We start from the raw sequence: 72,089 nt of genomic DNA, 5'->3' as shown, positions 1-72,089 counted from the left end.
AGACAACCACATACAGACAAAATCGTGCAAGACGGTGTAAAGGCTTGAGGTTTGAATTAAGGCACCAAATCAACACATGACTGTCTGAGTTGTGTCAAAGTTCACTGGATTGGCAAACGATTACATCGGAAAATAACAAAATTGTGTGTACTTCAATTATACAAAGAAATTCCTACTAAAAAAATGTATCACAATCCATATACTATAAACCTATTCCGACATTATTTAAGAATTGTATATATATATAAGTGCAAATGTTCAAATAAAATAAATGTATTTATTCACTTATTCTAATAGCAGGAGTTGGGCTAGAACCTAAGTCTCTATAGGGAAACCCACTGTGTCCTGTGCTCTTTACTCGTTAAGCCGCTATGTGTATTTAGGAATTAACAAAAGATTAAAAAGAAAAGCAAATCCAAGGGTAGGAGAAAAGTGTGTAAAAAACTTGTAGTTCATTGTATGTCAAAAAATTCTTGTTTATTTTATTTAATGTCTTTTTGATGAGCTAAAATGCTCTTATCCGAATTCCTCTAAATGTTATTTTAGTTTATTATATTTGTTACAGTCCATTTGTCGTGTTTCATATCTCAGAATATTATTTTGTGTCATTATACTGATATCAGTGTGTTTTATCAATTCCTGTATAATTTTATTAGAGGGAAATAAATATCATTATAAATTAATTCCACGCTTCCTTTTTTAATTAATTAGTTTCTCATACAATGTGATGGTGAAATATGGGGAGAGAGTGTGGCTTACCTCTGTCCATGAATACGGCCGCTGGAGTAAATATATGGCCATGTGCTTAACTTGGAAGGATTTCATCTGCTGAGGGGTCACCTAGGGCAGTGGTGACGTCACGGGGGGATCCGGTCAGGGAGATCTTTCTTTTTACTACAAGCCTTCGTTATCAGAGACTGTAGGTAATAGAGGACGGGGAACATCAGAGGAATCCCGTGCTTGCTACATGGATTCTCTCAGAAGGTAAAACAGTAGTGACTGGAATTACAATGAGTGGAGTTTTATACTCTGAGAAAAAAAGACAATCACTTCATGGAGATCTAAATGCTTGATGTTCCGGGAGCTTGATAAAATTGTGACATCTAAAAAATCTACATAGGATATTAAAAGATCATCATTGTACCATAATTATATATCTTAATAAATCCTAGGAAATATATATATATAAAAGAACTAAATATTAACCCCTTAAGCCCCGGAGCATTTTCCGTTTTTGCATTTTCGTTTTTGCTCCCCTTGTTCCCAGAGCCATAGCGTTTTTACTTTTTGGTCAATATGGCCATGTGAGGGCTTATTTTTTGCGGGACGAGTTGTACTTTTCAACACCATTACTAGTTTTACCATATCCTGTACGGGAAAACGAGAAAAAATTCCAAGTGCGGTAAAATTGCAAAAAAAGTGCAATACCACAGTTGTTTTTATTTATTTTTTTTACTATGTTCACTGAATGCTAAAACTGACCTGCCATTCTTACTCTACAGGTCATTATGAGTTCATAGACACCAAACATGTATAGGTTCTTTTATATTTAAATGGTGAAAAAAATTCCAAAATTTGGTAAAAAAAAAAAAAAAAATAGCGCCATTTTCTAAGACCCGTAGCGTCTCCATTTTTCGTGATCTGGGGCTGGGTGAGGCTTATTTTTTGCGCACCGGGCTGACGTTTTTATTGATACCATTTTGGGGTAGATCCGATGTTTTGATCGCCCGTTATTGCATTTTTTTTCAATTTTGCGGCGACCAAAAAACGTAATTCTGGCGTTTAGAATTTTTTTCTCGTTATGCCGTTTACCGATCGGATTAATCTTTTTTTTATATTGATAGATCGGGCGATTCTGAATGCGGCGATACCAAATATGTGTATGTAGGGTTTTTTTTTTTATATTTTATTTTGAATGGGGCGAAAGGGGGGTGATTTAAACTTTTATATTTTTTTATTTTTTTTTATATTTTTAAAAACTTTTTTTTTTTTACTTTTTGCTTGCTTCTACAGTTTCCATAGGAGACTTGAAGCAGCAGCTGTCCGATCGCCTCTGCTACATACAGGGGACGAGCAGGTCCCCTGCATGCAGCAGAAATGGTCCACTAGGTGGCGCTCATAGCGACAAGATCATGACAACCACAGGCGTCTGCTGCAGACCCTGGGTTGTCATGCCCACCCATCGGTGACCCGCGATCACGTGACGGGGTCGCCGGTGGGCGGGGCTTATGATGCGCTACCCAGAAGCGCGCGTTAAATGCTGCTGTTGGAGATTGACAGCGGCATTTAACATGTTAACAGCCGCGGGTGGATCGCGATTCCACCCGGGGCTGTTGCGGGCACATGTCAGCTGTAAGAGTCAGCTGACATGTGCTCGGTTCAGTGAGGGCTCAGCGCTGCAGCCCTCACTGAACGGACAGTACGCAAATGTGTGTACTAATACGTCACCGGTAGTTAAGGGGTTAAAATCTGAAAGGTTGAGGGTTTTATCTAAAATAATTAATTTATATCAATTGGTTAATAAAACCATGTCACAGATCATGGATAATATTGTTGTAAATAGATACTACAATAAAATATCTTATTAAAAGATCATCTAAATTATTACAATTAATATTATCCTAGTCCCTATATCCTAGTTATGTACAGCATAATTCCCTATATGCTAGTCCCTATATCCTAGTTATGTACAGCATAATTCCCTATATCCTAGTCCCTATATCCTAGTTATGTACTGCATAATTCCCTATATCCTAGTCCCTATATCCCAGTTATGTACAGCATAATTCCCTATATCCTAGTCCCTATATCCCAGTTATGTACAGCATAATTCCCTATATCCTAGTCCCTATATCCCAGTTATGTACAGCATAATTCCCTATATCCTAATTATGTACAGCATAATTCCCTATATCCTAGTCACTATATCCCAGTTATGTACAGCGTAATTCCCTATATCCTAGTCCCTATATCCGAGTTATGTACAGCATAATTCCCTATATCCTAGTCCCTATATCCCAGTTATGTACAGCATAATTCCCTATATCCTAGTCCCTATATCCGAGTTATGTACAGCATAATTCCCTATATCCTAGTCCCTATATCCCAGTTATGTACAGTATAATTCCCTATATCCTAGTCCCTATATCCCAGTTATGTACAGCATAATTCCCTATATCCTAGTCCCTATATCCCAGTTATGTACAGCATAATTCCCTATATCCTAGTCCCTATATCCCAGTTATGTACAGCATAATTCCCTATATCCTAGTCCCTATATTCCAGTTATGTACAGCATAATTCCCTATATCCTAGTCCCTATATCCTAGTTATGTACAGCATAATTCCCTATATCCTAGTCCCTATATCCCAGTTATGTACAGCATAATTCCCTATATCCTAGTCCCTATATTCCAGTTATGTACAGCATAATTCCCTATATCCTAGTCCCTATATCCCAGTTATGTACAGCATAATTCCCTATATCCTAGTCCCTATATCCCAGTTATGTACAGTATAATTCCCTATATCCTAGTCCCTATATCCCAGTTATGTACAGCATAATGCCCTATATCCTAGTCCCTATATCCTAGTTATGTACAGCATAATTCCCTATATCCTAGTCCCTATATCCCAGTTATGTACAGCATAATTCCCTATATCCTAGTCCCTATATCCCAGTTATGTACAGCATAATTCCCTATATCCTAGTCCCTATATTCCAGTTATGTACTGCATAATTCCCTATATCCTAGTCCCTATATCCCAGTTATGTACAGCATAATTCCCTATATCCTAGTCCCTATATCCCAGTTATGTACTGCATAATTCCCTATATCCTAGTCCCTATATCCCAGTTATGTACAGCATAATTCCCTATATCCTAGTCCCTATATCCCAGTTATGTACAGCATAATTCCCTATATCCTAGTCCCTATATTCCAGTTATGTACTGCATAATTCCCTATATCCTAGCCCCTATATTCCAGTTATGTACAGCATAATTCCCTATATCCTAGTCCCTATATCCCAGTTATGTACAGCATAATTCCCTATATCCTAGTCCCTATATCCCAGTTATGTACAGCATAATTCCCTATATCCTAGTCCCTATATTCCAGTTATGTACTGCATAATTCCCTATATCCTAGTCCCTATATCCTAGTTATGTACAGCATAATTCCCTATATCCTAGTTATGTACTGCATAATTCCCTATATCCTAGTCCCTATATCCGAGTTATGTACAGCATAATTCCCTATATCCTAGTTATGTACAGCATAATTCCCTATATCCTAGTCCCTATATCCCAGTTATGTACAGCATAATTCCCTATATCCTAGTCCCTATATCCCAGTTATGTACAGCATAATTCCCTATATCCTAGTCCCTATATCCCAGTTATGTACTGCATAATTCCCTATATCCTAGCCCCTATATTCCAGTTATGTACAGCATAATTCCCTATATCCTAGTCCCTATATCCCAGTTATGTACAGCATAATTCCCTATATCCTAGTCCCTATATCCCAGTTATGTACAGCATAATTCCCTATATCCTAGTCCCTATATTCCAGTTATGTACAGCATAATTCCCTATATCCTAGCCCCTATATTCCAGTTATGTACAGCATAATTCCCTATATCCTAGTCCCTATATCCCAGTTATGTACAGCATAATTCCCTATATCCTAGTCCCTATATCCCAGTTATGTACAGCATAATTCCCTATATCCTAGTCCCTATATTCCAGTTATGTACTGCATAATTCCCTATATCCTAGTCCCTATATCCTAGTTATGTACAGCATAATTCCCTATATCCTAGTTATGTACAGCATAATTCCCTATATCCTAGTCCCTATATCCCAGTTATGTACAGCATAATTCCCTATATCCTAGTCCCTATATCCCAGTTATGTACTGCATAATTCCCTATATCCTAGTCCCTATATCCCAGTTATGTGCAGCATAATTCCCTATATCCTAGTCCCTATATCCTAGCTATGTAGAGCATAATTCCCTATATCCTAGTCCCTATATCCCAGTTATGTGCAGCATAATTCCCTATATCCTAGTCCCTATATCCTAGCTATGTAGAGCATAATTCCCTATATCCTAGTCCCTATATCCTAGTTATGTATTGCATAATTCCCTATATCCTAGTCCCTATATCCTAGCTATGTAGAGCATAATTCCCTATATCCTAGTCCCTATATCCGAGTTATGTACTGCATAATTCCCTATATCCTAGTCTCTATATCCCAGTTATGTACTGCATAATTCCCTATATCCTAGTCCCTATATCCTAGTTATGTACTGCATAATTCCCTATATCCTAGTCCCTATATCCCAGTTATGTACAGCATAATTCCCTATATACTAGTCTAGGACAAATAAAAATCTCAATACTGAATGATCAGAACGCACGGAATAAGATTGGACTGAGGACTGGTCCCCAAGAATTATAATAAGTAATTGATATTCAACCATCAATATAGAAGCACAAGCACTTTAGTAGTTATGGGTTATGTAACCCTTCGCTGAAAGAATTCCACTATCCAGTACTGTGTGTTTTTAGTGTATGTGTCCTTCCATTATATCTAATAAGTGAAATAAAAGTTCTGTTTTATTTTTAGGTCTATATTCGGGATCTCTATTGGCCTTTGGCAATCTGTGTGTGTATGAAGTAAACCCTAAGCTGACCTCGGAACAGATTTTGCTAGTGTATGGATAAAATCAATGTCAACCCTACAATTCACAGCCACTTCACATAATGTCCGCTTTTATAATGGATATAACTGTTTGTGTCAACTTTTTAAAAAAAGGTTTTCGTACATATGGAATATTCCTTAATAAACACATTTATATCCAAAAAATTAATATTTACAAAATCATATAGGGGTGAGAAGGAAATACCCCAATTATTAGAATTTATGTAGCTAATAAAGGATTACATGTTATTGTTACAATTGTCCCATATAAAGAAAGGGTCATCAATGAAGCTTTTATATAAAGTTATATACTTTTTCCATTTATTATTTTGAATAAAAATCTCATCAAATGTCCCTATGAATAGATTTGCGTAGGTTGGTGCGACCTTTGAACCCATCGCAGTGCCTCGCGTCTGATGGTAATGTTCACCTTCAAGTGTAAAATAATTATTTTTTTAAATAAAGGATAGCCCTGTGTAGATGAAGGATTTGTCTACTGGACAATCTGACATTGGCCAAATATTTTTGAAACATGTCAATCCGATATCATTTAATATATTTGAATATAAAGATGGTACATCTAATGTGAGAAAACCATAATTCGGTTCCCATTGTATCTCTTGTAGAAGTGGAATTAGATGTGTAGAATCTTTTAGATCGTTAGATAATTTTGACACATGATCCTGCATTATTTTGTCAATATATTCTGACAGATTGCTCGTCAGAGATCCAATGCCTGATATTATAGGTCTTCCAGGGGGATTGGCAAAATTATTATGGATTTTTGGAAGGTGATAAAAGAAGGGAGTAGTGGGATTTTTGATTAAGAGAAACTTTTTTTCTTTTAGATTTAATATATTTTCCTCCATTGCTCTGTTGATCAAACTATTATATATTAGCATCACTTTAGGTAAAGGGCCTGAAGGAATTGTCTGATAGTATTCCACATCTGATATTATCCTGTATGCTTCTCTGCAATAATCTGTGCAGTTTTGTATTACTATATCCCACCTTTATCAGCAGCTCTAATGACTAAGTTGTCATTATTACCTAAGGATTGTAGGGCTTTTTTCTCAGATATTGAAAGATTATTTTTATTTTTTGTGGTGGGCTTCCTTTAATTGTAAGTTATTTTAATTTATCAAGAACTATATCATGGAAGGTGCTAATGTGATGTAACTTACTCTCTATCGGATAAAAATGGGATTTTGTTTTTACATTCACATGAAATTGTAAATCAGTTTGTGATGAAGATAAAACAGGCTGTTCTCTCACTTTATTGTAAAATGTTTTTTGAATCAATCAGTCATTTTCCTCGTAAATACCTGAAGAAAAAAAGATCAAAGTCTTTGGGTTTGTTTGTGGGACAAAAGGAAAGTCCTTTTGATAACATTCATTTCTCATCATTTGATAAAAGGTAGTCCGACAGATTAAAAATATTTGTGAGTATTATTGTTTGGGGCTTGGGGTAGGTTTATTTTCCCTCTTTTCTTCCTTCTCACGTTCCTCTAGTAGGTTTTTTCTTTCCCCTGGTTTGGGGGAGAAGTATTGGTTAATTGCCCTTTCTTGGGAGACACAGCCCGGGGTAAAAAAGGTACCAGACTTTTAGTACCAGTTGTGGTAATGTCCACTATAACAGTATTGCTTGTTTTTTTTTTAGTAGAGGAAACAATATCTGATGTAGTGTCATATATTGAGAGGTCCAGTAGTGGAGTAGAAATGGGATCTGAGAATTCGATTAGAGCAAGAGATTCAATTTCATTAGGTGGAATTAGACTTTTATTAAATTTATTGCCCCTAGTTGTCTCAGTTTTAGTTTTACTTACACAAGCACTTTCCCTTTCTTCATTTAGCCTAATGCTGTCTACATGTTTGTTTTGCATTAAGAACCAAAATGAAGGTAGAGGTTTTCCATTCAGAAGATGGAAGTATTGTATTTGAATTTTGTATAGGAGGAGTGTTTGTCAAATTTGTTCTCCTGCTCACAGTACTTTTTGTAGATTCAACTGTTGCAATTGATAAAGGTTCAATTCTATTTGGTAGGACTTTCTCAATTATTTTGTTATTTGTTATCTTCGGTTGGATATTATTATTTTCATTTTTTTCAATATTTTTTTTTATTTGTATCAATACATTCATTAGCCTTGTTCTTTAGTTGTATAGGTAGAGAAATTTTAGATTTTGTTCGATCACTCAGGGTACACTTTGTGTTTCTTTCTTTTTTATAATACGATAATCATCCCTGTCTCGTTGCAGTTTTTTCGATTTATTCATTATATTATTTGCAGTTGCAAAAACCATCAAGCGCTACAAAGAAACTGGCTCACATGAGGACCTCCCCAGGAAAGGAAGACCAAGAGTCACTTCTGCTTCTGAGGATAAGTTTATCCGAGTCACCAGCCTCAGAAATTGCAGGTTAACAGCAGCTCAGATTAGAGACCAGGTCAATGCCACACAGAGTTCTAGCAGCAGACACATCTCTACAACAACTGTTAAGAGGAGACTTTGTGCAGCAGGACTTCATGGTAAAATAGCTGCATGGCGGAGGAGGTGTGATGGTGTGGGGGTGCTTTGCTGGTGACACTGTTGGGGATTTATTCAAAATTGAAGGCATACTGAACCAGCATGGCTACCACAGCATCTTGCAGTGGCATGCTATTCCATCCGGTTTGCGTTTAGCTGGACCATCATTTATTTTTCAACAGGACAATGACCCCAAACACACCTCCAGGCTGTGTAAGGGCTATTTGACCAAGAGGGAGAGTGATGGGGTGCTACACCAGATGACCTGGCCTCCACAGTCACCAGACCTGAACCCAATCGAGATAGTTTGGGGTGAGCTGGACCGCAGAGTGAAGGCAAAAGGGCCAACAAGTGCTAAGCATCTATGAGAACTCCTTCAAGATTGTTGGAAGACCATTTACGGTGACTACCTCTTGAAGCTCATCAAGAGAATAGCAAGAGTGTGCAAAGCAGTCATCAAAGCAAAAGGTGGCTACTTTGAAGAACCTAGAATATAAGACATATTTTCAGTGGTTTCACACTTTTTTGTTAAGTATATAATTCCACATGTGCTAATTCATAGTTTTGATGCCTTCAGTGTGAATGTACAATTTTCATAGTCATGAAAATACAGAAAAATCTTTAAATGAGAAGGTGTGTCCAAACTTTTGGTCTGTACTGTACGTGTATTTTTGTGGCTGGTCAAGAAGGACATACGATTATTTGTATAAAGCTGAATGTTGATATCTCTTGGTTTTTAAACAATGATGTTTGTTACTATGCTAATTGCATATTGTACTAAAGCCATCAAGATGTTGATTTACAAGAGCCCCCCTGCTATATCAACTATATAAATTGATTAAATGCTCAAACAATGAGACATGAACCCTGTGGAATACTAACTTCCCTAATCCTTGACCTGTGGATGCGTACGTGAAAGGACAACTGTAACTATTTAAGGGACATATGCCTCTGTAGCAGTGAGAATTGAAAATCTGTCAGAGTCTTCAGGGCATCAGCTTGGTAGCATTGCTCAATCCAGAGAGACACAGATTTGAATTCTACATGATTCCGGCCTAAGGATGTACGGCCCTGACTGGAAGGATATGGATCTGCTCCATTGACCATCAGAGAAACCATGGATACATTTGGGTAGACCAGGCTGGGACGATGAAGTCACCTGGCCCCATGGATATGTTGTTTGGGGTTGCCAGGTGGCACCCACTGGTCGCCTAGAACTCATGGAAACTCTCGGAGAGGCCAGGGTGGGACCCTTGGGTCTCCTGGCCTTGTACCTTTATGGACTGTCAGCTTCCTAAGCTTGCTGCTACCTCCTCTCTGTGGGCGCCCACCAAAAGCGGGGGCCACTGGCTGAGGTATTTGGCCCTGGAAGTCCCAAAATCGCAGTTCTATCCCTGGCAAGTCAGTGGAAGGACAAGACTGTGCAATGTTGTACCCTCTTGGGTATTTGCTGGGACTGTTCTGTTTAATGTCCGTTTGGTGATCCAATGAAATATTGCCACACTGCTTTACCCTCACACTGTGTTGTCTGAATAGTATTATGCCAACGGAAGACCCCAGGTCTTCACAGTCCTTAGCTAAAGATAGAACTTTTTCAGTTGCAGTTTCACACAATTGTGTTCTCTTTTTATGTAAACATGTTAATATAATGTGCAGACAATTATTTAAATTAGAGTCAGTTAAACTCAGTAAAGTCCGATTTATTGGACAATATCCACACTGGTGAACATCACCAAAATAGATCATAAATCATAAGGAGGGGGAAAGGGGGAAGAGAGTGTGAATAGATATAAAATATAACTTTTAATATTGATTCAATTAAAATACTGGTATTTAATTGTAAAATCAAATTCTTACATACATCCAAGTGGATGCATATGGGGTCGATATTAATTTGTAAACTCTGACCCTATAAGTCCTGTATTGTATGTCACAGCCAAATAAATTATACAGATCCACCACCCATGTCCCTCAAAGTTGGAGGTGGGGAATTATATTGTGCTGTCCCTTTTAGATGTATATTTCCCTATTTACTCCACATGAATAATTATAAGAAATCATTGTGGGTCACCGCTACATTCTAATTCAGTTGAATATAATTAATTATACAGTTTAGACACTGTGGATAATCATGAATGTGACAGTTGTAACTATTATAAGAATATCTTCTGTCACATATTAGTATAATAATTTCTGATAATTATTCATGTGGAGTAAATAGGGAAATATACCACTTCCCTCCTCCTCGTCTCCCCTGCTCAATCTGTCTCCAGCGTGACGACCATGGTGTCATCTTGGAGCTGAAAGCCTGCTTCTCCCGCAGTCTTTATGTGGCTTTTCCTGGACATTTTTTTCTCCTGGAGCAAAGTACCTCCACACTCAGAAGGTTAACTGGTAGATGTATGACGATTTTCAAAATGGTCGTCAGGTCCTGTATGGATAAATGGCTAGATTCTCGGCAGGAGCTCCTACATCTGCTTATTCACATATGTCGTTAGAGTTGTTGCACAAAAGTACTGCTGCTTTCTGTGTGAGTGGGATAGTCGTGCAAGGGAATATTGTACAAAAAAAGTGACTGGCCTCTCCGACATTCACTTCAGCAAGGGAATAAACTGTCCTGCATCAAGAAGTTGAGGACCCACCTAGGCAATGGTGGTAACAAAATCTTATCAAGTTGGGCCTAATGAAGAACTTTGTAAAGGCTATGGATAAAAATGTAAAAGCATTCATGCATCTGATTGATAACTTTCAAAGGTTAAGTGAAGCAAATAAAAGAAGGATTCTTTATTGGAATACAGATTCGTAAGCTTCTTCAAGATGAGGAGTTTCTTCATTTGTTCCAGGCCAACAAAAAGTCTGTATGGTTGACATTTGCATTTGTGGTAACTAACTTTTGGCAAACTCGAGCAGATACAGTAACTATGAAGAGTTGGTGTTATTTCTCCTCAAAACATAAGGATCTTGGCTGTAACATGTCCTTAATGATTAATTTCTTACATTCTAGAATTTTCTTACACCAAACTGTGAGAGACGAGGATGATGAGAGATCTAACCAAGATATTGCAGCTATGTAGAAAAGATATCAAGGAAAATGAACTTCATCAATGCTTGCAGATTACTGTTCCATAATTTTAAGAGATGATCCGATACAGGAGTACAAGAAACAAGCAAAAAACAGTTGTCACTGAATGAGGATTAATTTTATGGTGCAATGCAATTTCTATAACTGTTCAAAATTCGCAATAGGGTTTAGACAGGTTTTAGTTATTTGAATTGTTTCTAAGTTTTCTCTAAATAAATATCAGAAAATTGGCATAACAAAATATTCTGCATCTGTATATTTACAAAAATAATGTTTCAAAGTACTGAAACTTTTATCATTAATTATATGTAGCAGTAAAAGGGAAACTCATTGTCCAATTTGAATTTAGGAGGTCAAACTCATTAAGAAATGGCTCAGTTCATAACGGAACCTGACAACTTTTAAAAATATGTAAAACAGTGTTACATGATCTGAAAGGTCCATGAGCTAGGTTCTTCAGCTACTCAGTCAGGACATGAAGCCTCTGTACAGATCCCGGTACCTTCCTCTCCTCCTCTGCACCAATCAGTTAGATAAGTGTGGGGCTTGAGGAGAGAGCAGTTCTCTCACTGATCAGGAAGGACACGGTGTCACTGTTCTCGGTCACAGGAAGCTACCTCCAGTCTATAGCAAGATTTATTCTTGCTAAAAGTGTGTCTTTTCAAGTAAAACATTTTCCACATTAAGGATATAAAAAAGGCCTCTCCCCTATGTGAATTCTTTGATGTCTATCAAGATGCGCTTTCCGGTTAAAAAAATTCACACATTCTGAACAGGAAAAAGGCTTCTCCCCTGTGTGAGTTCTCTGGTGACTAAGAAGATTTGATTTCTGGCTAAAACATTTCCGACATTCTGAACATGAAAAAGGCTTCTCCCCTGTGTGAGTTCTCTGATGTGTAACAAGATCTGATTTCTGCTTAAAACATTTCCCACATTCTGAACATGAAAAAGGCATCTTTCCTGTGTGAGTTCTCTGATGTCTATCAAGATTCACTTTCCGGTTAAAACATTTTCCACATTCAGAACATGAAAAAGGCTTCTCCCCTGCGTGAGTTCTCTGATGTGTAACAAGATCTGATTTCTGGTTAAAACATTTCCCACATTCTGAACATGAAAAAGGCATCTTTCCTGTGTGAGTTCTCTGATGTCTATAAAGATGCGCTTTCCGGTTAAAAGATTTTCCACATTCTGAACATGAAAAAGGTTTCTCCCCTGTGTGAATTCTCTGATGTTTAACAAGATCTGATTTCCATGTAAAACATTTTGCACACTCTGAACATGAAAAAGGCTTTTCTCCTGTGTGAGTTCTCTGGTGCTTAACAAGATTTGATTTCCCTGTGAAACATTTCCCACATTCTGAACATGAAAAAGGCTTCTCCGCTGTGTGAGTTCTCTGATGTTTAACAAGATCTGATTTCTGGTTAAAACATTTCCCACATTCTGAACAGGAAAAAGGTTTCTCCCCTGTGTGAGTTCTCTGATGTTTAACAAGATCTGATTTCTGGTTAAAACATTTCCCACATTCTGAACATGAAAAAGGCATCTTTCCTGTGTGAGTTCTCTGATGTCTATCAAGATTCGCTTTCCGGTTAAAACATTTCCCACATTCTGAACATGAAAAAGGCTTCTCCCCTGTGTGAGTTCTTTGGTGACTAAGAAGATTTGCTTTCTTGTTAAAACATTTCATACACTTGAAACAAGAAAATCTATTCTTTGCTGTGTCAATTTTTTGATGTTTAAGAAAAAACTTTTTGAGGGGAAAACTATTTCCATATTCTGACCGTGCAAATGGCTTCTTAGCTTTAGGAGCAGTTAGTTTTTTAATGCTTATTTTGTGACTTTTATTTTCCTTAGTAGTCGGTAATGAATCAGAAGATAGGACCTGTTTCAAAGGATCAGATGACACATCTTTGCTGTGAAGGGATGATGGTATATTTGGAGTAATAGCATTCCCTTCAATTGTATCCTGTGAGAACTCAACCTCATCTGATTTGAAAATTGAAGATGTCAGCCGTCCCTCTGATCTCCTAGTACAGTCATCTAAGTAAAAAAAAATATTATATTTGAATAAAATATTCTTGAAATTTATATTTTTGAACATCTCTACTTAAACTGTTGGAACAAATGGCAAGTTATGTAAAAATATTGAATTATTCACCAAGACAATGACAGTTCACAGTCTAATAGAAAACCTCATAGCATGAACCAGTAGAGCTTGATGTTCAACTGTTTGTTCATTCTGCCTCCCAAATATGAAAATGCGAAAATGATACCAATAAAAATTTCTACTCATATCACAAAAAACAAGCCTCCACTCAGGTCCATCATCTGCCAATGGAAAAACAGAGGTTTCCACATCATTAGTGGCTCAAAAACTCTTGAAAAGCAACATGACTTCCATAAACCAATCCAGCAAAATCCGCTCTTCCAAAGTCAAATATGCTCCCTACCAAATAGAAAGCACCACACCCTACTAAAGCTCATGCATAATGCCAGAAGCTGCCTGATACAGCCTTGTTCTCCGCTGGTTAAGTCTTCTGTGTTCAGCTCCCGTGTTGTGTATTTTCTTCTTAGTTTCTTCTTGTGATCCCAGCCAGTTTTCTGACTACTATTGTGTCTTCTGATTTTGTATTTTCTCTGCCCTCATGGTTCTGATCCGGCAACCTGACTATTCTTCTTGTCATCACACACCACAGAACAGCAGGCAACATCAAGTGCAAGTCTAGGGGTCTTTGTGTATGTACAGATCCATGTAGAGGGGTTAAAGGGTGATGGGCAAAACTTTGACTATAGACAATAACACATCTAATGAAAAGATAAAAAAAAGTAAAAGTAACTAGTGGAGAAGCCTCTCTGGGATAATTAGAGTATGCTTCTTGGTAGCTCCTGGCAATTTAAAATATAGTAAGGGCCAATATTTTCTGTCAAATGAGTTTCAAGAAGAAATATACATTTAATGAGAACTTTTTATAATAGTGCAGAGCTGAGGTGCCTTAAATTTAGAGAAAGTATTAGTGCTCCCCATTTCAGGATAAATTGTATCTAAATTCTTTAGAATTGATAATATAATTTATGACGTGGAGTGAATCCATGAAACCAGGGCTCGAGTCATGCCAACATATCTCCTACAGGCATGAATAAATTTTTTTACAGCCATCCATCAGCCACTCACATATTAGAGATATATCATGTGTAACATACCTGGCGGCGTCCTTGCATGGTGGTCCATCTCCCACTGTGCAAGAGGGCGCACTTGATCTCCTGTCCAGAATGTCTCTCTGGCTTCCCTCCATGCTGTCTGTTTGTGTCTGTTTCTGCTGCTTAAGGGCGGCGCCCGATCACTTCCTGCCTTTTGTACCTGCTGTGGGTCACACCCCTTGTGCGTCCTCAGCCTATTGCTGTCTGTCACTTGGTATATAGCTCAGCAGCTCCCTTCTATCCCTGCCTGAGCATAGTGTTTTCCTTCAGTGTGTGCTTGCACTCTGAAGGTGCCAGGTCCCGTCTTTGTTTCCTTTTCTGCCTTTCCTGGAGGCTGTATTTCCAGGCCTGTCTGAACTTAGTCCTGTATGTCTCCTGCTTTGCGGTATCAGCTCCCGTGTCTGAACTGTGTCCTGTATGTCTCCTGCTTTGCGGTATTAGTTCCCGTGTCTGAACTGTGTCCTGTATGTCTCCTGCTTTGCGGTATTAGTTCCCGTGTCTGAACTAAGTCCTGTATGTCTCCTGCTTTGCGGTATTAGTTCCCGTGTCTGAACTAAGTCCTGTATGTCTCCTTCTTTGCGGTATTAGTTCCCGTGTCTGAACTAAGTCCTGTATGTCTCCTGCTTTGCGGTATTAGTTCCCGTGTCTGAACTGAGTCCTTTCTGTGTTCTCTTGTCTGTCCTGTCTGAACACGCTCCTAGCCTGTTCCTCCTGCCTTCTAGGGGCCGATTTCCTAGACCCGCTCCTGTGTCTGGTCTGTCCTGTCTGAACACGCTCCTTGCCTGTTCGTTCCGCCTTCTAGTGGCCGATTTCCTAGACCCGCTCCTGCGTCTGGTCTGTCCTGTCTGAACACGCTCCTTGCCTGTTCGTTCCGCCTCTCTGGGGGCCGTATTCCCAGACCCGCTCCTGTATCCCTCTGCAGTGTCGGTCTCCTCCGTACACTCAGTTCCAGTCTGAACTCTCTCCTGTCCTTTTCCTGTTTTGCCTCTATGTCCGTTCCCTTCCTTTTTCTGCAGAGTCTGAACTCGTACCTAACTCCTGCTTGTTGTCTCTGCAAGTTCTGTGTGAGTATCTGGCTCTGTCTTTCCCTTCCTGTCTGTTCCGTGTGAACAGAGCCCTGTCCTCCCTGCTCAGCCTTGTCTGCACTCTAGCAGTGCTTGCCTGTAACCCTCTGCCTGTATTGTTCCTGAGTCCCGGTGTGTACTGGGTCCTATCCCGCCTGTGTTCCTACCTGCTAGTGCCTCCCTGTCTGCACTCTAGCTGTGCTTGCCTGTAACCCTCTGCCTGTATTGTTCCTGAGTCCCGGTGTGTACTGGGTCCTATCCCGCCTGTGTTCCTACCTGCTAGTGCCTCCCTGTCTGCACTCTAGTTGTGCTTGTCTTTACCCCCCTGCCTGCATACCCGCCTGCCTGCATACCAGTCGTGCCTGCCTATACCCACCAGTCTGTGTGCCAGCCTTCCAGCCTGTTCCTGTATTCCCCTGTGTGGGTCAACAGCCGTGTCCGGGGTCTGTCCTGGAGTAGCACCTGGTCCCTCTGCTCGGTTACTCCTTGGTGCACTGGCGTCGTATGCCGTCGTGCGACCCTGGTCGGATCGGGTGAATACTTAGTCACGCCCCTCCAGGCATTCACTCTCCGGCACGGTCCAGTGGAATCACTACCAATCACACGCACACGCCGCTTAGCCCGGGCGTGTGCATAACAGCATGCTCAGGCCATGGTTCCCGTTGAGCCCCACGGCCTTCGCCCTCTGAGAAGTTTTCCAGCGAATATATGCATTAAAATAAATAAATAAATTTTTTTTTCTCTTAGCTGAGTTCCAGGCGAAATTACGCACCGTCCAGATGGATCTATCAGCTCTCGTTCCTGCGGATCCGCCACGTTACTATGGGGATCCAAGACAGTGTCGTGCATTTGTGGAGCAATGCATGCTACACTTTAAGGCCTACCCTCTTTATTTTCCTTCCGATTGGGCTAAAGTGGCCTTTATGATGTCTTACCTGGCGGGTGATGCCTTGGAATGGATCAACCCCCTATATGAAACACAGGATCCGATCCTCCGGGACCTAATGGCCTTCCTGGTGGCCTTTCTAATGGTCTTCGATGATCCTAACCCGGAGGCTCCTGCTGAAGCTTCACTTCCCAATATCCCGGAGCAGCCCCAATGGGTAATGTGTGTGGGTAGCGCAATAGTCCTCCAGCCCAATGAGACTACTGCCCACCCAGAATCCTCACAGGGTGACTACGCTTTCCGGAATACTTCTCTCAACCTCAAGAGGCAGTCCAGACGTGCTAGACTTAGAGGCAAGCCGTCACGCCGGGGTCTGTTCTCCCTGAGACCTCCTGACCCCAACCTTGAAGTCCCTACTGAAGCTTCATCTCCCTGTATCCCGGAGAAACCCCAATGGGTAATGTGCGTGGGTAGTGCACCAGTTCTCCTGCCCGAAGAGACTTCTGCCCATCCAGACTCCACACAGGAGAACTTCCTGCACCCGGCATCAGTTGCTTCTCTCTCTTTAACCGGTGTGCATGTCCAAGGATGCTCCAAAGCTGTGGTTACCTCAGAGTCTGTGCACCTCTACTACCTGGCGGAGGATCCCCTGTTGCCTCCAGAATCCTCCGGGATACCTCTCGATGACAAATGGAGAGAGACTTCTCTACACCCGGTACTCAATACTTTGTCCGCTTCGTCCTGTGAGCCTGACAATGGGTACCCCAAAGTGGTAGTTACCCCCGAGTCTCTACACCCCTCCGACCAGGCGGAGGATCTCCAGTTGTCTCCTGAACCCTTCGGGGTGCTACCTGGTAGCGAAAGGACAGAGACTTTCCTATATCCTGTACCTGATACCTCGCTCGCTTCGTCCAGTGAGTCCAACCTAGTGTACTCCGAAGCAGAGGTTACTCCCGAGTCTCTACACCCCTCCGACCAGGCGGAGGACCTCCAGTTGTGTTCAGAACCCTTCGGGGTGCCACCTGGTGGTGAATGGACAGAGACTTTCCTATACTCGGTACCCGATACCTCGCCTGCTTCCTCCAGTGAGTCCGACCTAGTGTACTCTGAAGCAGTTGTTTTCTCTGAGCCTCTGCACTCTTCTGACCCGGCGGAGGACCTCCAGTTGTTTCCTGAATCCTCCGGGGTACCACCAGATAACAAAGAGACAGTGACTTTTCCTCATTATGTACCTGATAACCCGTCTATTTTTTCCTGTGAGCTTGACAAGATGTACCTCGAAGCAGAGATTACCCTCAAGTCTCTGTCCCCCTCCAACCCAGTGAACGACTGGTCCTCGAATTCCCTGCGGAAGATTCTGGCAGGCCTGAAGAAGAGGGGGCGTAAGGGGGGAGGTACTGTAACATACCTGGCGGCGTCCTTGCATGGTGGTCCATCTCCCACTGTGCAAGAGGGCGCACTTGATCTCCTGTCCAGAATGTCTCTCTGGCTTCCCTCCATGCTGTCTGTTTGTGTCTGTTTCTGCTGCTTAAGGGCGGCGCCCGATCACTTCCTGCCTTTTGTACCTGCTGTGGGTCACACCCCTTGTGCGTCCTCAGCCTATTGCTGTCTGTCACTTGGTATATAGCTCAGCAGCTCCCTTCTATCCCTGCCTGAGCATAGTGTTTTCCTTCAGTGTGTGCTTGCACTCTGAAGGTGCCAGGTCCCGTCTTTGTTTCCTTTTCTGCCTTTCCTGGAGGCTGTATTTCCAGGCCTGTCTGAACTTAGTCCTGTATGTCTCCTGCTTTGCGGTATCAGCTCCCGTGTCTGAACTGTGTCCTGTATGTCTCCTGCTTTGCGGTATTAGTTCCCGTGTCTGAACTGTGTCCTGTATGTCTCCTGCTTTGCGGTATTAGTTCCCGTGTCTGAACTAAGTCCTGTATGTCTCCTGCTTTGCGGTATTAGTTCCCGTGTCTGAACTAAGTCCTGTATGTCTCCTTCTTTGCGGTATTAGTTCCCGTGTCTGAACTAAGTCCTGTATGTCTCCTGCTTTGCGGTATTAGTTCCCGTGTCTGAACTGAGTCCTTTCTGTGTTCTCTTGTCTGTCCTGTCTGAACACGCTCCTAGCCTGTTCCTCCTGCCTTCTAGGGGCCGATTTCCTAGACCCGCTCCTGTGTCTGGTCTGTCCTGTCTGAACACGCTCCTTGCCTGTTCGTTCCGCCTTCTAGTGGCCGATTTCCTAGACCCGCTCCTGCGTCTGGTCTGTCCTGTCTGAACACGCTCCTTGCCTGTTCGTTCCGCCTCTCTGGGGGCCGTATTCCCAGACCCGCTCCTGTATCCCTCTGCAGTGTCGGTCTCCTCCGTACACTCAGTTCCAGTCTGAACTCTCTCCTGTCCTTTTCCTGTTTTGCCTCTATGTCCGTTCCCTTCCTTTTTCTGCAGAGTCTGAACTCGTACCTAACTCCTGCTTGTTGTCTCTGCAAGTTCTGTGTGAGTATCTGGCTCTGTCTTTCCCTTCCTGTCTGTTCCGTGTGAACAGAGCCCTGTCCTCCCTGCTCAGCCTTGTCTGCACTCTAGCAGTGCTTGCCTGTAACCCTCTGCCTGTATTGTTCCTGAGTCCCGGTGTGTACTGGGTCCTATCCCGCCTGTGTTCCTACCTGCTAGTGCCTCCCTGTCTGCACTCTAGCTGTGCTTGCCTGTAACCCTCTGCCTGTATTGTTCCTGAGTCCCGGTGTGTACTGGGTCCTATCCCGCCTGTGTTCCTACCTGCTAGTGCCTCCCTGTCTGCACTCTAGTTGTGCTTGTCTTTACCCCCCTGCCTGCATACCCGCCTGCCTGCATACCAGTCGTGCCTGCCTATACCCACCAGTCTGTGTGCCAGCCTTCCAGCCTGTTCCTGTATTCCCCTGTGTGGGTCAACAGCCGTGTCCGGGGTCTGTCCTGGAGTAGCACCTGGTCCCTCTGCTCGGTTCCTCCTTGGTGCACTGGCGTCGTATGCCGTCGTGCGACCCTGGTCGGATCGGGTGAATACTTAGTCACGCCCCTCCAGGCATTCACTCTCCGGCACGGTCCAGTGGAATCACTACCAATCACACGCACACGCCGCTTAGCCCGGGCGTGTGCATAACATCATGGCACAGGTGTAATGTTTTTTTGTATACTTTATCTATTTGAAGTTATTTGGTTTAAAAAGAAATTGAAAAGTCAGGGTAAAGGGAAACTCTGCTGTTATTATACAGAAATTCACACTTGGCCCTCACTGCACGTTTAATGTTGCCGATCATAAAAGGTATATTCATCCAATAAGATATCAGGATTCTAAGAAGCCAACAGCATCATTACCCTCTGCTTTCTCTCACAGGCCCATCATAATATTTTTCTAACTTGTGATTTTCTAACTTGTCAGCACTTTCTACATATGCTGTCATTTGGATTGGTAGTTTACAGATTTGGGCAGGTAAGAACCAGGATCTTCTAATTTAAGTTGGTAGGTGGATCTTCCAGGTTGTAAGTTCTATTGAAAAAGGGATTTCAATGCCCAAAGTCATTTGAACAGTTTTTGGTGAAGGACAATGTTTTGGTCTAGATGCAAAATGGTGATCACACGATCGTGATACAGCTGGACTACATGACCGGTAAACCAGCCACAGCCTGCGACTGAGAAGAATCTGTGACTTCTCTGCATTTAGTGGTTACTACTCACCTGGACGGTTATCTGTAGGAATCTCCTCTTTACACCGCTCGTTACCCCTCACATATGTCTCTGTAGTATTAATATGGGTCAGATCTTCACCCTGAAACAAATATTGTACAAGTCACAGACAGATGGAGAAGTCATATCTATGATCAGTAGTGATGAGCGAGTACCGTTATATTCGTAATCGCTATACTCGTAACGAGTACTTTATACTCGGTATTCGGAACGAATACGCGATTATTACAATGTAAGTCAATGAGAAATGCGAGTAATTTTCAGCTGGACCCTACTAAGGGGCCTGGGGCCCTTAGGAAAAGGCTGAAATCGATGGGGAAGTGATGAAACAGAATAGAAGAGCCTGGAGAATGTGCCTGCATGCATTTCTGACTCACATATGGTTTCTGGGAATAAGTTTGTTATTATTACGCCACTCTTACAGACACACAAGAACAACTTCCAAACCTAACCTAAATTGCATTTAACAGGCCAAAAAGGTTAAGAAACAGTTTTTCCTGCACAATCACTTGTATATAAGGCTAAATAAACCAGAGAAACCAAAAAAATATCCCTTTCAGTGTTTGTTCACACATACTGTTGTGGCTTTTTTTCGCCTTTTACAATTGGGAGGGCTCTGACTTATACATTTTGTAGGTCCCTCTGTCATACATCATTTTTAGTTCTCTATTCCCCAGCACTTTACAAGCACAGCTAGAACATACTAGTAGGTATGTTGATGTTTGACCTGAGAGGCCTCAGGTGGCTCTGTAACATGCGTTTTGGAGGGACAGCTGTTACTTAAACATTTGGGTGGTCCCTCCATCATTGACAGTCAGATAGTGGAATACATATTCAATAGCAGTTTACAATGTGCCCATTTTAGCGTTGGGTTGACCCTCTTCCTCCTACTCCACCACCATGTGATACTGCAGCCCTACAGTGCCTACAAGTAGTATTCAACCCCCTGCAGATTTAGCTGGTTGACAAGATGCAAATAAGTTAGAGCCTTCAAACTGCAAACGAGAGTAGGTTTTATGAACAGAAGCATAAATCTTACAAACCAAAAAGTTATGTTGCTCAGTTGAATTTTATTAAATTTTAAACATAAAAGTGTGGGTCAATTATTATACAACCCCTATGTTTAATATTTTGTGGAATAACCCTTGTTTGCAATTACAGCTAATAATCGTCTTTTATAAGACCTGATCAGGCCGGCACAGGTCTGTGGAGTTATCTTGGCCCACTCCTCCATGCAGATCTTCTCCAAGTTATCTAGGTTCTTTGGGTGTCTCATGTGGACTTTATTCTTGAGCTCCTTCCACAAGTTTTCAATTGGGTTAAGGTCAGGAGACTGACTAGGCCACTCCAACACCTTGACTTTTTCCCTCTTGAACCAGGCCTTGGTTTTCTTGGCTGTGTGCTTTGGGTCGTTGTCTTGTTGGAAGATGAAATTACGACCCATCTTAAGATCCTTGATGGAGGAGCGGAGGTTCTTGGCCAAAATCTCCAGGTAGGCCGTGCTATCCATCTTCCCATGGATGCGGACCAGATGGCCAGGCCCCTTGGCAGAGAAACAGCCCCACAGCATGATGCTGCCACCACCATGCTTGACTCTAGGGATGGTATTCTTGGGGTCGTATGCAGTGCCATCCAGTCTCCAAACGTCACGTGTGTGGTTGGCACCAAAGATCTCGATCTTGGTCTCATCAGACCATAGAACCTTGAACCAGTCTGTCTCAGAGTCCTCCAAGTGATCATGAGCAAACTGTAGACGAGCCTTGACATGACGCTTTGAAAGTAAAGGTACCTTACGGGCTCGTCTGTGTAACGGGTCTGGGAGGCGGAACCTCTGGGTTACTATACAAGGGAGCGGTCATTGTAAGGCAGGCAGTCACAGCAGGTGACCGGGACAGTCTCTGGGTGTATGGGCAGGAGGTCACGGCAAGTGATCAGGGCAGTCTCTGGAAGAACGGGCTGGAGGTCACGGCAAGTGACCGGGGCAGTCTCTGGAAGAACGGGCTGGAGGTCACGGCAAGTGACCGGGGCAGTCTCTGGAAGAACGGGCTGGAGGTCACGGCAAGTGACCGGGGCAGTCTCTAGGTAAAGGGTAGGTACGACCTGTGATGGCTGAACCTCCAGGTAGGCTAGCAAGGCAGATGGAGGATGTGTGCTCCCAGGTGAGCAAGCGAGAGTCTCTGGAATAGCAGGTGGTCACAGCATGTGACGGCGGAGCCTCCAGGTAGGCAAGCAGGCAGGTAGCGGAGAAGCGCTCCCAGGTGAGCGGGCAAGAGTCTGGAATAACTGGTGGTCACAGCACGTGACAGCGGAGCCTCCGGGCAGGCAAGCAGGCAGGTAGCGGAGAAGCGCTCCCAGGTGAGCGGGCAAGAGTCTGGAATAGCTGGTGGTCACAGCACGTGACAGCGGAGCCTCCGGGCAGGCAAGCAGGCAGGTAGCGGAGAAGCGCTCCCAGGTGAGCGGGCAAGCTGGTCCATAGACAGACTGACCGGAGTTGTAAGGCAGACCGTCGGACCTCAGGCAAGCAGGCAGGTAGCTGATGTGCGCTCCCAGGTGAGCGGGCAAGTTGGTCCTTAGACAGACTGACCGGAGTTGTAAGGCAGACCGTCGGACCTCAGGCAGGCAGGCAGGTAACAGGAAATCAGGCAGGATTAGGACAGCAAGCTGGCAGGAATCTGGCAGGTAACTGGCAGGTAACTGGCAACGGGACCTGAGGGCTGAAGCAGAGTAGAACGGTGCAACAACATTGCTCGGGCACCTCCATTTTGGAGGAGGTGCCTTATATATGGTAAAGTCCTCCGCCCATTGGCCGGGGACTCCTTAGGACGGCGCGCGCGGCCCCTTTAAGAGGGAGGGAGGGCGCGCGCGCGCGCCCTAAGCACAGTGGCCGGGAAGGAGCGCGCGCTGCCAGCAGAGCGGGAGAGGGACGCCGGGCACGGAGCAGAGCGGTGAGGGGAACAGCGTCCCTGCCTAGCAGAGGGCAGGGACGCCGGCACTACAGTACCCCCCCCTTTAGGCCCCCCCTTTTTTAGGCCAGATAGAAATTTAGCTAGGATGAGAGGGGCATGGATGTTCTCCCGGGGCTCCCACGTTCTCTCCTCAGGACCAAACCCCTTCCAATCTACCAGAAAAAAGGTCTTTCCTCTTACCCTTTTGGTGGCAAGAATGTTCTCTACCTCAAACTCGTCCTCAGCAGAAACCGGAGCAGGAGGCGTACCTGTAGACTTGGAAAAAGAGTTAAGCACCACGGGTTTGAGGAGAGATACATGGAAGGAGTTAGGGATCCGTAAGTTGGCCGGGAGTTTCAATTTATAGGCCACCGGGTTGATCTGACTGATGACCTCCAGAGGACCGATGAACCGAGGCCCTAACTTGTAAGAAGGTATCTTGAGTCGAACATATTTAGATGAGAGCCAGACTTTATCTCCTGGACGAAATTGTGGAGGATCCAGGCGTTTTTTGTCAGCGTGTCTTTTCATACGCTCGGATGACAGAAGGAGTGCGGACCGGGTACTCTCCCATATGGAGGAAAATTTGCTAACGAGAGATTCCGCAGCCGGGTTGTCCACAGAGGTGGAGACAGGAAAAGGAATCCGAGGATGCTGACCAAAGACTACAAAAAACGGGGATTTGGAGGAGGATTCGCTCTCGTGATTATTATAATAGAACTCGGCCCATGGTAGGAGATCCACCCAGTCAGAATGGTGGGCATTAACGAAGTGCCGGAGGTAACTGGTCAGGTTCTGATTGATCCGCTCCACTTGACCATTGGACTGTGGGTGGTAAGCGGAAGAGAAGTCCAGGGTGACGTCTAGTAGTTTACAAGTGGCTCTCCAGAAACGTGAGGTGAACTGTACCCCACGATCCGACACGATGTGGAGGGGCAGGCCATGAAGACGGAAGATGTGGCGGATAAAGTCTTTAGCCAGCTCGGGTGCAGACGGAAGGCCTGGCAGGGGAATAAAGTGAGCCATCTTGGAAAAGCGGTCAGCGACCACCCAAATGACCGTACAACCGGCAGAGACGGGGAGATCAGTTATAAAGTCCATTGCTATATGCTGCCAGGGGGCAGCAGGTACAGGAAGCGGAAGGAGGCGTCCGGCTGGCAGATGTCTCGGGACTTTGTTGCGGGCACAGGACACACAGGCAGAAACAAAGTCTATTATGTCCTTGTGCAGGGTAGGCCACCAATAGTGCCGGGCAATAAGCTGGAGGGTCTTTTTCTGACCGGCGTGGCCAGCTAGTTTAGACGAATGGCCCCAGTGTAGGATCTTCTCCCGATCAGGTACTGAAACAAACGTCTTACCGGGAGGGAGACGATTTAGACTCACGGGAGCCACCTGCATTACTCTGGCGGGATCGATGATATGTTTAGGTTCTTCCTCGAGATCGGACACCAGAAAGGATCGGGACAAGGCGTCTGCTTTGACGTTTTTGTCTGCCGGGCGAAAATGAAGAACAAAATCAAAGCGAGCAAAAAACAAGGACCACCGGGCTTGGCGCGGGTTAAGTCTCTGGGCATGCTGGAGGTAAGCCAAGTTCTTGTGGTCAGTGTAAATTATTACCGGATGAAGAGCCCCCTCGAGTAGGTAACGCCACTCCTCCAACGCCAGCTTGATGGCCAATAACTCTCGGTCTCCTATGGAATAGTTGCGCTCAGAAGAGGAGAAGAGTTTGGAGAAGAAGCCACAAGTTACTATTCTCCCGGAAGATGATTTTTGAGTAAGTACCGCTCCGGCTCCAGAGGAGGAGGCGTCAACTTCCAGGAAGAACTGCTTGTTGCCGTCCGGGCGATGCAGCACCGGGGCGGAAGAGAAGGCCTGTTTTAGGGAAAGAAAGGCCTCCTCTGCTTCGGGCGGCCACTCTTTGGGATTAGTACCCTTACGGGTGAGCGCGGAAATTGGGACAGTCCGGGAAGAGAAGTGCGGGATGAAGAGGCGGTAATAGTTGGCGAAGCCCAGGAACCGTTGAATAGCCTTCAACCACTCTGGTCGGGGCCATTTCTCGATGGCAGACAGTTTCTCAGGATCCATTTGTAGGCCGGTCTGAGAGATAATGTAGCCCAGAAACGGAAGCGAGGTCTGCTCAAAGAGGCACTTCTCATATTTAGCGTAGAGATGGTTCTGCCTGAGCCTGAGCAGGACCTGACGAACATCCCTCCGGTGAGTCTGGAGATCCGGAGAGAAGACCAAGATGTCGTCCAGGTACACCACTACGCAGGAGTAGAGAAGGTCCCGGAAGATGTCATTGACCAACTCTTGAAAGACGGCAGGAGCGTTACAGAGGCCAAAGGGCATTACCAGATATTCATAGTGGCCGTCCCGGGTGTTGAATGCCGTCTTCCATTCATCCCCCTGACGGATACGAACCAGGTTGTACGCCCCACGGAGGTCCAGTTTGGTGAAGATTCTAGCCCCCCTCAGACGATCAAATAACTCCGGAATGAGCGGAAGGGGGTACTTATTCTTCACCGTGATCTGGTTAAGGCCTCTATAGTCTATACAGGGACGGAGAGAGCCGTCCTTCTTTTTGACGAAAAAGAAGCCTGCTCCCGCCGGGGAGGTAGATTTCCGGATGAATCCCCTGGCCAGATTCTCCTCAATATATTCGGACATCGATCGGGTCTCAGCAGCGGATAATGGATAAATACGCCCACGGGGAGGAGAAGTACCAGGTAACAGGTCGATAGGGCAGTCGTATGGTCTATGAGGGGGTAGTGTCTCTGCCTCCTTTTTATTAAAGACATCAGCATAAGACCAATAAGGAATCGGAAGTCCAGGTAGATTAGCTGGGGTAGGAGAAGGACGGACGGGATGAACGGGAACCAGACAGGTCTTATGGCAGCCCTGTCCCCAGCGAAGGACTTCTCCGGTCTGCCAGTCAAGAACGGGTGCATGTTTCTGGAGCCAAGGTAGGCCTAGCAAGAGGGCGTGAGAGAGTCCAGGCAGAACATGGAAGGAGATACTTTCAGAATGCAGCATTCCCACCTGCAGAGTAATGGATTCGGTGATGAGTTGGATGGGGCGTGGTAAGAGCCCCCCATCCACAGCAGCAACAGACAAGGGTACAGCCAGAGGTTTGGTGGGATGCGGTATTTCTCTACCAGGGACTGTGAAATAAGATTCCCGGCTGCTCCAGAGTCCAGTTGGGCTAGTTCGAAATAACGGTTCTCCCCGTAGACGATTGAAACTGACAACAGCAGGGATGGAAAGGATTTATTCTTGTCTAGGTGGACCTCTCTGAGCGAACCTAGACACAGGCGTTTCCCGACCTCTCCGGGCAGGCACGGATCCGGTGCTCCTTACTGCCACAGTAGAAGCAGGTCCCCTCGGCACGGCGTAAGTCCTGACGGGTCTTGACCATCTTGGTCTGGTCGACCTGCATAGGCTCAGGAGGGTGTACCTGGTTAGAGACAGATGGAGTGATGGGTTTCTGAAAAGTAGGAGCTAGACGTGGTAACCTCCTCTCACGGGTGACCTCTCTGGCACGCTCCTGGAACCGTAGGTCAATCCGGGTGGCAAGAGTTATTAAGTCATCGAGAGTGGTAGGAATGTCCCGACCGGCAAGTTCATCTTTAATACGGCCGGACAGACCCTCCCAGAAGACGGAAACCAGAGCGTCGTTATCCCAGGCCAGCTCCGAGGCAAGGGTACGGAACCGTATGGCATATTGGCCCACGGTGAGACTTTCCTGACGGAGGCGTAGCAACGATGATGCGGATGAGGTCTTCCGTCCGGGTTCGTCGAAGACTTTCCGGAAAGCCGTGAGAAAAGCAGGCAAGTTGGACACCAGGGGGTCTCCTCTCTCCCATAGAGGATTTAGCCAGGCCAGGGCCTCCCCGGTGAGATGGGACATGATGAATGCAATTTTGGCTCGGTCGGAGTTAAACTGGTGGGACAATAGTTCAAAGTGCAGGGTGCACTGATTTATGAAGCCCCGAGCCTGGGCTGAGTCGCCTCCGAAGCGAGGAGGTGCAGAAAGCCGAGGTCCGGAGTAGGATATCATGGTGTTAGTGGACAGCGGAGCTGCCGGATTGCGAGACATGGCACTGGCGGAGGTTGTTGGTGGAGCAGTCAGAGTGTCCAGGCGAGTATTGACATTCCGCAGGTGACCCAGGATGGACTCCTGTTGGGACCTTTGACGGGACAGTTCATGACACAGGTCCGAGAGCGAGGGAGCTTGGGTGCCACCGGGTTCCATGGCCCGAGCAAACTAACGGGTCTGGGAGGCGGAACCTCTGGGCTACTATACAAGGGAGCGGTCCTTGTAAGGGAGCGGGTGGCGACCAGGCAGGCAGTCACAGCAGGTGACCGGGACAGTCTCTGGGTGTACGGGCAGGAGGTCACGGCAAGTGATCAGGGCAGTCTCTGGAAGAACGGGCTGGAGGTCACGGCAAGTGACCGGGGCAGTCTCTGGAAGAACGGGCTGGAGGTCACGGCAAGTGACCGGGGCAGTCTCTAGGTAGAGGGTAGGTACGACCTGTGATGGCTGAACCTCCAGGTAGGCTAGCAAGGCAGATGGAGGATGTGTGCTCCCAGGTGAGCAAGCGAGAGTCTCTGGAATAGCAGGTGGTCACAGCACGTGACGGCGGAGCCTCCAGGTAGGCAAGCAGGCAGGTAGCGGAGAAGCGCTCCCAGGTGAGCGGGCAAGAGTCTGGAATAACTGGTGGTCACAGCACGTGACAGCGGAGCCTCCGGGCAGGCAAGCAGGCAGGTAGCGGAGAAGCGCTCCCAGGTGAGCGGGCAAGAGTCTGGAATAGCTGGTGGTCACAGCACGTGACAGCGGAGCCTCCGGGCAGGCAAGCAGGCAGGTAGCGGAGAAGCGCTCCCAGGTGAGCGGGCAAGCTGGTCCATAGACAGACTGACCGGAGTTGTAAGGCAGACCGTCGGACCTCAGGCAAGCAGGCAGGTAGCTGATGTGCGCTCCCAGGTGAGCGGGCAAGTTGGTCCTTAGACAGACTGACCGGAGTTGTAAGGCAGACCGTCGGACCTCAGGCAGGCAGGCAGGTAACAGGAAATCAGGCAGGATTAGGACAGCAAGCTGGCAGGAATCTGGCAGGTAACTGGCAACGGGACCTGAGGGCTGAAGCAGAGTAGAACGGTGCAACAACATTGCTCGGGCACCTCCATTTTGGAGGAGGTGCCTTATATATGGTAAAGTCCTCCGGCCATTGGCCGGGGACTCCTTAGGACGGCGCGCGCGGCCCCTTTAAGAGGGAGGGAGGGCGCGCGCGCACGCCCTAAGCACAGTGGCCGGGAAGGAGCGCGCGCTGCCAGCAGAGCGGGAGAGGGACGCCGGGCACGGAGCAGAGCGGTGAGGGGAACAGCGTCCCTGCCTAGCAGAGGGCAGGGACGCCGGCACTACAGTCTGGAACGGAGACCATTGCGGTGGAGTACGTTACTTATGGTATTGACTGAAACCAATGTCCCCACTGCCATGAGATCTTCCCGGAGCTCCTTCCTTGTTGTCCTTGGGTTAGCCTTGACTCTTCGGACAAGCCTGGCCTCGGCACGGGAGGACACTTTCAAAGGCTGTCCAGGCCGTGGAAGGCTAACAGTAGTTCCATAAGCCTTCCACTTACGGATGATGCTCCCAACAGTGGAGACAGGTAGGCCCAACTCCTTGGAAAGGGTTTTGTACCCCTTGCCAGCCTTGTGACCCTCCACGATCTGGTCTCTGATGGCCTTGGAATGCTCCTTTGTCTTTCCCATGTTGACCATGTCTGAGTGCTGTTCACAAGTTTGGGGAGGGTCTTAAATAGTCAGAAAAGGCTGGCAAAAGAGATCTTTAATCCACACATGTGAAGCACATTATTCTTGGTGCCTGATCTACTTCTTAATACTTTAGGGGGACCAAACAGAATTCTTGTGGTTTGAGGGGTTGAATAATAAATGACACTCTGAATTAACTTTTAACGTTTTAAAAACAAAACAAAACAAAAAAAAAAAATTTGCTGCAGTGCATTTCCCACTTCCAGGCTGATCTACAGTACAAATGTCACAATGCTAAGTTAATTCCGCATGTGTCAACCAGCTAAATCTGCAGGGGGTTGAATACTACTTGTAGGCACTGTATATTCAAATGTTCAGAGGCTCTGCAGTAGGCAGGAAAGCTGAGTTTTGTGAGAACCCTCGTGTGTCCCTGTAACATACATTTTGAAGTGCCCTCCTCTAGAGATTTTTGGAGGTCCCTCTTGTGTACATTTGAGAGTGCCCTCACTTATTCATATTGTAGGGCCCTCACGCTATTATTTAACTCATTTAAGGGCAGAGACTATAGAGAAAAAGGCAACGAGATATGGAGTACTAGAAGGTAGAAGTGAGTGCGGCCTGCGATCCTCTGGTATGGCTGAACTCAGTGAACTGGAAAAATAAAGCTGCAGTAGACAACTGGATGACGAGCTCAAATATATCACTTGTGCAAGTCAATGGACAAAGGATATATGGTGCCCCCCCTCCAGGATGGATTGGAGAAGCTTCTCCAAATGGCTCAGAGATTTTGATTGTCAATATTCCCAAGATTATATAGGTAGAGAAGACTTCTTGATACTGAACTACTTGGTCAAGTGCAGAATGTGCATCGTATTTCCAAAAATTACTCCTGGGGGCTGTGTCATAGGTGCAGGGAGATTCCTTGACAAGGGCTTCCCTTGTCAAACATTATCTACGATGGAGTACTGTAGAAGTTGTGGCCCTCAATTCAAGTTTTCAGAGGGCCATCAGTCGGTCATCAACAGTCAGTGTAAATTTCTATTGAATATGTATCCTCTATCTCAGTCACAATGAGGTACAAGCTAGGCATATTTTTTGCCAAATAGGGTGACTGACAGTACATTTCTATTGAATATCTCAGTCTCAATGTGACACAACCTGTGACAAGGGCCTCCAATGACAAATATTAGTTTGGTAGGACCCCTGTACATTCCAGATTTGTCCACTGCACAATGTGCATAGGGTTTGTAAAAATTAGCCCTATGGGCTGAGTCATGGTTGACGCAGGAAGCCACCATCACAAAGGCCTCAAATCACAAATAGCAGTTAGGCTGGAGTAGGAATAGTGTCCTGGTTTGTTCACTGCACAATGTGCATAGGGTTTGAAAAAATTAGCCCTATGGGCTGAGTCATGTTTGACGAAGGAAGGAATCTGGTTTTTATGGGAAGGGGGTGACGTTAACAGCAGTAGCAAGAATATGCATTTTTGGTGAATTTAGGTTGGCTTGCTGTCATCTGGAGGGATTACAAACTGTGGAGATATCCAGTCCTTGTTGAATTTAATCAGTACGTCTCTCTGCATTTTCCGTGGAGAGGCGTGTGCGCCTATCAGTGATGATTGCCCCAGCGGAACTGAAAACACGCTCAGATACCACAGTAGCAGCCGGGCAGGCCAGCATCTCCAAGGAATATAAAGAGAGGTTGGGCCAAGTCTTCAGTTTAGACACCCAATAATTAAAAGGGAACTGAAGTGTCAGAAAGGACCAAGTATGGTCACTTAAGTAACCCTTGACCATGTTCTGCAACTTATCCCTCCTTGGCATTGTTACAGGCACAGATAGCCCTTGCTGTTGTGCTGGTAAATTGAAAATTGCCCAATTTGTGCACATTTTCCCCCCAAATCCGTTGGTGTTCGTGTCTCTCCCCATTATCCCTTGGTGTTGAAAAGAGCTGGTACCTCTGCCACCAGCATTGTCTGAGGGTGATGTTTTCAGCAACTAATCTACAACGGCCTTCTTAAACGATTCCATTGTAAAACTCTTTGGTGACTCCAAAAGGAGAGAAGGAAATTTCTCCTTGTAACGTGGATCGAGAAAGGTGGCCAAGCAGTATAGGTTGTTGGATAAAATGTGTATCACGCGAGGGTCTTGCCACAGACACTTACACATGTACTGTGCCATGTAGGCCAAGCTGCAAAACGGTAAATGTTCTGTGTCCCCAACTGTAGAAAAAATAACCATCCTATCCTCACGCTGACTCGCCTCCTCTTCCTCCTCCACCTCCTCGTCCTCCTCTCCAGCCCATCCAGCCTGCACAGACATGAAGCTTGGGTTGGGTGTCCCCTCTGTAGCATTACGAGTCCCCTCGGTAGCACAGAAAAACAAGCCCTCTCCCTCCTCATCTTCCTCCTCATCACTCATTGTTGCCTCAGAATATTGGGTGGGCTGGATAGTAACACCCATTGGGAAATCTTGCTTCATATCAACATGCTGGGCACTCAAAGCTTCCTCTTTGAGATTATGCAGTGTTTGTTTCACGAGACACAGCAGCGGGATGGTTATGCTGATAATAGCCTTATCACCGCTCACGAGACTGGAAATCAATGGGCTTAAACCCAAAAAGTCGCCAGGTCTGGATGGCTTAACATCCGAGTTCTTTAGGACCTTTAGGGACTCTTTAGTCCCCCTCTTGACTCAGGTGTTTAATGAGTGTCTCTCCTCGGGCACTCTGCCGAGATCATTAAGGAGGTCAGCTTTGATCATTTTGTCGAAGGGTAAGTATCCGTCACGCATTGAGAATTGGCGTCCCATAGCACTTCTCAATGTGGACAGGAAGATTTTGGCTAAGATACTTTTCAACAGGCTGGTGAAGTTTGCACCCCGGCTCCTTTCGAAGGCTCAGCACTGTTGCGTTCCTGGCCGTAGCACTTTTAGTGTTGTTCTTGTTGTCCGAGAGGCCGTGGAGCAAGGCAGGGCAGGCCTTTGGAAGGGGTTCTTGCTGACCCTGGATCAGGCAAAAGCCTTTGATCGGGTTAACCATGAGTACCTCTGGTCCACTCTTGAGGTATGGTCTGCCTGGAGGGTTTGTGGAGAGGCTTAAGACCTTGTATGCAGGGGCTGAGACTTTCCCTCTGGTAAATGAATGGATTGGACAACCTTTCAGGGTAGGATCTGGTGTCCATCAGGGCTGTCTTCTTAGCCCTTTGCTTTACGCCTTTGCACTTGATCCCTTTCTCAGAAGGATCGATTTTGGATCCTTGGCAGGGGTGTGGATCGGCAGGGCGGCGACAGAGGCTATCCTGAGGGTAGTGGCCTACGCGGACGATGTCACCGTCTTTGTTTCTTCGCAAGAGGAGGCAATGGAGGTGATGTCAGAAGTGGAGCGCTACTCGGAGGCATCCGGGTCCAAGGTCAACCAGGATAAGGGTGAAAGTCTCTGGCTGAGAGGTGGAGATCCTGAGTTTGATCTTCCGGACACCCTCCCCGAACCCCAAGAGCACGCCAAAGTCCTGGGCACCGAATTCAGCCAGGGTGATTGCCCCATGAAAAACTGGGAAGGCAGAATCAAAGGTGTCACCCAAAGAGTGGACCAATGGAAGGGTTGGTCTTTGACCCTGAGGGAAAGGGTTGGCCTCTGACCCTGAGGGAAAGGGTTGGCCTGTGCAAAGCTTTCCTGCTACCCTTGCTAATATACCTGGGCTGCGTCTGTGTTTTGCTAGAGCCTCTTTGGACACGGGTCTACAGTCTGTTCTTCCAGATGTTATGGGGGAATAGACTGAACCTAGTCAAGCGGGAGGTCACTTACTGCACGAGGAGACTAGGGTGGTTGGATATGGTGAACCCCATGGTGTTCCTAGTGAACACCTTTTTGAAAGTTAACGTGGCAAACCTCTGGAAGGAAAGGGCTCCTCCGTGGGTATTATCCTGCAAGGGATGGTTTCAGCCTTTCTTACAGGAATGGGAGACAGGGGGAAGATTGAAGGATCTTCGCACACCGCATGGGCATCTCCTGGCTTATGTTACCTCGGTTCTCAAAATGATCCACTGGTGGGGTCTGGAAATGTAGGAGGTGAGGTCCCTCCCGAGGAAACTCCTCAATAGGAGGGCCTTGCTTTCTCATTTTCAGAGTCCATTGGTCCTCAAGTACTGCCCAAGTCGGGATCTGGAGGTTGGGTTGAGTTTATTAAATTCTAGCAGGATCCCCAAGAAGTACTGGGACTTGACTTGGTGCTGCTTCCAAGGTAAACTGTGTGTAAGGGGCAATTTGAAGTACAGGAGCTCCAAGGACAGGAATTGCCCCCATGAGGCTTGTGCTAACATGCTGGAAAGCATGAACCTTTAATACAGAGGTGTACAACAGGGTGGGACCTTCCATTGGTTGGTCGCGGCTGGCTACTCTGTCCTATGCCGGGTGGGCCTATGGAGTATTCGGAGACCTTGGGAGAAGGGACCGAACCATTTTATTCATAGTAAGTGTAGTGGTCAGGTATTTCACGTGGAACGCATGAGTTTTAGTTTCGATGCAGAGTAAAATCCTCAGTGTAGATGAAGTTTGGAGGAACATCCTAGGTGACCTGGTGAAGGTACGTTCTCTGGAGTATGAAAGACTGGGTGCCCGGAGGGCGGCCCGTCTCTGGGGGGGCTTTTCCTTCAGGGTGCCTTAGTCCGGCAGCACTCCTATATCCTGGTGGTAGGCTGATGTCTTCCCAACCTAGATTTTTGTTTGGTATTTATGTCTCCTGAATAGAAGGTTTTCAAGCATCAAACTTGAGCCTTAGATGGTGAGTATGTTGGTTGCCCTTGCCCTGGCCTCTGCTCAACTTGGTATGGCAGATGCTACAGACTACAATGTTTTTCTCTGAAGGAATTTCAGAAAAAAAATACCACACAGCAGCTGAACACCCTTGCCCTGACTTGGCGCACAGCGAGGGTGCTCTTGTAAACAGTTGACCCAGTTCTCACTCTGGGCAAACCACGACCCCTTGGTGCCTGTGCTGGTGCTACATATCCATCTTCCTCTGTGTTGCTGTCATGGCTATGCATGCCAACGGTCCAGGTCGGATCAGTAGACTCATCATCGACCAACTAGTCTTCCATCTCATCCTTCTTCCCAGTTGACATTGTAGGCTGACTTGATAGCAACTGTGTCTCATCATCATCAGCCTCCACCTCTGGAGACAAAAAATGACGTTACGCCAAGTGGCTTTCTTCTGGTCGTAGGTCCTCAAATATATGAGCATCAACGCATGCCACCTCCTCTTGTCCCTCTTCAATGCTGCACGGTGATAGTCCAGAGTCAACCAAAGGATACGTACCAAACAAATAATCAGAGTGGCCAAGCTTGGGGTCATATGTGTCCTGTGACTGATAATGGTTGGAGGAAGGAGAACCAACTTCAGGATTGGATGGGCCAGCCTTCTGTGTATCCACAGTAGACTGTGTGGTCGTGGAAGATTTGTTGCTGCTTGACAAATGCATAGAGGCCTTGTCTGCTATCCAAGACAGAATCTGCTCTCGCTGTTGTGGCTTCTAAACACATTTACGTTCCAGACCGGGAAATTTTTCCAGGAACATGGTGGATGAATCAAGCTTCTTCTGACCTGACACAGACTGAGTGCCTTCTTGTGCACCACTGAAAACACCACGTCCACATCCCTTAAAAACAGGCTTTTTGGCATTTTGTTGACAGACTTTCAGATGTTGATGGCACAAGCCAAGCTAGCTGTCACAGCCAAAATGGTGGTTAAAATGGCCAGGTGCATGCTTTGTAGCAGGTAGTAGGAAATGTTTGGACTACTGCTTTGTGTAAGGCACTCAATGATTTTTTAAGAGGACTAATATGGACAGAAGGCAGGCTGACACCCCAAAAACAGCGGGGAAAATGGCCTTGTGCGTGCTTTGTAGCAGGCAGTAGGAAATGTTTGGACTATTGCTTTGTGTAGGGCACTCAATGATTCAATGATTTTTTAAGTGGATTAATATGGACAGAAGGCAGGCAGACATCCCAAAATAGTGGTTAAAATAGCCTGGTGCATGCTTTGTAACAGGAAGTAGGAAATGTTTGGACTACTGCTTTGTGTAGGGCACTCAATGACTTTTTAAGTGGACTAATATGGACAGAAGGCAGGCTGTCACCCCAAAAATAATGGTTAAAATGGCCTGGTGCGTGCTTTGTAGGAGGCAGTAGGAAATGTTTGGACTACTGCTTTGTGTAGGGCACAAAAAGCTTTTTTAAGTAGACTAATATGGACAGAAGGCAGGCTCTGACCCCTAAAACAGCAGGGAAAATAGACCGGTGCTAAAAAAAAAAAGGCAGCACAAAATGCTACTTCTGTGTGTGCTGGAAAAATAGACCCTATGATGCTGGGCGGCCAGCCAATCACAGTAATGCCACAACCAAGATGTCTGCGGTATTACTATGATTGGTTATGAAGCCCAGCATGTTTAGTGGCTACAAGGAAGGCGCCAAAACTGCAAGGCAGGACATCTGAATATAGCGAGGCGAGTACACAAATACTAGCAATATAACAAGTAACCCCAATACCGTACTATGTGTGTGAATAGTAACGAATACACTCGCTCATCATTAATGATCAGCTCTAATCCAGCCATCTCCACCATTCTCATTATACAAGTATAAACCATATAATTCTGGTGGATAAATCAAGACCGAGCACAAGACCTTCACAGCCGTATACACATCACAGGAGAGATCTCAGGACACCTTCTCTCCATCTACCTGATGATCCTGAGGAATATTGGGATCTTCTTGTTTACAGTCCTGTGGAAGAAGAGGACGGGGACATCTGTCTGGTGTTGTCCTCTTACTGGATAGATCTGGAAGAAACACATACAGGGACTGAATTTATTCTTTACATACAGATAATTATAGGCCTTGTGTATTCAGACCTGTCTATTACCTGGAGATGTGAGGGGCTGGGGAACCTCCATCACGACGTCCTTGTACAGATCTTTGTGTCCTTCTAAATACTCCCACTCCTCCATGGAGAAATAGACAGCGACATCCTGACATCTTATAGGAACCTGACACACACAATGATACTGTTATCCCCCCAATCCCTTCATAGCTTTACTATAAAATGTACCAGCATTCCCAGCAGTGTCACCTCTCCAGTCAACAGCTCAATCATCTTGTAGATGAGATCTAGGATCTTCTGGTCATTGATGTCCTCATGTATCAGGGGGTGAGGTGGAAGCTCCGTGATTGGGCTCAGGGTTCTTCCCCATCCCTCAGACACAGGGTCCGGACAGCGCTCACTAGAGGTCTTCTTCACTACTGTGTAATCCTGGTTATGGAGAGACACATTCATAAATCTCACTCCAGACATTTCCAGAGTCCTCACCTCTCCAGTTCTGTCCATCTGTTATTCCCATAGATAAGAATGATGTAATGTGATGTCATCAGAATCTCTCACCTCTCCAGTAACCCGGAAGAGGATCTCTAGGGTGAGGTGTAATATTTTCTCAGCCATCTTGTCTGTGTCTATATTCATTTTTGATGGGTAAATCAGGAAAATTCTCTTATATAGAAGATCTTCACTGAGAGGATCCGATATTGCAGAGACCTGAATGAGAAGTTGAGCCGATGTAACGTCATGAAAACCCTGTGTAATAATACAATTACTGGAGATAATAAGGGAAACATTTGAGGAGATTTAGGTTTTACAGTATCTAGTTTTCTTCTTTACATCTAGTAATAAAACCTATATATTTTAGGCCACAGACAACAAGCAGTTTCTTCCTCGGAGTCTGCAGCTGAATACCTTTCTCATAGACTCATCTTCCTTATTGCTAATTCTCATCTCATTTACGGACACTGGAATCGGCATTAGCAATACTGCAGGAGATATTCATTACACATGACATGAGAAATAACTACTTCATGATGAAGGCGAAATCTTCATCTTCCACTATGGCTCTATAAAAGTATTTGGCCAGAGTCAGTCACTGACTACATCACCACCGGCCGTCTATATGTTTCCCGTCTTCACCGGACTGTCATCTTCTATCACGTTAGATCTCAGGTCTGATTCACACTCAGAAGTTTGAGGCATTTATAAAAGCTTGTTTGTAAGAACACAAAGACAGGAGTTATTTGATACCAAAGTTTCCATGTACAGTGTTTTATGGGGTTTATTTCTGGCCTTAGGCTTTCCTATATTACAAGAAAAACTCCATAAAAAAGGCAGATATTAAAATCAGAAAATAGGAAGAATGACCCAGCTTATCAGACTATAAACTTGAATAAAATATAGCTTTTTTTGAGCCATTAAAAAATGCTGCTACCACCATAATAAGTCTTAGTACACACAAGGATCACAGCTGTCTCGACCTATGCGTTTCGACGTGCAGTCTTAATCATGGTCTGTCTGAACTGTGGACTAGTGAGCATATAAAGGTAGGTTGTAATTAAAGATAATAGTTATCATGTGCTCACTAGTCTCTGAGGTCAGTATGATTAGCATAGACAAAAATGAAATAAAAACGTTAGTGACACATATTACCCTCTAAAATTAATATCATTGACATGTAGAAAAAATAAAAATATTTGTGATTCAAATATAGAATAAATATAAAAACTAGCGCTATACCATGTCCAAGGTGTAAACAAAACTGTCATTAATATTGTAGCATTAGATCCTGCCTGAGATTCAATCCAAAGGGTACTCGGGTTTCTAACATAAAAATCCAATATGATTCCCTATTTAGCAGTTTGCGTCTATGGTCTCCCCCCGGATAGGTCTATACACTCTTTCTATGCCTTGAAATTTCAGTGCTGAAACTTCCCATTTATGGAACGTTCGGAAGTGTGTTGACGCTGCTGAAATATTTGTGGCCAAAGGATTAACCGCATCAGATATGTGTCCTCTAACCCGTAGTATTAAAGGGCCGGTAGTACAACCAATGTATTGGATCTTACATGTAATACATTCAACAAGGTATATAAGCCAGAGTGTGCTGCAATTAATAAAGTCATGTATTTTGTGTATACGATTATTATGCAGTGAGGTAAACGTATCCTTTTTCACTGTGTGTGAACACGCTTTACAGCGGCTCGCTCCGCATTTGAAAAAAACACTAAGGTTTAACCAGGTAGTAGATGCAGAATGCCTATGCTCTTCACTCAGGAAAAGACTGGGGGACAGGATGGTACCACAGCCACAAACCCAATATCCTTGGTAAGAATTGTATTAAGCCCCGGATCCTGGTGTAACATTGTATGTATTTCTTTATAATGGACACCACTTTGTTATACTGCGGACTATAAGTTGTAGAGAATGTTACACTGGATTTACAAAACTCGATAAATAACGTGGGTAGCCTAGAAACCTTTTTACAATAAATACCCATTAAAAAAATAACCTTTAATATTGGCGTTTAAAACTATTAAGAGTCTCACAACAAATACTTAGTAACAAGAAAAAGACCTAAAATATAGGCATGTGATCCGAACCTGTATATATAAATCACCCCAATCTATTATTCACTCTGTGAGGGTGTCTTGAAAATCCATTAATACAACGCAGAAATACCTAATAACAGAAGAATGGACGTATCCAGACAGGATCACCATAGCACAATACATAAAGGGAATAGTACACTTTTGTCCACAAAGCATAGAAATAGACACTCTATAATAACAATGGCGCACCATAGATCCCCTAATTAAGTTGATACATCCACCTCACTCAGAGGAATGAATAATCCTAATTGGTATTTTAAAGGATATATCTCCAGGACACAGCATATAGGGCCTCACAGGCCTCCCCAATTTGGGGGCCTGACAATAAAGTGCATTGCAGATTCCCTTATAGCAGCATTTTATCAGGGATAATTAACCCCCTGCAGTAATATTCCCCACAGGAATACCTATGTAGCCTTCACAATAAGCCAAGCCTTATTAAAAAATAAGACATATATAGACCTCCCCGGTATTCAAATCACTTCAAAGATTTTTAATTAATTATTACTTTTGTCAAATTCAAGTTATTTCTGTCACCTTTTGGGGTTTTTCTTTCATTAAACGAGGGTTACCAACAATTTTGACCACGTGTGTATAACATCGCATAATAGTCAGTGATAATTTTCTTCCTAGAGAAAAATCTTCAAATACAGTAGCCACAAATTTACAGTCCCTAATGTAGCTGGGAATTTCTTGCACTAGTGGTTGAAGATAGAAATCTATGCACACACCCAGTCTCTCTCCCATAGAACCTAAGCCCGCTACTATTGGTCTGAGTGGTGGTGGAAATATGTTTTTGTGGATCTTAGGAAATTAATGATATATAGGTATGAAAGGTTGTTCCACATAGAGCTGTTCCGCCAGTTTTTTTATCCAAGTCTCCTGTACTCAAACCTTCTTGTAGCAATATATATAATTCCATATTGAGGTCTCTGATTAGTTCCAAATACACATCCGTGTTTCTTGTTTCTTAAATTAATCAAACTGAGCTTGAGCTAAATAGAATGTAATACCACTATTGTGCCCCACTTGTCTTCTTGTCGCACTGTGAAATTCATATTAATTTTGAGTTCCCTCAGCGCAATTTTTTCTTTCCTAGTTAGATTGTTATTTTTATTTCCCCTATAAATGATTTCATTTTTTTAGAGAAACCAAATCCTTTTCAATAAGATCCTGAAAGTGGTCTAAAACCATAGAACGTGATTGAAGTGGATTAAAGGATGGATTTCCCCTATGAAACAGACTATTCAGAGAGGTATCAGACTTCATAGATTCCCTCTCCAATGATTTCAATTGTAATAACACCTTTTGTTCTGAAAAAGATTTGTTAGGAGTAATATCAGAATTAACTGTTACAACATCAGTAATATTTTCAACATCATTATCAGAGCTATCACAATGACATTTCACAGTAAGGGTCCACGCCAGTCTATTAACATCCAAAATTGCTCTAAATACATCAAACTCATTGGTAGGGGCAAAACTTAGGCCTTTTACTAAAAGTGATAATTGTTCCTCTGATAACACAAAACTGGACAAACTCCAAATCGGTAGCTCTAATAGCGGTGGTTTCTGTTCCAGGTGGTATATCTGTTTCCACTTGTGTTTGTGGCGCCCCCTTCCTCCGTTTTTTGGCATACTAGTAGATGTACAGAGTGGGCCATTTATATGGATACACCTAAATTAAATGGGAACAGTTGGTGATAACTTCCTGTTTGTGGCACATTAGTATATGGGAGGGGGAAAACTTTTCCAGATGGGTGGTGACCGTGGCGGCCATTTTGAAGTTGGCCATTTTGGATCCAACTTTATTTTTTCCAATGGGAAAAGGGTCATGTGACATCAAACTTATTGAGAATATCATAAGGAAAACAATGGTGTGCTTGGTTTTAATGTAACTTTATTCTTTCATGAGTTTTTTACAAGTTTGTGACCACTTATAAAATGTGTTCAAAGTGCTGCCCATTGTGTTGGATTGTCAATGCAACCCTCTTCTCCCACTCTTGACACACTGATAGCAACACCGCAGAAGAAATGCTAGCACAGGCTTCCAGTATCTGTTGTTTCAGATGCTGCACATCTCGTATCTTGATGGTCTGCTGTGGTATATGGGGTACAAAGATAGTGGGACCATTCTTCATCAATGTCAACCTCATTGCCACTGGATATCTGAAATTGCTACATGATGATGTGTTGCCCTCTTTATGAACTGAAGATGGCACGTTCCCTGAGTTTTTCCAACAAGATGGTGCACCACCACATTATGGGTGTCAGGTCTGAGCATTCGTACATGAACAGTTTCCTGGAAAGTGGATTGGTCGTCGTGGGCCAGTTGAATGGTCACCAAGGTCTCCCGATCTGACCCCCTTAGACTTTTATCTTTGGGGTCATCTGAAGTCAATTGTCTATGCTGTGAAGATACGAGATGTGCAGCATCTGAAACAACGGATACTGGAAGCCTGTGCTAGCATTTCTTCTGCATGTTGCTATCAGTGTGTCAAGAGTGGAAGAAGAGGGTTGCATTGACAATCCAACACAATGGGCAGCACTTTGAAAACATTTTATAAGAGGTCATAAACTTGTAAAAAGCTCAGGAAAGAATAGTTACGTTAAAACCAAGCACACCATTGTTTTTCTTATGAAATTCTCAATAAGTTTGATGTGTCACATGACCCTCTTCCCATTAAAAAAAATAAAGTTGGATCCAAAATGGCCGACTTCAAAATGGCTGACATGGTCTCCAACCACCTGGAAAAGTTTTCCCCCTCCCATATACTAATGTGCCACAAACAGGAAGTTGATATCACCAACCATTCCCATTTAATTTAGGTGTATCCATATAAATGGTCCACCCTGTATTTTGCTGGATACTTCTGCTGGTCATAAATTGCTGATTTTCACTTGCTGAGCTTACTGAGGAATCTGAATGTTCATCTGATGTAGAAAAGGTAGATGAAAAATCTGTAGAAACCTCCATACCCTTGAAACTGACTTTGGCAGGTTTTGTTGTATGTTTGTAGGGAAGCTTTTTTAGAATAGAAAATGGAGCTTTATTCCAATCATACACTTTGTTTTGTGAGTAATCCTCACTATCATGCTTGAATTTAGTTTTTTTAATGTTGATAATAAAATCTTCCATCTTCGCTAAATTAGCTTTCAGTTTGTCATTACTGCTAGTGAAATCCTTGTTGTGCACAAACGTTTCCAATGAGGATTGGATAATTTTTATTTCTGTTTTACTTTTTGTAAGTTCCAGCTCCTCATATTTCAGGATTAATCCCATCAACTTCAATGAACAATCGTTAAGGATGCAGTTCCACTCTGTTGGAAATGTCTCATCATACAGGGCTGCGGCCACTTATTTTATCCTTAATCCCCTTGGCATCATCTCCCTTTTCACATACATTTCCAGAGTTGTAAAATCCCAGCAGATTATTAATTCTTGAGATTTTTCAATCTCAGGCTGGATCTAATACTACAATATTAATGACAGTTTTGTTCACACCTTGGACATGGTATATCGCTAGTTTTTATATTTATTCTAGATTTGTATCACAAATATTTTTATTTTTTCTACATGTCAATGATATTAATTTTAGAGGATAATAATATGTGTCACTAACATTTTTATTTCCCTTTTGTCTATGGTAATCATACTGACCACAGAGACTAGTGAGCACATAACTATTATCTTTAATTACAACCTACCTTTATATGCTCACTAGTCCACAGTTCAGACAGACCATGATTAAGACTGCACGTCGAAACGCATAGGTCGAGACAGCTGTGATCCTTGTGTGCACTAAGACTTATTATGGTGGTAGCAGCATTTTTTAATGGCTCAATAAAAGCTATGTTTTATTCAAGTTTATAGCCTGATATGCTGGGTCATTCCTCCTATTTTCTGATTCATGAACCAGGCTGCTCTGGCTGGATCTGAGCGAGGCTGAGACTGAGCGGACTTTACTGACCTTTTTTTCTCAGATATTAAAATGTTTCAAAAGAAAATTGGCACCAACAATCCTTGTAATAAGAAAAAAAACCTGCAAAAAGCACAAGACACATTTTGTTGCTTTTTAACAAGTTAAACATTTGTTTTAAAGGAAATTAACTCTTTTGAGCACCAGAACAGATGTACCCCGCAGGGATGGCACAGGTACGGCTGCTACACCAACCCTGGCAGTCTAACCACTTGTTGCTGTCAAAAGCAAACATGGCATCTAAGAAGGTGTGACAGAGTTCGGTCAATGCCCCTCTTCCCCAAGTACTCGATAGTATGGGGCTGCCTAGTTACTACGATACTTAAATGCCTAATAATGGTGTTTGGGCCTGCAATGTACGAAAGTCTATTAGGCCGGGCCAGAGGCAGCGTCCAATAAGTTACCTTTTAACGCTCCATAAATATTAGACTAAAACACACGTAACTTTTTTTTTTTTGGGGCAAACAGCTGTAAGATGGATTATTGTTTGCGGGTCGAGTGGCAGATTTTTTTGGTACCATTTTGCACATATTTTTTTATCGCTTTTTATGCTGATTTTTCAGACCTAAAATGAACACAAACCAGCAATACAGTAATTTTTTCTATATTTTTTGTGCCATTCGCTGTGCAGTAAAAGTGATCAGACCGATTTGTTTGTCGGGTCGGTGCGATTACAGCAATACCAGATTTATATTTTTTGTGCTTTGCTATTTTTACAGACTAAAAATATTTTACAAAAATGAATTTGTTTTGGCATCGCCATTTTCTGAGAGTTGAAACTTTTTTATTTTTTTAGCCGAATGAGCTATATTAGGGCTATTAGTTATATTAGGGCTTGTTTTTTGCAGTTTGGTGTTTTCATTTTTACCATTTTTCTTTTTACATAACTTTTTGATCGCTAGTCAGTATGATCAATAAGCGATGTTTTTGTGGTCCTTTTTTTTTATTTTTACGGTGTCCGCGAAACGGTGTTGCATCACAATCGCTGCGTTTTAAATGGCGAAACGGCTTTTCGTGATGTGTTTTTGTGTTTTTTACATACTTAATTTCACCTTTTTTCACTGTGGGACATGTATAATTTTTATTTTTATCACTGGTCTCATACACTGCAGTACTCGTGTACTGCAGTGTATGAGAATAGTCAGCTTATAGCTAGATCTCACAGGCCACTGTACCCTGGGGTCATCACATGAAGTCAGGGTACCATGGTAACCATCGGGACCAGCAATTCTCATCGCGGGGGTCCGATGGCTACAAAGGGGGTCTTGTGACTCCCTTGTAACAATTTAAATACTGCTGTCGCGATTGACAGCGGTATTTAAGGGGTTCATTGGTCCCAATCGGTCGCAAAAACGTCCGGGGCCGATACTACAGGGTGTCAGCTGTCATAATGTTGTCAATGACCTGACTGCACAATGTTAGTTAAGTCACACCCATAACAACTTTATTATACGCCATTATCCTATATATATATATATATATATATACATACATATATCGACGTAGATAGAAATCACAGGTCCCACAGGAATAGCTGTACTTGGGCCCCCAACCTCAAAAGGGCAAAAAATATCATAACTATATATGTACAGTACAGACCAAAAGTTTGGACACACCTTCTCATTTAAAGATTTTTCTGTATTTTCATGACTATGAAAATTGTACATTCACACTGAAGGCATCAAAACTATGAATTAACACATGTGGAATTATATACTTAACAAAAAAGTGTGAAACAACTGAAAATATGTCTTATATTCTAGGTTCTTCAAAGTAGCCACCTTTTGCTTTGATGACTGCTTTGCACACTCTTGGCATTCTCTTGATGAGCTTCAAGAGGTACTGCATAAGGGGCATAATGGGGGCATTATACTGTGTGGGGGCATCATACATCCTGCATAAGGGGCATAATGGGGGCATTATACTGTGTGGGGGCATCATACATACTGCATAAGGGGTATAATGGGGGCATTACACTGTGTGGGGGCATCATACATCCTGCATAAGGGGCATAATGGGGGCATTACACTGTGGGGGGCATCATACATCCTGCATAAGTGGCATAATGGGGGCATTACACTGTGTGGGGGCATTATACATCCTGCATAAGGGGCATAATGGGGGCATTACACTGTGTGGGGGCATCATACATACTGCATAAGGGGCATAATGGGGGCATTACACTGTGTGGGGGCATCATACATCCTGCATAAGGGGCATAATGGGGGCATTACACTGTGTGGGGGCATCATACATACTGCATAAGGGGCATAATGGGGGCATTACACTGTGGGGGCAGTAAAGGGGTCCTGTACTATGAGAACAATACGTTTCCTCCCTTCCTGTCTCCATAGTTGGATCGTATGTATCTATTACAGGAAACAGAACAAAAACCGTATGATTCTTATAAAGGGGCAACAGAAGACCCCAAAATAGTCTCGGTGCTGAAGGGGTTAATGCCCCCTGCGCCCAGTAATGGGGGTCTCCACATACCTCCACCTGCAGAGCCGCCACCACATGTATGGCTGTTCTGTGCGCACAGGACCTGTGATGAGGTCACAGGAGGGGAGGAGTCAGGGGTCACATGATCAGGGGCCTCAGTGGATGTAGGACTCTGCTGTGCTGGTTGTCATGGTGCTGGATGAGCTGAAGTTTATGTGTGGGGTCAGGAGGGGTTTACAGTGTGGATGTAGCAGAACCGCGTGTGTACGGAGCGGAGCCGCGAGTGTACGAGGTGTACGGAGTGGAGCCGCCTGTATACAAGGTGTACGGAGCGGAGCCACGAGTGTACGAGGTGTACGGAGCGGAGCCGCGAGTGTACGAGGTGTACGGAGCGGAGCCGCGAGTGTACGAGGTGTACGGAGCAGAGCCTTGTGTGTACGAGGTGTACGGAGCGGAGCCGCGTGTGTACGAGGTGTACGGAGCGGAGCCGCGTGTGTACGAGGTGTACGGAGCGGAGCCGCGTGTGTACGAGGTGTACGGAGCGGAGCCGCGTGTGTACGAGGTGTACGGAGCGGAGCCGCGTGTGTACGAGGTGTACGGAGCGGAGCCGCGTGTGTACGAGGTGTACGGAGCGGAGCCGCGTGTGTACGAGGTGTACGGAGCGGAGCCGCGTGTGTACGAGGTGTACGGAGCGGAGCCGCGTGTGTACGAGGTGTACGGAGCGGAGCCGCGTGTGTACGAGGTGTACGGAGCGGAGCCGCAGGTGTACGGAGCGGAGCCACGTGTGTACGAGGTGTACGGAGCGGAGCCGCGTGTGTACGAGGTGTACGGAGCGGAGCCGCGTGTGTATCAGGTGTATCAGACTGGAAAAGAACTGACACTGGACACTCGGTAAAACTGCGCTCGGACGTCTCTTGTTTCTCGCACAGATATTGATAACAGAAGATGGAGTCAGACGAACCCTCCTACAAAACCTGATAACAAAGTCATTACTACAGGACTGGATGAGAAAGGGATTTATTCTACAAGAAAAAGGGATTGGTGACATTTTATTGTAATTTCCCTTTAAAAAAAACAAAACCTGTAATAAAAAATAACTGATTAGTTATTGAGTATAACTGAGTGGTTAGTTTTCCCACCATGTTGTTTTGTAGGAAGTAAAGAGCCGAGGCAGAAAATGCTTTATTTCCAGAAGTCTACAAAAGAGGGAGGATTGGCAACTCCGAATGTCTTTTTCGATTTTGGGATTGGGAGTTAGAAAAAGGGACAGGAGAACATTTTGAGTTTTGTTTTGGGGGCAAGAGATGCAATATTTGTCCAAATAGTGTAAATATATGAATACAGTTAGGTCCAGAAATATTTGGACAGTGATTGAATCTTCGTGATTTCAGCTCTGCAGGCCATGAATTTTGATTTTAAATGAAACAACTGAGATACAATAGAAGTGGAGACTTTCAGGTTTAATTAAGAGTTGAACAAAAATATCCTGTGAAACGTTTAGGAATTGCAATCATTTTTCCACAAACCCTCCTCATTTCAGCGGCTCAAAAGTAATCGGACAAATTAACTTTACCATAAATACAATATTCATGTTTAATACTTTAAAAGACCCAAGATAAAAACATAGTAAGTAAATACTCTTGCAGTAAATGAACAACAACAGTGAGTGCATGAAAATAATATAAGGTGCTTAGTTAACATAATTTTGATCAAAAAATAGTAAAAGCCATCCCAACACGCCTCGGTGACCCTATTCGGGACGGTCCTAACGTCCTAAAACCTTACCATTTGTCAAGTACAGTCATGGCCAAAAGTATTGAGAATGACACCAAAATTATATTTTCACATGATCTGCTGGCCTCTGGTTTTTATTAGTGTTTGTCTGATGTTTATATCACATACAGAAATATAATTGCAATCATATTATGAGTACCAATAGGTTATATTGACAGTTAGAATGAGTTAATGCAGCAAGTCAATATTTGCAGTGTTACCCCTTCTTCTTCAAGACCTCTGTAATTCTCCCTGGCATGCTCTCAATCAACTTTTGGACCAAATCCTGACTGATAGCAGTCCACTCTTGCATAATCAATGCTTGCATTTTGCCAGAATTTGTTGGATTTTGTTTGTCCACCCGTCTCTTGATGATTGACCACAAGTTCTCAATGGGATTAAGATCTGGGGAGTTTCCAGGCCATGGACCCAAAATCTCTATGTTTTGTTCCATGAGCCATTTAGTTATCACCTTTGCTTTATGGCAAGGTGCTCCATCATGCTGGAAAAGGCATTGTTGGGCGCCAAACTGCTCTTGGACGGTTGGGAGAAGTTGCTCTTGGAGGACATTCTGGTACCATTCTTTATTCATGGCTGTGTTTTTAGGCAAGACTGTGAGTGAGCCGATTCCCTTGGCTGAGAAGCAACCCCACACATGAATGGTTTCAGGATGCTTTACAGTTGGCATGAGACAAGACTGGTGGTAGCGCTCACCTCTTCTTCTCCGAATAAGCTGTTTTCCAGATGTCCCAAACAATCGAAAAGGGGATTCATCAGAGAAAATGACTTTGCCCCAGTCCTCAGCAGTCCACTCCCTGTACCTTTTGCAGCATATCAGTCGGTCCCTGATGTTTTTTCTGGAGAGAAGTGGCTTCTTTGCTGCCCTCCTTGAATCCAGCCCTTGCTCAAAGAGTCTCCGCCTCACAGTGCGTGCAGAAGCACTCACACCAGCCTGCTGCCATTCCTGAGCAAGCTCGGCACTGTTGGTAGTCCGATCCCGCAGCTGAAACAGTTTTAAGATACGGTCCTGGCGCTTGCTGGTCTTTCTTGGGCGCCCTGGAGCCTTTTTGACAACAATGGAAGCTCTCTCCTTGAAGTTCTTGATGATGCGATAGATTGTTGACTGAGGTGCAATCTTTGTAGCTGCGATACTCTTCCCTGTTAGGCCATTTTTGTGCAGTGCAATGATGGCTGCACGTGTTTCTTTAGAGATAACCATGGTTAACTGAAGAGAAACAATGATACCAAGAACCAGCCTCCTTTTAAAGTGTCCAGTGATGTCATTCTTACTTAATCATGACTGATTGATCGCCAGCCCTGTCCTCATCAACACCCACACCTGTGTTAATGGATCAATCACTAAAACGATGTTAGCTGCTCCTTTTAAGGCAGGACTGCAATGATGTTGAAATGTGTTTAGGGGGTTAAAGTTCATTTTCTGGGCAAATATTGACTTTGCCAGTACAGTAATTGCTGTTGAGCTGATCACTCTTTGACATTCAGGAGTATATGCAAATTGCCATTACAAAAAATGAAGCAGTAAACTTTGGAAAAATTACTATTTGTCTCATTCTCAATACTTTTGGCCATGACTGTAGAGTCCATGTGGATAAGGGCTAAGAAGTACTGAGACCCGGCTAATGGACACCCAGCCATGGGAAACTACATGAATATATTGTCCAGCTCAAAGTAATGGCAGGAATAAAATCCTTTGCAGCAATGATGGCCTGAAGTCTGGAAGCCATGGACATCACCAAAGGCTGGGTTTCCTCCTTTGTGAGGCTTTGCCTCCTTCACTGCAGTGACTTCAGTTATTGCTTGTTTGTGAGTCTTTCTGCCTTAAGTTTAGTCTACGGCCTGTGAAATGCATCTCGATCGGGTTGAGATCTGGTGAATGACGTGGCCATTGCAGAACATTCCACTTATTTGCCTTAACCCCTTTACCCCCAAAGGTGGTTTGCACGTTAAAGACCAGGCCAGTTTTTAAAATTCTGACCACTGTCACTTTGAGGTAATAATTCTGGAACGCTTCAATGGATCCCACTGATTCTGGGACTGTTTTTTCGTGACATATTGTGCTTCATGATAGTGGTAAAAATTTCTTCAATATCAGTTGCGTTACTTTGTTAAAAAATCGGAAATTTGGCGAAAATTTTGAAAATATAGCAATTTTCAAACTTTGAATTATCATGCCCTTAAATCAGAGAGATATGTCGCACATAGTGATGAGCAAGCATGTTTGGTTAACCGTTTTGGCGAGTATTCTCAGGCGAGTACTGAGTATCTTCAGCGTACTCGGTGATATGTTTGAATCACTCCCGTGAACATGATTTGCGACTGTTTGACAGCTTTAATACATGTGAGGAATGCGAAAGAAACAAGCATTCCTCACATGTATTAAAGCTGTCAAACAGTTTGATGTAGGGATGTTTTCTCTCCCACAGTTAATCCAGCTTCACACAGACAGAGGCTGGAGGAGGAGTTGCAAGTGTCAGCAGGGGAGACATCCAGCTCTGCTATATCTAGTTCTTCAATAGCACTGGCACAGTTCACCACATAAAATGAACCAGCATCAGGCAACTTACTTAGAGATATGCTGGTGGCAGCAGTTCTATGTAGAAGGACTTTGCCACTTTATTATTGACTATACAAACTGTAACTGTTATGATCTGCAACAAGTACTAAGGAAAGATAGGGGAAGGCTGTCCCTACAGTAAGACTAAGCTGAATCCCTACAATGTAGCGGGCTGCCTGTTCCTAGTGAACAGACCCGCCTTAGTCCTAGGCTAGTCTGAACGAAGACCTATAGAATTAAGGGAGAGGTCCCTAAAAGAACTAAGGACTGGGACAAAAATGGGACACCTCCTAAACAGAAGTTGTTGCAGAACACGAAAAGACAAACTGACAAAAAGTACTAGAGGTCCCAGAGGACCAAGTGAACTTGACAGGGAAAGGCACAGAAGCACCTGGCTAGAGAAACAGTAAAACACTGAAGTCCAGCACAGCCACAAGGGCGGAGCTGGAATATAAAGGCAGATTTTCACGTGACTGCAAAACACAAGATAGAAAAAACAAACAGGAGGGTTCTAACAGTAACTAAGGGACTAGATAAGAGTATCTCACATGGAAAATAAAATGGGAGCCTTTGCAAAATCACACAACAAGCTGATAGCTGCACATAATGAACTCCCAGATGAATTGTAAGCAATACAAACTAAACTAGTGGATTTCAAGGAAACAATGTAAAATTGCGAGGGATACCAGAAGATGTGCCTCCTCAAGAACTGGAGATTCCTTCAATGTCTGATTTTAAAGAAGTGCTGGCTCCAGCTCTAATGGGGTTAATCAACAACTTCCTGTCTCCTGACTTCCTGTGTTTTAATACTACAAGTTCCATCATGCATTGCACTGGCCTGTAAGCCAGTACCTAGCACACCCACCCTCCTCTATCTTCAATCTGTAGCATCTTATTGTGACACAAGCACCTATGGCTGAGGAGACATCACATTAGTGTCACAAGCTCCAGCACCAAGGACGGTACAGCCATGGTAATAAAGCTTTTATCTTTTGCTCTTTATGATATATTTCATAGTATATATAGATTAGTATAGATATGTGATATAGAGCGATCTCACTGTACATATGTCTCATATAAGTAAATGCACACTACATGTGTGGCTATATATGTTCATATACATATACTTGTGTGCATATTATATTGCACACAATATAAGATACACTAGGTAACTGCTCTCCTCCAAATTAAAGATGTCTGAGTGCATGCAGAGAAGCTAATTAACCAAATCTGCTAATCTGGTTGATAAACCTCACTCAGAAACTGAACCACCCAAAATGGCACAATGGCATACTTTATTACGTAGACATGGGGCATTCTCCTTCTAAGTGGGATTAGTAAAATTTATTGCTCTTTTCTGATAACTCGGCACGCTATAATTTGTCCATCTATGTATCTCTTGGTTTGAGTAACGCCTTAGGAATTCCGATGGAGGGGGTGAGTTCGCCCCTCAGCGCCATCTTTGCCAACTCGACATGAATCTCTCTGTTATCAGCCGTGCACATGCATACTTCATTCCCAGGAAATCACTTAGTTGTTCGTGTCTATAAATTAGAACAGAAGCTGTTAGTTATATATTCATTAACTATTAACATAATCCATGTGCATATACACATTTGCATACATACACATAGATTATTCCATCATCGCTATATTGATTCACACTGAATAGGTAATCTATTAAAAGACACTAATTGATTTTCTATAATATATATTTTACCTTGACAAACTCCCCCTAAAATCAATTATTTGCTTTTAATATCTATATGCTAAAAATCAGAGGGGGAGAAGAGATTGACCCTATGTTAAAGCTAATCTGGAACCCTACGATGTGACGGGTGCCCCGTCCCTTTTAGACGGACCCACCGACGTTCCTAAATATAACTCGTACGAAGACCTACAGGAAAGGGGTGGAGACCCTAAAAGATCTAGTGACTGGGTAATCGAGGGCCACCCCTAACACAGAAATATGGATATTAACTTTACAAACTCATTTACTTCCGGGAATCTCTCTGGTACAGCACTTTTGTTCTAAGGGGAACTGTTTGTTCATAGATTTTGAGAGCCTTAGTAACTTTCCCTGTGGGACCGGTATTGTCTGGGATATATGTACAACAATGCTCACCTATCATTTTGCATACCCCTCCTTTCTCTGCTAGTAACATATCCAGAGCTATTCTGTTTTGGAAAGCCAAGGTAGATGTGGGTGCTAGTTGGTCAGCTATCCTTTGTAAGGCATCTTTGGTGTAATTGACAAATCTTTGTTGGTTATAATATATGTAATTTATCCAATCTACGTTCTTGTTAACGGTTATTATGGGTATTATGGACTGAAATCCCGCCTTCACTTGGTCTCAGGCCTTGAATTCGTCTGGCGCCCCCCTAAGCACTCCGAGAACATCAATATATATATGTGGGTCAAAACTGCCTTTGGGGTTAACTTCTCTCTTGGCCCTGTATGTGCCTGTAAACGCAGCCTTTATTTCCTCTTTGGATTCATGGGACTCAGATATAAGGTAAACAGACATTATTGCTTTAGTTAAGGCACATTCCCCAGTCTATTTGCCCTCCAATCTAATCCTAATCTTCATGTCACCACATTCAAGGAAGTGTTGTACCAGAAAACTGGAATATCATTCTCTTTAGTAATAATTGCTTGGAATGCACGTGTTACCGTAACAAAGACTCCCCTCAGCTACTGTCATCAGACAAAGGAACATCAGGGTTGTGGGTTCTTTATCCAGACAAAATCTCCAGGTTGGATGCTGTGAGTACCTGGTTCTAGATCTGAGTCTGGAATAGAAGAGTACACTGTAGCATGTGTTAGTTTTAACTCTTTAGCAAGTCCGACAACAAAATTCACAAGCTTATCATTCCCTGAACTAAGCTGCTCTGGGTAATATCGACCTATTCTAGGTGGCCCCCCCAAACAAGATCTCATATGGTGTGAGCCCTGTGGGTTGTCTCAGGGTATTTCGGATTGAGTATAGGGCAATAGGCAGCACTTCCGGCCGAGGAAGTGACAATTCTTTACTGGCTTTAAGAATTTTGTTTTTTAAAGTGCCATTCATCCTTTCAACTTTGCCGTTACTTTGAGGATGATAAGGAGTATGCAGGCCCACATCCGCCCCAATCATCTCCCAGATTGATTTGGTAACTTCTGCAGTGAAGGCGGGTCCTTGATCACTTTCAATCACTTCTTGTTTTCAATCCTTGTTTTCCTTCCGTTACCGCATTCTGACGGTCCACTTAAGTCCTGTGTGTCGGATTCTCTTCCAGTCTTTGCTCCTCTTCATCTTCCAACCCCAAATTTCTCATTCCCGTTTCTTCCTCATCTCCTCGTTGTCTCCGAAATCTGGTGAGCACAAACACCTCTGTACCCCCCGACAGCTCTGCTTCCTCTGGAAATATTGGTTCCATAGCTGCTGCTTTTGCTGTAATGTCAGCCCTTGGCTTCCTCTGAATTCAGCTTCCCATAAGCCTTAATTTTGATCATAGCCACTTGCCTAGGTAACTTCAGAGCTTCTAGCAGACTTCTCACTACTGCTGCATTCCGGATTGGAGCTCCACTGGCTGTCTTGTAGCCCCTCAGGGCCCATATGAAGCCAAAGTCGTGGGCAATCCCGAATCCGTACCTCGAGCCAATGTAAATATTGGGCACTTGGGGCGTGGCTTGGCTGGACATGTGAGCGGTCGCAGGACAGATCAGCTCTGGGAGCAACAGCCTGTAAAAGTCTCCACTGGGCCCTAAATAGTAATAAAACCAGAGATAATATCTCCCTCTGAGCTCCTGTAACCATCGTTGCACAACAGAGGAGTTTTTTATGGCTGGGAAAGCAGGCAGAAGGCTCCATGAGGTGACTGCAGGAGCAGACAGACAATCTCTAGATGGCGTCGAGAAACCGAAGCTTTCCACATCTCTAGATGCACCAGGCAAGTCTACTCCCATGAACGCTGCAGTTAAACTAGCTAGTTATGCTAGGACAAACAGAGCAGCCCCCTTGAGTAATACAGTGCAAGCACAGATGAGGGAGATGGCTAATTGCTTCTCTGCTCTCCCAGGAGAATGTAACAATGCAGATAACAATGACAGCCAGAGGTTAACCCCTTCAGCACTCTCTCAACCCAGCAGACAGAAGACCCTACAATTAAGGATATTTTCATGGCTGTTACACAGTATGGATCTGTCCTGTCCTCACTTAATAATCAAATGGGTGAGATTAAGGAAGAACTTTCCTATATGAGACAGGGGCTGCAGAAAGTAACAGATCGGACCACAGTAGCTGAGGGGAGAATTAGTGATTTGGAGGATAAACAGCCCCAAATTATCAGTGACAATCGCAGACATGACCAACAGATCCTGGCATTGCTGGCTAAAATTGACGATCTGGAGAACAGACTCAGGCGGAATAATATAAGGGTAATTGGCATCCCTGAAAAAAATGAGAGCAATAACCCTACTGAGTATTTTGAGAAATGGCTGCTCTCCCTGTTTGGGGTAGAACACCTGACCCCTCTATTTGCTGTGGAAAGGGCGCACAGAGTTCCTACTCGGCTGATACCCGGCGCCCCGCCGCGGCCAGTCCTAATGAAGCTGCTTCACTATAAGGACCGTGACAACATCCTTAAGGCAGCTCGTAATAAAGGGGACATCTCCGTCAATGGCCAAAAGGTGTCCTTTTTCCCTGACTACTCCATTGAAGTGTCAAAACGCAGGGCACAATTTGTGGATGTGAAACGCCGGCTAAGCCAGCTACAAATACCATACTCCATGCTTTACCCAGCAAAACTCAGAGTGGCCGCCCTGGGAGGGACCTCCTTTTTTGAAAATCCTAAGGAAGCACTCCGCTGGCTTGATCTAAATGAACAGCAACTTCGCCAGAACCCACAACGTTGAATGAAGACGTATAACTTAAGTCATGTGCCATCAGAAGATATCTGATTGACTGTTGGAGTCATAATTCTTACCAAGTAACCCATGGCCCAGTGGAAAATGGATATTTTGTCTATTATCCTAAAATGGCAGGCTCCCAAGAAACGTTTATTTTTCTCTTTTTGTAGGTTGCTCGCTTGCTTCATGTGTGGGTGCAAGTTGGACTGGTACCCCCATCCATCTGTTTTTTCTGGATGGATCGGTATTTTTCTGTTTGTATGTTTTTGTAAGTTGTATGTTTATAGATTGTGCTGCGCAGTTCTGCCACCCATATGGATTACAGTGATCTTGTATGGAAAAGAGGGTATTATCATAGCCTTGTATTTGGGAACCGGAGTTATGTTAACGCTTGTCATGTATATCCTGTCCATCCCCTATGCGTTATATCCTAATGGCTAACCAAGTAAAATTCCTTTCTTGGAACGTGAGAGGGTTGGGAGACCCCTTAAAGAGGACGGCTGTCATTGAATATATACGGGGAAATTCACCAGCAGTGGTATGTCTGCAGGAAACACATCTAGAAAAAAGTAATATAGCGACCTTGAAGCGTTCATGGATTAGCCATAGTTTTCATTCTACCTTTTCAAGTTACTCGAGGGGTGTCAGTATTTTAGTACATAGATCTATCCCTTTTGAATTGATATCCACTAAGGTGGATGAGGAGGGCAGATTCATTGGATTCATTGTAGAATATTCACCAAAGAATTATTACTAGTGGCAGTCTACATTCCCCCTCCCTATAATAATATCAGGAGGCATACTCCACACACATTAGGGAGAAGGCCAAGAATATGCGACTATTTTCCCAAACACATTTTTATGAAGAAGGGGAAAAGGCATGGCATTTACTGGCTATGATTGCAAGGGCTCAAATAGGGACATCCTTTATAGGCGCTTTAAAAAATAAGGAAGGTGCAATGGTTAATCAGCCAGATCAAATGTCAAATGCTTTCAGAGAATTTTATCAGGACTTATACAGAACCAAAACACGATTTAGCAGAGAACAAATCCTGACTTATTTGGAGGGGATTGATCTTCCAGCTATCTCTGAAGCAGATAAAAAATACTTAAATAGTCCCCTGCAATTAGAGGAGTTACAACTGGCCACAGCTTCAATGGCCAATAATAAATCACCAGGGTTGGACGGGTTCCCTATGGAAATATACAAAAAATTTGGGGATATATTACTACCTCAATTGCTGTGCACCTTCCAGGAGGCAGCAAGGGAAGGCATTCTGCCCCTCTCAATGAGAGAAGCAGTTATCGTAGTGATACCCAAACCGGGTAAGCATCCATTGCTTCCCGAATCCTATAGGTCTATATCCCTGCTACCTACGGACATTAAAATTATAGCAAAAGTTCTGGCCTCCAGGTTAAATAACATAATATCTAATGTTATACATAGTGATCAATCGGGCTTTATGCCAGCTAGGTCTACAGTCGTTAATATCCGTAGACTATTTCTTAATCTTCAGCTGCCAGTGGACAATGCAGGAGACAGGGTTATTTGCTCGCTAGACGCTGCTAAAGCATTTGACTCTGCTGAATGGGAATATCTATGGGTAGTTTTGGAGAAATTTGGTATGGTTGCTGGATTTATTTCATGGATCAAGCTACTATATGAGAGGCCATTGGCACGATTAAGGGTAAATGGGCGTCTTACTTCAGCCTTTGAACTGGGGAGGGGTACCCGGCAGGGCTGCCCATTGTCCCCTTTACTGTTCGCACTGGCCATTGAACCACTAGCTGCGGCTATCAGGATGCACCTTGGCATAATGGGATTTCGCAGAGGGAATATAGAGGAGAAAATTGCGCTTTATGCTGACAATGCACTACTATTTTTAGCGGAAGCCTCCAAAACATTAGCTGTAGCTATGGAGACAATCGAGAAGTTTGGGAAATTTTCGGGTTTGGCGATTAATTGGACTAAGTCAGTACTGCTTCCAATAGATAATGGGAACATTAATGCACCTCACTATACTGACTCGGGCTTACAAGTGGTCAATGAATTTAAATATTTGGGTATTAATGTAACATCTAAAGTCACTGACTATGAGAAACTAAACCTCAACCCAATACTGGCCAGATTCAAGTGTAAACTTGACACGTGGTCTAAATTGCCACTGTCAGTGGTGGGCCACACTAACTTGGTCAAGATGATCTGGATGCCACAATTGCTATATGTATTGCATAATTCTCCAATATGGATTCCCCAGAGATATTTCCTTAAAGCAAACAGCATGTTTAGGGACTTAATCTGGGGAAAACAAGCTCCAAGAATTAAACTGGAAACTTTGCAAAGAGATAAAACAATGGGTGGCCTTCCTGTCCCAAATCCGTGGGTTTATTATATGGCAGCTCAGCTCCAGCATATTCGTGGGTGGGACGACCCTGGAGGGGGAGGGGGGGCTCAATGTCTTCTACTCCAATCACATTTTAAATCACTCAGACTCTATGAAGCATTGGAGGCTCACAAATTTAAGACACCCTCTTGTAGAACCCCAACTACGTTGTTAATACACAAACTTTGGTGGGCAGTGAGGAAATTACAGGGGATACAAGGGATCTCACAATTTACATCACTGTGGGAAACGCCATGGCTCCCTAACCTATATAAATTGGAAGGGTTTAAAAATTGGAGTCTAAAAGGACTAGAAATATTCACTCATGTTTTAGCGAGAGATTCACTCAAGGAGTTTTCACAGATACAAAATGAATATGGACTGCCCAACACCGAAGTTTATAAGTACCTTCAGTTACGACATGCATATCAGGCAGAGAGTCTTGTCCTAAGTAACGGAGTTCCTCAAAATGCTATAATACAGAGAATGGCTAGCTCACATAATTCTCATTGCTTTATAGGGGTCTGCTGGACCTGGTATTAGCAAAACACCCCATAAGATCAAAAGAAAAATGGGAGGGATTGATAGGCCCTATTGAAGAGGGGCTGTGGTCTGAAATACTGGAAAGAGTTCCCCAGTTATCTTTGAGTGAGTCCCATAGATTCTCCCACTTATAGGTGCTGCACCAGTCATATCGAACACCCCAATTTCTCCACGATATAGGGCTTCGACCAGACTCCCTATGTGCTAGATGTAAAACATCCCCGGCTAACATGCTTCATATGATGTGGACCTGCCCTGCTCTGGAAAACTTCTGGAGGGATGTAATAGCGATCATTGCTAGAACATACTCAGTCGATTCAGATCCCTCACCATTAGTATGTATACTGGGATATATAGAAGATCTGAGCACTGACGAACATGGCAAAATAGCGGTGGCACACATGTTATACATACAGTGCCTACAAGTAGTATTCAACCCCCTGCAGATTTAGCTGGTTGACACATGCGGAATTAACTTGGCATTGTGACATTTGTACTGTAGATCAGCCTGGAAGTGGGAAATGCACTGCAGCAAATATTTTTTTTTTTTTTTTTTTAAAAACGTTAAAAGTTAATTCAGAGTGTCATTTATTATTCAACCCCTCAAACCACAAGAATTCTGTTTGGTCCCCCAAAAGTATTAAGAAGTAGTTCAGGCACCAAGAATAATGAGCTTCACATGTGTGGATTAAAGATCTCTTTTGCCAGCCTTTTCTGACTATTTAAGACCCTCCCCAAACTTGTGAACAGCACTCAGACATGGTCAACATGGGAAAGATAAAGGAGCATTCCAAGGCCATCAGAGACAAGATCGTGGAGGGTCACAAGGCTGGCAAGGGGTACAAAACCCTTTCCAAGGAGTTGGGCCTACCTGTCTCCACTGTTGGGAGCATCATCCGTAAGTGGAAGGCTTATGGAACTACTGTTAGCCTTCCACGGCCAGGACAGCCTTTGAAAGTGTCCTCCCGTGCCGAGGCCAGGCTTGTCCGAAGAGTCAAGGCTAACCCAAGGACAACAAGGAAGGAGCTCCGGGAAGATCTCATGGCAGTGGGGACATTGGTTTCAGTCAATACCATAAGTAACGTACTCCACCGCAATGGTCTCCGTTCCAGACGAGCCCGTAAGGTACCTTTACTTTCAAAGCGTCATGTCAAGGCTCATCTACAGTTTGCTCATGATCACTTGGAGACTTGGAGGACTCTGAGACAGACTGGTTCAAGGTTCTATGGTCTGATGAGACCAAGATCGAGATCTTTGGTGCCAACCACACACGTGACGTTTGGAGACTGGATGGCACTGCATACGACCCCAAGAATACCATCCCTACAGTCAAGCATGGTGGTGGCAGCATCATGCTGTGGGGCTGTTTCTCTGCCAAGGGGCCTGGCCATCTGGTCCGCATCCATGGGAAGATGGATAGCACGGCCTACCTGGAGCTTTTGGCCAAGAACCTCCGCTCCTCCATCAAGGATCTTAAGATGGGTCGTAATTTCATCTTCCAACAAGACAACGACCCAAAGCACACAGCCAACAAAACCAAGGCCTGGTTCAAGAGGGAAAAAGTCAAGGTGTTGGAGTGGCCTAGTCAGTCTCCTGACCTTAACCCAATTGAAAACTTGTGGAAGGAGCTCAAGAATAAAGTCCACATGAGACACCCAAAGAACCTAGATAACTTGGAGAAGATCTGCATGGAGGAGTGGGCCAAGATAACTCCACAGACCTGTGCCGGCCTGATCAGGTCTTATAAAAGACGATTATTAGCTGTAATTGCAAACAAGGGTTATTCCACAAAATATTAAACATAGGGGTTGTATAATAATTGACCCACACTTTTATGTTTAAAATTTAATAAAATTCAACTGAGCAACATAACTTTTTGGTTTGTAAGATTTATGCTTCTGTTCATAAAACCTACTCTCGTTTGCAGTTTGAAGGCTCTAACTTATTTGCATCTTATCAAACCAGATAAATCTGCAGGGGGTTGAATACTACTTGTAGGCACTGTAGCTAGGAAACTAATAGCCCAACATTGGTTATCAGAGCAGGCGCCCACGGTGACGGAATTTATAAATAAGATTAATTGGTTATTAAATCTGGAAAAAAGTATATATCTGAAAAGGAAGGCCATCTCTAAATTTGAAAAAATATGGGCTCCATGGATTGACGGCTTCGGCCTAGCATCCAGAGAACTGCATAGATTTCGACTTGGTCTGCTATGATTGGTGTATAGATTACTTGACAGGTGCAAAATCCTACATTGGACTGCTTTAGGCACGTATATAACTGATCCAAAGCAAGAGTTAGATACCCCTTAATACAATTGTGACTATTCATACTGTAAGATTGTTAATTTGCTGTGGACAGAACTGTGGAACATTTAACTCAAAATGTTTTGTTTGAAAGGGCGATGTGTTGTGGGGGGAGGGACAGAATAGGGACTGGGTCCCTTCTTTGGTTGGGTTGTTTTATTTGTTTTACTGTTGTGTTACAAAAAAAGTTTTAACAATAAAAAATATTTGATTTAAAAAAAAAAACCCTGATGGGCCAAATTATGAACCCTGGGTCTTCTGAATTACCATAGATAATTTAGAATTGTGTATACATGCAAACCACACCTCAAAATGCCAAATACCAAGTATGTAGGGTTTAGAAAAGATAACCTCAATTCATCCAGAGCATTGAGGATCATACAATTAAATATTACCCTTACTAGTATTGGTTGACATTTATTAATAACAATCATATAGAGATACCATGCATGCGCTCAGATAATAAGGTATACAATGAAATCCCACATGCCCTTAAGCAAAAAAAAAAGGGGTACCATGGACTATACAGTAAAATCCCACTTGACCTCTATTCAAAAAGGTACGGTGGACTATGTCAGGGAAAATCAACAAAGCCCCACTGAAAGAATCCTTCGGGTTATACCAAGCAAAATGAAACAATCTCACCCAATCCTAAAGTGCATCATGGCTTGATTCATCCTGGTGTAATGTCATCCTATTATTCATGACCAAAACATATTGGAGGTATCCTGCTCCCAACGCGTTTCCTCCTAAAAAAGATTCATCAGGGGAGACTAAAAGAGGGGATGAGGGCCTCCACCATTCCAAGCAGCCCGTGTCCTCCTCTCAAAAGACCCAGGGTTCCACAGGACTGATGACAGATCGCCAACTGGCACGGTAGATAGGCACAGATGGAAGGCGGGCACGGCTGGTAGGCGGACAGGCGGACACGGCTGGTAGTTCGGCTGGTGGACATGGCTGATAGACAGGCTGGTGAACAGCACAAGGACCTGAGGGCTGGAGAGAGTGTTTTAGCAAACAAACTTCAGCATTGCACAGGCACCTCCATTTTGGAGGAGGTGCCTTAAACAACAGATGTCCTCCGGCCATTGGCCGGGGACATTTTAAGACGGTGCGCGCAGCCCCTTGAAGAAGCAGGGAGCGCACGCCCTAAGCACAGTGTCCGGGAATCTGCGTGTGGTGCGCGCAACCTGGGCCATCACAGCATGGGAGCCAGGAGGAGGAGCAGTGGAAGCCGTTCTGGGGCTTCTGCGGTAAGGGGATCGGCGTCTCTGCCGAGCAGGAGACAGAGACGCCGACGCTACAACCCCTTAGTGACCATAAGACATCTTTTTACTGACCTGCGATATAAGAGACTAGCGTTCCCTGACAGGTGACAATCCTGTAACGGTCACCTGTACACTATAGCTGACAACTTGCTGCATCAGCCTAGATCAGTGTTAGCACCGACCATGGACGTTTAACTCCTTAGATTCTGCTGTCAATAGTGACTACAGAATCTAAATGGTTAACAGAGTGTTTGGGCTCCCTCTTTAACCTCATCAACACCCTGTGATCTTGATTGTGTGGTCCTGATGTTTGCCATGGCAGGTAACGGTCAAATAACGGCCTTAGAGTCAGCCAGCTATAGCAGCCTGTTCAGAAGTTATCAAAATATAGGTGGTAAAAATAAAATTTTTCATTCTTGTCATGCCACTTTCTATTACTTCCTGAAAAGAACCAGAAGGGTTAATGAACTACCTGAAAGCAATTTTAAATATGTTGAGGGGTGCAGTTTTTAAAATGGTATCACTTTTGGGTGGTTTCCAACATATAGGACCCCTAAAGTCACTTCAAAACTGGACAGGTTCCTATAAACAAAATTTTTTTTTGAATTTCCTTGAAAAATTACTGCTACATTTTTAAACCTTCTAAAACGCTAACAAAATAAAACAATGCTTTACAAATGGTGCTGATGTAAGGCAGACATGAGGGAAATGTTATTTATTAACCGGTTCCCGACCGCCCACTGTAGATAAACGTCGGCGCTTGCTGGGCTCTGTGCAGCGCCGACGTTTAAAAACGGTGGGTGGTCTCGCAGCGCTCAGGACCCCCAGGGTCCTGCAAGCGCTGCTATTCCGATGCAGAGCGTTAGCTCTGACAGGGGACATCATCGGGACCTGATTGGATTAGGTCCCAATGATGTTAACCTTTTGCTGTCTTCTATATGCTGCGATCTATAGTGATCGCGGCATATAGAAGACAGCAGGAGGAGAGGGGGTCGTCCACTTACCTCTCCGACGGCCCCCTTATACCTCCCAGGACCTGACGTTGCTATTGCAGCTGGAGGTCACATGACCGCCTCCAGATCTGCCATATATGGTGTCCTGCCTGGCTCAGCCTGCAGCTGAAGCCTGGCAGGAGACTCTGACTGTGAAACCGTCAGCGAAGATCTCATGTAATGTAATACATGTCTATTACATTACATGAGATCAGGGATTAGAAAAATAAAAATTAATGTCCCATACACGGACTAAGTAAATATGTAAAAAAAAAGTTTTTAAACTGTTAAAAAAAATCACAAAATAAATAAAAATAAATAAATAAAATATTAAACCAATAAATCCTTATATTTATGCAAAACCAAAAAAAGTACACATATTTGGTATCGCCGCGTCCGAAACAACCCGATCTATAAAACTGTCACACTAATTAACTCCTTCTGTGCACACCATAATAAAAATAAATAAAAAACGGAGCAAAAAAATGCTTTTTCATCATATTGCCAAACAAAAAGTGGAAAAAAAATGCTATCAAAAAGCAAAATGGAAATAAAAATGGTACCACTGAAAACGTTATCTTGTTCCGCAAAAAACAAGCTGCCATACAGCTCCATCAGCCGAAAAATAAAAAAGTTATACCTCTCAGAATAAAGCAATGCAAAAAAAAAAATTTTTCTATAAAATGGTTTTATTGTGTAAAAGCGCCAAAACATAAAAAAATATACAGTAAGTGTAGTATCGCTGTAAACGTACTGACCCGAAGAATAACGCTGCCTGATCACTTTTACCACACGCAGAACGGCATAAAAAAAAACTCAAAAAACAATTTCTGAATTGTTGGTTTTTGTTAATTTTACCTCCCAAAAAACAAAATAGAAAGTGATCAAAAAATGTCACGTACCCAAAAATGGTACCAATAAAAAGGTCAACTCGTCCCGCAAAAAACAAGCCATAACATGACTCTGTCGGCCAAAATCTGAAAAAATTATAGCTCTCAAAATATGGCGATGCAAAAACTAGATTTTGCAAAAAAAAGCGTCTCTTAGTGTGTGACAGCTGTCAGTCATAAAAACCCAATATAAATCTGGTATCTCTGTAATCGCACCGACCCGAAGAATAAAGTAATCTAATCAGTTATATCACTGTAGGAACGGCGTAAAAAATAAATAAAACCAATTCTTCACCTGCTACTGATTAGTTTATTATGTCTCCCAAAGATCGCAGTAAGGCGCAGAGCCTTACATTTATCCTGCGCTCTGCGCTGAGCACTTACCCCAGAGTTTCCGTGTAAATCTCTGAAATATGTGATTCAGCCGGAACCCATGACGGAAGATTCCCTGTAATAAGGCAGATATAGGCCACTGTGGATGCCGTCTGGCCTGTGATCCCACGGTGTCATTTGTTTTAGGCGTGCATAAAAGTGCAGTTGGCCACAGTTTTGTGCACTTCTGAAAAAAAGGACAACGCTAAACAGAGGCCAGACGGAGTCCAGATTAACTCTGCTGCCTCATTACAGTGAATGGATCCCGCAGGGGTTTCATCTGAATTACATCACTTGGAAATTTAGATGGAAACCCCGATGTAAGTGCTCAGCCTAGAGCGCCGGATAAATGTTACGTAAAATGTTCCCAATAAAAGCTTCAACTCAGTCCTCAAAAAAAGCTAGTCCCCACTCAGGTCCATCATCTGTTAAAAATATAAGGGACTTCCAAGTTACTGGTAGCAGAAAGGCTCTGGAAAAGCAAAATGGTCCTTGCCCCCCAAAAGAAATTCAGAAAATTTTGTGCTCCCAAATCCAAATGCCTATTCTACAATAATTTGTTCTCCAATTGTCAAATAGCGCTCCGTCCCCCCCAGATCTCGCCTTATGGCTGAGCGGTACGATACAGCCACATATGGGGTATTGACACTTTTAGAAGAAATTGTGTGACACATTTCGGCACCATTTTTACCCATTGCCCTGTGTGAAAATGTAAAATCTGAGGGTAAAACATTTTTTTGTGGTAAAAATATAATTATGCTTTTTTCACTGCCCAATGGTATAAATTGAAAAATTAAAAAATGCTCACTACTTCCCTAGATGAATTCCTTGAGAGGTGTAGTTTACAAAATGGGGTCACTTGTGGGGGTTTCTGCTGTTTTGGCATGTCAGCGACTCTTCAAATGTGACATGGTGTCTGCTGCCTATCCCAGCCAACATAGCGCTTCTTTCTCTTCCGAACCCTGCCGTACACCAAAGCAGTGGTTTTCCCCCACATATGGGGTATCGGCGTACTCAGGAGAAATTGTACAACAAATTTCATGGTGCAATTTACCCTGTTACCCTTATGATAATGCAAAATTAGGGAATGAAAAACATTTTTTATGGGAAAAATGTGAAAATTTTATTTTTACAGCTCAATATTATAAACTTCTGTGAAGCAGCTGGTGGTGCAAGGTGCTCACCACACATCTAGATAAGTTCCCTAAGGGGTCTAGTTTCCAAAATGGTGGCACTTGTGGGGGGTTTCCACTGTTTAGGCACACTAGGGGCTCCCCAAATGTGACATGGCGTCCGCTAATTATTCAAACAAATTTTACATTCAAAAAGTCAAATGGCGCTCCTTCCCTTTCAAACCCTGCCATGTGCCCAAACAGTAATTTGCCTCCACATATGGGGTATCAGCGTGTTCAGGAGAAATTGCACAACAAATTTCATGGTGCAATTTATCCTATTACCCTTATGATAATGCAAAATTAAGGGATGAAAAACGGTTTTGTGGGAAAAATGTGAAAATTTTATTTTTACAGCTCAATATTATAAACTTCTGTGAAGCACCTTGGGGTGCAAGGTGCTCACCACACATCTAGATAAGTTCCCTAAGGGGTCTAGTTTCCAAAATGGTGTCACTTGTGGGGGGTTTCCACTGTTAAAGCACATCAGGAGCTCTCCAAACGCAACATGGCGTCCGCTAATTATTCAGACAAATTTTACATTCAAAAAGTCTAATGGCGCTCCTTCCCTTCCGAGCCCTGCCGTGCGCCCAAACAGTGGTTTTCCCTCACATATGGGGTATCAGCACGCTCAAGAGAAATTGCACAAAAAAATTTGGGGTCCATTTTTTCATGTTACCCCTGTGAAAATAAAAAAATTGGGTCTAAAGTAACATTTTTGTGAAAAAAGTTAAATGTTAATTTTTTTCTTCCACATTCCAAAAATTCCTGTGAAGCACCTGAAGGGTTAATAAAGTTCTTGAATGTGGTTTTGAGCACCTTGAGGGGTGCAGTTTTTAGAATGGTGTCACTTTTGGGTATTTTCTGTCATAAAGACCCCTCAAAGTGACTTCAAATATGATGTGGTCCCTAAAAAAAAATGTTTTTGTAAATTTTGTTGGAAAAATGAGAAATCGCTGGTCAACTTTTAACCCTTATAGCTCCCTAACAAAAAAAAATTTGGGTTCCAAAATTGTGCTGATGTATAGTAGACATGTGGGAAATGTTATTTATTAACTATTTTGTGTGACATATCTCTCTGATTTAAGGGCATGAAAATTCAAAGTTTGAAAATTGCAAAATTTTCAAAATTTTCGCCAAATTTCAGATTTTTTTCACAAATAAACGCAAGTGATATCGAAGAAATTTTACCACTATCATGAAGTACAATATGTCACGAAAAAACAGTCTCAGAATCAGGGGAATACGTTGAAGCGTTCCAGGGTAATTACTTCATAAACTGGCAGTGGTCAGAATTGAAAAAATTGGCCCGGTCACGAAGGCAAAAAACAGGCTCTGGCGCAAAGTGGTTAAATTCACTTAGTTCTACCATTCATCCAAAATTACTTTTTTGGATCTCGAACTTGAGGCTACCAAGGGGAAAGAATTGGTCAAAATTAATCCCCACAGAAAATCTACAGCCTGAAATTCTATTCTATCAGCTAAATGTTGTCATCCGCCACATATTAAGAGAAATATCCCTTACGGTGAGCTAATACGAGCAATACGAAATTGTTCAGATAACATCACTTTTCAGAAGGAACCAGAAAAAATTATAACAGACTATCCAATAGGTGCTATCCCGAGTGGTCTTTAAGAAAAGCGAGTAGAATTGTCTCCAATATAAATCGGAAAGATATACTCCGAAATAAACAGAAAAATAACATTAACACATTGGATACTAGGATAACGTTTTCTACCACCTATAGTCCTCAGTATAATAAAATTACATCTAGAATTAAAAAGTATAACCCTATTACATATCAGAACAAGAAACTAAAAAACCTACTTTCTAATGCCATCGGCTTTGTAGCCAGGAAAGCGCCCGCTCTGGGAACCATCCTTTCTCCTAGCTTATACACCAGTGAGACTAATACTGTACAACCAAATTGGCTCAGCACAAAAGGTTTCTTCAGATGTGGAGCCAATCGGTGCAAAGCGTGTCTACATGCGGTTAAAACAGATAGTTTTATGTCCTTAAGTAATGATAGAGAATATAAAATTCATGATGTCCTCAATTGTAATTCATCAGGGGTTATATACCTTATAGAATGCACCTTGTGTAAGGTCCACTATGTGGGTTGTACCACAGGTGCGCTGAAAGTCCGTATCAGAAGACATCTTTCTGATGCGATTAATTTGGAAGCCATAAATACATCAGCAGTATCGAGGCATTTTGCGAGAGTTCATAAAGGTGACACCTCATTCTTTAAATATATGGAGATAGAGAAGGTATATAGATCCACACGAGGGGGGGATCATAAGTGCAAACTTCTGAACCGGGAGTCCCTGTGGATTTTCACATTGGATACCACATGGGTTAAATTCAAGACAGGATCTGATACTGCAGTATTAAGAAATATAATTCTGCATTTATTTCCATGCATGTACACTGGGTACGGAAAGTATTCAGACCCCTTTAAATTTTTCACTCTTTGTTTCATTGTAGCCATTTGGTAAATTCTAAAAAGTTCATTTTTTTCTCATTAAAGTCCACTCTGCACCCCATCTTGTCTGAAAAAAAAAAACTGAAATGTAGAAATTTTTGCAAATTTAATAAAAAAGAAAAACTGAAATATCACACGGGCATAAGTATTCAGACCCTTTGCTCAGTGTTGAGTAGAAGCACCCTTTTGGGCTAGTACAGCCATGAGTCTTCTTGGAAATGATGCAACAAGTTTTTCACACCTGCATTTTGGGATCCTCTGCCATTCTTCCTTGCAGATCCTCTCCAGTTCCGTCAGGATGAATGGTAAACGTTGGTGGACAGCCATTTTCAGGTCTCTCCAAAGATGCTCAATTGGGTTTAGGTCAGGGCTCTGGCTGGGCCAGTCAAGAATGGTCACATAGTTGTTCTGAAGTCACTCCTTTGTTATTTTAGCTGTGTGCTTAGGGTCATTGTCTTGTTGGAAGGTGAACCTTTGGCCAAGTCTGAGGTGCAGAGCACTCTGGAAGAGGTTTTCATCCAGGATATCTCTGTACTTGGCCGCATTCATGTTTCCTTCAATTTGCAACCAGTCGTCCTGTCCCTGCAGCTGAAAAACACACCCATAGCATGATACTGCTGTTATGATCTGCTACAAGAACTAAGGAAAGAGAGGAAATCTGTCTATACAATAGGACTAAGCTGATTCCCTACGATGCAGCGGGCAACCTGTTCCTTGTGAACAGACCCGCCTTCGTCCGCGGCTAGTCTGAATGCAGACCTATAGATTAAAGGGAGGGGTACCTAAAAGAACTAAGGACTGGGACAAAATTGGACACCTCCTGGCAGAAGTAGTAGCAGAAGAAGACAAACAGGCAAAAGTACTTAGTGGTCCAAGGACCAAACAAACTAGAGAGATACAGTAGGTACAAAGCACCTGGCTAGATTAAGAGTCAAAGTAACACTGAAGTCCAGCAAAGCCTGAAGGGCAGAGCTGGAATAAATAGGCAGAAGGTCACGTGACCACAAAATAGAAAAAACTAACAGGAGGGTTCTTAACAACTGCCACCACCATGTTTCACTGTTGGGATTGTATTAGGCAGGTGATGAGCAGTGCCTGGTTTTCTCCACACATACCACTTAGAATTATCACCGAAAAGTTCTATCTTTGTCTCATCAGACCAGAGAATCTTATTTCTCATAGTCTGGGAGTCCTTCATGTGTTTTTGAGCAAACTCTATGCGGGCTTTCATATGTCTTACACTGAGGAGAGGCTTCCGTCTGGCCACTCTGCCATAAAGGCCCAACTGGTGGTTGATAGTTGACTTTGTGGAACTTTCTCCCATCTCCCTACTGCATCTCTGGAGCTCAGCCACAGTGATCTTGGGGTTCTTCTTTACCTCTCTCACCAAGGCTCTTCTCCCACGATTGCTCAGTTTGGCTGGACGGCCAGGTCTAGGAAGACTTCTGGTGGTCCCAAACTTCTTCCATTTAAGGATTATGGAGGCCACTGTGCTCTTATGAACCTTGAGTAATGCAGAAATTCTTTTATAACCTTGGCCAGATCTGTGCCTTGCCACAATTCGGTCTCTGAGCTCCTTGGGCAGTTCCTTTGAGCTCATGATTCTCATTTGGTCTGACATGCACTGTGAGCTGTGGGGTCTTATATAGACAGGTGTGTGCCTTTCCAAATCAAGTCCTATCAGTTTAATTAAACACATTTGGACTCCATTGAAGGAGTAGAACCATCTCAAGGAGGATCACAAGGAAGTGGACAGCATGTGACTTAAATATGAGTGTCTGAGCAAAGGATCTGAATACTTATGACCATGTGATATTTCAGTTTTTCTTTTTTAATAAATTTGCAAAAAAATTCTACATTGCTGTTTTTTTCAGTCAAGATGGGGTGCAGAGTGTACTTTAATGAGAAAAAAATGAACTTTTTAGAATTTATCAAATGGCTGCAATGAAACAAAGAGTGAAAAATTTAAAGGAGTCTGAATACTTTCCGTACTCACTGTATGTATCTATATACACTGCTCCAAAAATAAAGGGAACCCTTAAACAAGAGAATATAACTCCAAGTAAATCAAACTTCTGTGAAATCAAACTGTCCACTTAGGAAGCAACACTGATTGACAATCAATTTCACATGCTGTTGTGCAAATGGAAAAGACAATAGATGGAAATTATTGGCAATTATCAAGACACCCTCAATAAAGGAGTGGTTCTGCAGGTGGGGACCGCAGACCACATCTCAGTACCAATGCGATCTGGCTGATGTTTTGGTCACTTTTGAATGCTGGTTGTGCTTTCACACTCGTGGTAGCATGAGACAGACTCTACAACCCACAGAAGTTGCTCAGATAGTGCAGCTCATCCAGGATGGCACATCAATGCGAGCTGTGGCAAGAAGGTTGGCTGTGTCCAGAGGCTGGAGGCGCTACCAGGAGACAGGCCAGTACACCAGGAGATGTGGAGGGGGCCATAGGAGGGCAACAACCCAGCAGCAGGACCGCTACCTCCGCCTTTGTGCAAGGAGGAACAGGAGGAGCACTGCCAGAGCCCTGCAAAATGACCTCCAGCAGGCCACAAATGTGCATGTGTCTGCACAAATGGTTAGATACCGACTCCATGAGGGTGGTATGAGGGCCCGACGTCCACAGATAGGGGTTGTGCTCACAGCCCAACACCATGCAGGACGCTTGGCATTTGCCACAGAACACCAGGATTGGCAAAGTCGCCACTCGCGCCCTGTGCTCTTCACAGATGAAAGCAGGTTCACACTGAGCACATGTGACAGACGTGACAGAGTCTGGAGACGCCGTGGAGAGCGACATCCTTCAGCATGACCGGTTTGGCAGGGGGTGAGTAATGGTGTGGGGTGGCATTTCTTTGGAGGGCCGCACAGCCTTCCATGTGCTCGCCAGAGGTAGCCTGACTTCCATTAGGTACCAAGATGAGATCCTCACACCCCTTGTGAGATCATATGCTGGTGCGGTTGGCCCTGGGTTCCTCCTAATGCAGGACAATGCCAGACCTCATGTGGCTGGAGTGTGTCAGCAGTTCCTGCAAGATGAAGGCATTGAAGCTATGGACTGGCCCGCCCGTTCCCCAGACCTGAATCCGATTGAGCACATCTGGGACATCATGTCTCGCTCCATCCGCCAACGTCACGTTGCACCACAGACTGTCCAGGAGTTGGCGGATGCTTTAGTCCAGGTCTGGGAGGAGATCCCACAGGAGACCATCCGCAACCTCATCAGGAGCATGCCCAGGCGCTGTAGGGAGGTCATACAGGCACGTGGATATATATATACAGTACAGATCAAAAGTTTGGACACACCTTCTCATTTAAAGATTTTTCTGTATTTTCATATCTTTGAGAATTGTACATTCACACTGAAGGCATCAAAACTATGAATTAACACATGTGGAATTATATACTTAACAAAAAAGTGTGAAACAACTCAAAATATGTCTTATATTCTAGGTTCTTCAAAGTAGCCACCTTTTGCTTTGATGACTGCTTTGCACACTCTTGGCATTCTTTTGATGAGCTTCAAGAGGTAGTCACCGGAAATGGTCTTCCAACAATCTTGAAGGAGTTCCCGGAGATGCTTAGCACTTGTTGGCCCTTTTGCCTTCACTCTGCGGTCCAGCTCACCCCAAACCATCTCGATTGGATTCAGGTCTGGTGACTGTGGAGGCCAGGTCATCTGGCGTAGCACCCCATCACTCTCCTTCTTGGTCAAATAGCCCTTACACAGCCTGGAGGTGTGTTTGGGGTCATTGTCCTGTTGAAAAATAAATGATGGTCCAACTAAACGCAAACCGGATGGAATAGCATGCCGCTGCAAGATGCTGTGGTAGCCATTCTGGTTCAGTATGTCTTCAATTTTGAATAAATCCCCAACAGTGTCACCAGCAAAGCACCCCCACATCATCACACCTCCTCCTCTAGGCTTCACGGTGGGAACCAGGCATGTAGAGTCCATCCATTCACCTTTTCTGCGTCGCACAAAGACACGGTGGTTGGAACTAAAGATCTCAAATTTAGACTCATCAGACCAAAGCACAGATTTCCACTGGTCTAATGTCCATTCCTTGTGTTCTTTAGCCCAAATAAGTCTCTTCTGCTTGTTGCCTGTCCTTAGCAGTGGTTTCATAGCAGCTATTTTACCATGAAGGCCTGCAGCACAAAGTCTCCTCTTAACAGTTGTTGAAGAGATGTATCTGCTGCTAGAACTCTGTGTGGCATTGACCTGGTCTCTAATCTGAGCTGCTGTTAACCTGTGATTTCTGAGGCTGGTGACTCGGATAAACTTATGCTCAGAAGCAGAGGTGACTCTTGGCTTCCTTTCCTGGGGCGGTCCTCATGTGAGCCAGTTTCTTCGTAGCGCTTGATGGTTTTTGCAACTGCACTTGGGGACACATTCAAAGTTTGCCCAATTTTTCGAACTGACTGACCTTCATTTCTTAAAGTAATGATGGCCACTAGTTTTTCTTTACTCAGCTGCTTTTTTCTTGCCATAATACAAATTCTAACAGTCTATTCAGTAGGACTATCAGCTGTGTATCCACCTGACTTCTGCACAACACAACTGTTGGTCCCAACCCCATTTATAAGGCGAGAAATCCCACTTATTAAACCTGACAGGGCACACCTGTGAAGTAAAAACCATTTCCGGTGACTACCTCTTGAAGCTCATCAAGAGAATGCCAAGAGTGTGCAAAGCAGTAATCAAAGCAAAAGGTGACTACTTTGAAGAATCTAGAATATAAGACATATTTTCAGTTGTTTCACACTTTTTTTGTTAAGTATATAATTCCACATGTGTTAATTCATAGTTTTGATGCCTTCAGTGTGAATGTACAATTTTCAAAGTCATGAAAATACAGAAAAATCTTTTCATGAGAAGGTATGTTCAAACTTTTGGTCTGTACTGTATATATATATATATATATATATATATATATATATATATATATATATATACAGTGCCTACAAGTAGTATTCAACCCCCTGCAGATTTAGCTGGTTGACACATGCGGAATTAACTTGGCATTGTGACATTTGTACTGTAGATCAGCCTGGAAGTGGGAAATGCACTGCAGCAAATATTTTTTATTTTTTTTTTAAAAACGTTAAAAGTTAATTCAGAGTGTCATTTATTATTCAACCCCTCAAACCACAAGAATTCTGTTTGGTCCCCCAAAAGTATTAAGAAGTAGTTCAGGCACCAAGAATAATGAGCTTCACATGTGTGGATTAAAGATCTCTTTTGCCAGCCTTTTCTGACTATTTAAGACCCTCCCCAAACTTGTGAACAGCACTCAGACATGGTCAACATGGGAAAGACAAAGGAGCATTCCAAGGCCATCAGAGACAAGATCGTGGCGGGTCACAAGGCTGGCAAGGGGTACAAAACCCTTTCCAAGGAGTTGGGCCTACCTGTCTCCACTGTTGGGAGCATCATCCGTAAGTGGAAGGCTTATGGAACTACTGTTAGCCTTCCACGGCCTGGACAGCCTTTGAAAGTGTCCTCCCGTGCCGAGGCCAGGCTTGTCCGAAGAGTCAAGGCTAACCCAAGGACAACAAGGAAGGAGCTCCGGGAAGATCTCATGGCAGTGGGGACATTGGTTTCAGTCAATACCATAAGTAACGTACTCCACCGCAATGGTC

General features: G+C 43.8%; 1 protein-coding gene across 1 annotated transcript; it reads right to left on the bottom strand.

Moving 5' to 3' along the window:
* Positions 1–11,823: 11,823 nt before the first annotated feature.
* Positions 11,824–42,396, bottom strand: LOC141219410 (uncharacterized). Its single transcript, XM_073666130.1, has 7 exons — positions 42,320–42,396; positions 36,301–36,450; positions 35,992–36,171; positions 35,785–35,908; positions 35,604–35,701; positions 20,149–20,239; positions 11,824–13,358 (listed from the first exon to the last, which is right to left on the bottom strand). The coding sequence occupies exons 2-7, from the start codon at positions 36,376–36,378 to the stop codon at positions 12,001–12,003; spliced, it is 1,929 nt and encodes a 642-aa protein (XP_073522231.1). The 5' UTR covers positions 36,379–36,450; positions 42,320–42,396; the 3' UTR covers positions 11,824–12,000.
* Positions 42,397–72,089: the final 29,693 nt, after the last annotated feature.

This window comes from Phyllobates terribilis, unplaced genomic scaffold, assembly GCF_046119375.1.
Source record: "Phyllobates terribilis strain yellow unplaced genomic scaffold, ASM4611937v1 Scaffold_268__1_contigs__length_2594270, whole genome shotgun sequence".
Lineage (NCBI taxonomy): Eukaryota > Metazoa > Chordata > Amphibia > Anura > Dendrobatidae > Phyllobates > Phyllobates terribilis.
This window is presented reverse-complemented; position numbering and strand designations above follow the sequence as displayed.

What these genes read in the sequence shown, in the direction of transcription:
- LOC141219410 (XM_073666130.1), bottom strand. Translation starts at nt 36,378, where the DNA reads ATGAATATAGACACAGACAAGATGGCTGAGAAAATATTACACCTCACC. An exon ending in TCTTCCGGGTTACTGGAGAG is followed by an intron (nt 36,172 to 36,300) that starts GTGAGAGATTCT and finishes CTCCATAACCAG; the next exon opens with GATTACACAGTAGTGAAGAA. An exon ending in TTGAGCTGTTGACTGGAGAG is followed by an intron (nt 35,909 to 35,991) that starts GTGACACTGCTG and finishes TGTGTGTGTCAG; the next exon opens with GTTCCTATAAGATGTCAGGA.